This window comes from Hemiscyllium ocellatum, chromosome 36, assembly GCF_020745735.1.
Source record: "Hemiscyllium ocellatum isolate sHemOce1 chromosome 36, sHemOce1.pat.X.cur, whole genome shotgun sequence".
NCBI classification, from domain to species: domain Eukaryota; kingdom Metazoa; phylum Chordata; class Chondrichthyes; order Orectolobiformes; family Hemiscylliidae; genus Hemiscyllium; species Hemiscyllium ocellatum.
Genome location: NC_083436.1, coordinates 43,286,578 through 43,358,317, shown reverse-complemented (window position 1 = coordinate 43,358,317; position 71,740 = coordinate 43,286,578). Strand labels below are relative to the sequence as shown.

The 71,740-nt window shown below is 43.7% G+C and overlaps 3 protein-coding genes across 4 annotated transcripts in view; all 3 read left to right on the top strand.

The window, feature by feature from the left end:
* The window catches only part of abcg2a (ATP-binding cassette, sub-family G (WHITE), member 2a), a 76,900-nt gene extending 65,857 nt beyond the window's left edge, over window positions 1–11,043 (top strand). For both annotated transcript variants that reach the window (XM_060851306.1, XM_060851305.1), the window contains 2 exons: window positions 1,836–1,939; window positions 9,109–11,043. In XM_060851306.1, coding sequence (XP_060707289.1) covers window positions 1,836–1,939; window positions 9,109–9,256 — 252 coding nt within the window. In that variant the 3' untranslated portion in view covers window positions 9,257–11,043. The remainder of the gene's footprint in view (window positions 1–1,835; window positions 1,940–9,108) is intronic.
* A 7,537-nt stretch (window positions 11,044–18,580) lies between these two features.
* On the top strand, window positions 18,581–21,332 carry LOC132833215 (histone H2A.Z). The gene is made up of 5 exons (XM_060851295.1): window positions 18,581–18,683; window positions 18,848–18,925; window positions 19,212–19,325; window positions 19,967–20,096; window positions 20,838–21,332. Exons 1-5 carry the CDS (start codon window positions 18,681–18,683, stop codon window positions 20,897–20,899), a joined length of 387 nt encoding a protein of 128 aa, XP_060707278.1. The 5' UTR covers window positions 18,581–18,680; the 3' UTR covers window positions 20,900–21,332.
* An 8,310-nt stretch (window positions 21,333–29,642) lies between these two features.
* Window positions 29,643–70,753, top strand: dnajb14 (DnaJ heat shock protein family (Hsp40) member B14). Its single transcript, XM_060851347.1, has 8 exons — window positions 29,643–30,008; window positions 45,514–45,697; window positions 51,129–51,274; window positions 52,903–53,085; window positions 61,192–61,277; window positions 67,873–67,982; window positions 69,474–69,646; window positions 70,534–70,753. The coding sequence occupies exons 1-8, from the start codon at window positions 29,876–29,878 to the stop codon at window positions 70,656–70,658; spliced, it is 1,140 nt and encodes a 379-aa protein (XP_060707330.1). The 5' UTR covers window positions 29,643–29,875; the 3' UTR covers window positions 70,659–70,753.
* The last annotated feature ends 987 nt before the right edge of the window (window positions 70,754–71,740 follow it).

Here is a 71,740-nt window from a genome sequence, read left to right as displayed (position 1 = left end):
TACCACCCTCTGTGTGAAAATGTTGCCCCTTAGGTCTCTTTTATATCTTTCCCCTCTCACCCTAAATTAAGCCCTCTAGTTCTGGACTCCCCATAAGACCATAAGACATAGGAGTGGAAGTAAGGCCATTCGGCCCATCGAGTCCACTCCGCCATTCAATCATGGCTGATTGGCATTTCAACTCCACTTACCAGCATTCTGCCCGTAGCCCTTAATTCCTTGTAACGTCAAGAATCTATCAATCTCGGCCTTGAAGACATTTAGCGTCCCGGCCTCCACTGCACTCCGTGGCAATGAATTCCACAGGCCCACCACTCTCTGGCTGAAGAAATGTCTCCGCATTTCTGTTCTGAATTGACCCCCTCTAATTCTAAGGCTGTGTCCACGGGTCCTAGTCCCCTCACCTAACGGAAACAATTTCCTAGCGTCCACCTTTTCCCTGACCCCAGGGAAAAGACTTTGTCTATTTATCCTATCCATGCCCCTCATAATTTTGTAAACCTCTATAAGGTCACCCCTCAGCCCCCAACGCTCCAGGGAAAACAGCCCCGGCTTGTTCAGCCTCTCCCTGTAGCTCAGATCCTCCAACCCTGGCAACATCCTTGTAAATCTTTTCTGAACCCTTTCAATTCTTCCTTCTAAAACTAATTACTTTACACTTCTATTAATTACTTTGTACCTGCCATTTGTTTGCACATTTCACTAAGTCTGTCTCGTGTCTTCTTGAGCCTTTGCTTTGGGAAAAAAAAATCATTGGTTTAGCCTCAACAGGAGTGATGTGTCTCATGCTGGGAGCTGCACTTTGAGAGAAGTGAACACTTAGGATGTAGAAACGGTTAATGAAAATGGTTCCAGTGAAGAGAGATGTAACTTAAATCTCAAAATTCTTGATTTGTCCAATACCTCCATACAATACATTATAGAATAAGATTCTGTTACCTTTGATGCTCATTAAAGCTCTGATTAGGAACTGAACCAACTGGAAGTTTGAAAGTGATAGTTCCCATGCTGTGGCGCAGATTATTGGCTCATTGGCAATTGGCATATTCAAATTAGCCTAAAGTTTAAGAAGTCTTTAGAGTTTAATATAGAAGCTAAATATATAATTGTTGTTTTCCTGAGGGCAGAGAAAATGGAGAGTTGATGGATGCGTTCTGAGGCATGAACAGCTTTGCTTAATAGGAGAAACTGTTTCCTTATTCTAACCAGAGCCACTGACCTACAGTTATTCATAAAAGATGTAGAGGGGAAGGAAGAGATTTATTTTTAACACAATATTCTTGCTAGCAGGAATGCTGCAGCCAAAAGGGATATTTACAGAAGACAGTTGGATAAAGGAAAACATTTTTATAGCTGTAAGGAAGAGCAGAGAAGTGGAGCTAAATTGGGACAGCTCATTCATGGAGCTGGTACTGACACAGGGGCCAAGAACAATCCTGTGACCTCCAAGTGAACTTTGAAGAAGTGCTCTATATTATGAGTAGCCTAAATATACTCAGTGGAGAAAGTAAGGACTGCAGATGCTGGAGATCAGAGCTGAAAATCTGTTGCTGGAAAAGCGCAGCAGGTCAGGCATCATCAAAGGGACAGGAGAATCGATGTTTCGGGCATAAGCCCTTCTTCAGGAATCAGGATTCCTGAAGAAGGGCTCATGCCCGAAACGTCGATTCTCATGCTGCTTGACCTGCGCTTTTCCAGCAACACATTTTCAGCTCTAAATATACTCAGTACCTGGCTTGTGTGCTTTATTTTATCTCGAACTCTCAATTTTACTTGAGTTAAGAAAGTACGAAGAGTGATCACGTTACCCAATATACTGCTTTGATTTTACACAGGCTCTACAAGTGAATGAATTTGTTGGACTGAATTTTTGCAACAATTCTGAATCAGTGCTTGTTCCCAATGAAAACAACTGTAGCACAAACGCTGAAATGCTGATGTAAGTTGAAAAATAGCCTAAATGTTACAGAATAATTTCATTTTAATGTCTCAAAGATCTATTGCATGCCACTATGTACATATGCAAATCCAACCCTTATTCCTAGTTGAACCCTAAAATGAGTTAGGGATATTCTAGAAAAATGGGGAAGAGGAAAGGTAGAGGAGAGAGGAGGGGGTGAAGATATAAGTAACGTTGTTGGATAAGGGTAGCTTCTAGCATAGCTTGCAGAGTAATGGGACTGGCCTTGACTGGATATGTTTTGGCAGGATGTGATGTAATGTAGGTTGAGTGCCCAGCATGCCAACTTCACCCAGTGCTGAACTTGCTCCATCATACAAAGAATCCATGGTCAATCAAACTTATTAAAACTGGCCCTGATAATATGCTGCCCATGCCAAAATTCATTGTTGTGTAACGGATGAGTAGGAATGGGATTTTTTTTAAACAGGATTTTATGTTAAAAGATATTGTACATCCACTTCCTTCCCACTTCCCTGCTTTGTAAAACAAAATACACTCCCTACATTGTATTGGGCAGTACAATGGCTCAGCAGTTAGCACTGCTGCCTCACAGCACCAGGGTGGCAGGTTCAATTCCAGCCTCAGGCGACTGCCTTTGTGGAGTTTGCACATTCTCCCCGTGTCTGCGTGGGTTTCCTCTAGGTGCTCCAGTTTCCTCCCACAGACCAAAGATGTGCAGGTCAGGTGAATTAGCCATGCGTTAGCTGCATTAGTCAGAGGGAAATGGATCTGCTCTTCGGAGGGTCAGCGTGGACTGGTTGGGCCAAAGGGCCTGTTTCCACACTATAGGGAAACTAAACTAAACATCTGAGGCATGGTCATTGAATACTTGCAAGGTGCTGTTAGGCAAATTGTTAATCTGCAAGGGGGTGAAGGGCAAGGTCAAAAGGCCTTAAACATTGAACAGTGGTAAGCTTGATGGGCAAAATGGCCTATACTCCTGTTCCTAATTTTTACGGTAACAGTAAGAAAGTTTCATCAGTAATTTAAAACTCGTATTTTCATGTTGTTTTTCCCACTTCATAGAGTCATAGAGATGTACAGCATGGAAACAGACCCTTCGGTCACTTCACGTGACGAAGGAGCTGTACTCCGAAGACGTATGATTTCAGATGAACCCTGTGTACGATAACCTGGTGTCTGACTTTGTACCCCACCCCCACCCCACCCCCACCCCCCAGTCCAACACCAGCACCTCCATATCATAACTGTCATGCGGAAACACTAACTGGACTTTCTGGGAAACAGTCTTATTCCTGTTGTTCTGGTTGCCTGTTTCATATAAATAGCATCTAAGTACCAAATAAATAGCAAGTTATATTTAGCAGTTGTGGCATTCTAAATTGTAGCATAAAGGTGGTCATATATCTTTCAAACTTGGAATAGTATTTTCACAGCAGACATCTGAAGGTGGCTAAGAGGCTTAAAGGGAAATCAGAATCCCACACTGAGTCAGAAACGATCATTCTTCTATGATTCTCCATGAATTGACCAATCAGTAGTGTTGTAAATGCGGGTGTGTCATTGAACATGGAGGAATACTGATCTAAGGGAGGAGGGGGTCTCCACGTGATAACCAGCAGGTTTCCTTGTCCTTTTGTCCTGATGCCATGTGACTTCCAGAGGTCTGGAGGTAAAGAGCCACTCAACTGCATCCCATTGTCAACAACAATTGAACTTAACCTGTGGATTAGACAGGACATAAATGAAGGAGTCTGGAACTTGACTGAGTTACCCAAATTTGTCACAAGTTTCCAAGTGAGGAAGACATAGTTTAGTAGAATGGGCAGAGTGACCGTTTATTGTTTAAAGTGCCTGTAGGATGATGAAGATGTGCTTATCTGGTTTCATTCTCATTTAACTTTTCTGTACTGGTTTGGTTGTATTGAATGACTTGCTAAATCATTTCAGAAACAGATGAGGGTTAACTACGTTGCCATGGGGCTAGAATCACATGTAGGCCATCTGACCAGGACAGGATGTCAGATTTCCCTGAAGGGAATTACTGAATAAGATGTTTAGCTTCATGGCCACTATTATAATATTAGATGGCAGGATTTAAACTCATGTAACCAAAGTGTTAATTTGGGTCTTTGGATTACCAATCCAGTTATTGTACTACTAAATTCCTTAGTTCTAGTCTATAAGATTGACATACCTCTAACCTTCTACCTGTAAACTTGTCCTGTAGATTTGACAGAAATTGCTGGACATTTCTTTAAAATCTTACAATGGTGATGATTATACAGGACTGTGAAACACTGCCACCTGGTGGCAGAGTAACCAGGGTCCTCATCATTAATTACTTTGTGACTTCACAAAACTGTCCGAAGAAAATTCCACAGTTACAACATTTTTTGGCCAGAAGTGAGTGAGAATGTACAACTGTACTACAGGGAAAAGAACAGCATGTATATATTTAAGGAAAAATTAGACAAATGCATCAAAACATCTTTCCTATCTGCTATACACCCCTCCCTCCACTCTTTACTCTTTTGATGATCTGATGCAGTCTCACCCAGACTTGAACATATTCAATAACAAAGCCTCACTAAATAGTGAACTCCAGAGATTAGTGCCCTCTGGAAGAGATTACTCCTCATCTCCTTACAAAACAATATGAATAGGAGAGCCCTTATTTTTAAACTGTTTTCCCTCGTTCCAGATTCCCAGAGAAGTATCTTGCCAGCATCTACCTGCCACGCTTCCTCACATTCTTACATGCTTCAATAAGAATCTCTCATTCTTCTCAACTCTATTGAAATTAGTTAACTTGGCTAATCTTTCTTCAAAAGGTGACCCTCTCAATGTAGGAATCAACTGAGTGAATCTTCTCTGAATTGCTTCTACTACAAGTAAAGAGAGTAAAACTGTACACAGTAGACTCAATAATTCCTTGTACAGTTGCAGCAACACGTTTCCATTTTTATAATCCATTCCCACTGTACACATACCAAAATTACCCTACTTTTACACTCGAGTCATAGAGCTGTACAGCATGGAAACAGACCCTTTGGTCCAACTCGTCCGTGCTGACCGGATATCCTAAATTAATCTAGCCCATCTGCCTGCAATTGGCTCATGTCTCCCCAAGATCAACTTATTCATCTACCCATCCAGATGCCTTTTAAATGTTGTAATTGTACCAGCCTCCACCTCTTCCTCTGGCAGCTTATTCCACACATGCACCAACCTCTGTGAAAATATTGCCCCCTTGGACCCTTTTACATCTTTTCCCCCTCACCTGAAACCTATGCTCTCTAAATTTGGACTCTCCCACCCTCGGGTAAAGACTTTGGCTATTCACCTTATCCATGCCCCTCATGATTTTATAATCTCTATAAGGTCACCCTTCAGCCTCTGACATTCAAGGAAAAATAGCCCCAGCCCATTCAGCCTATCCCTATAGCTCAAACCCTGTAACATGCTTCTAAATCTTTCCTGCACCCTTTCAAGTTTCACAACATCTTTCCTCCAGCAGGGAGACCAGAATTGAACACTGTATTCCTGAAGTTGCCTAACCAATATCCCATACGGCTGCAACATAACATCCAAACTTCTGTAATCAATGCACTGATCAATAAAGGCAGGCATACCAAATGCCTTCGACAGTCCTATCTACCTAAGGCTCCACCTTCATGGAACTATGAACCTGCGCCCCAAGGTCCCTTTGTTCAGCAATACTCCCCAGAAATCTACCATTTAAGTGTATAAGTCCTGCCTTGATTGCCTTACCAAAATGCAACACCTCACATTTATCTGAATTAAACTTCATCTGCCACTCCTTGGCCCATTTGCCCATCTGATCAAGGTTCCATTGTACCCTGACATAACCATCTTCACTGTCCACTACACCACCAATTTTGGTGTCATCTGCAAACTTATTAAACATCCCTCCTATATTGACATCCGAATCATTTTTATACATGACGAAAAACAATGGAGACAGCATCAATCATTGTGGTATACTGCTGGTCACAGGCTCCCATTCTGAAAAACAACCCTCCACCACCAACCTTTGTCTTCTACTTTCAGGCCAATTTTATATCCAAATGGCTAGCTCTCCCTGGATTCTAATCTTGCTAACCAGTCTACCTTGCATACAGGCAACATCCTGTCCCTCAGAATCCCTCCAACAATTTAGCCACCACTGGTTCATCGATCTATAGTTCCCTGGCTTTTCCTTATCATTTTTATTAAATAATGGCAGTACATTTGCCACCCTCTAGTCTTCTGGTACCTCACCCATGGCTATCAATGATACAAATATCTCAGCAAGGGGCCAAGCAATCATTTTCCTAGCTTACCCTAATGTTCTGGGATACACCTGACCAGGTCTTGTGGATTTATCCACCTTTGTGCTTTTTAAGATGTCCAGCACCACTACCCTATCTAATATGGACACTTTTCAAGATATCACTGTTTATTTCTTGAAGTTTTCTAGCTTCTATAAACTTCTCCATTTGTAGATTCTTCTTGCACAATGGGTAGTCTGTAGCCCAGAAATTCTGGGTTTAAGACCAGGTTTTAATGAGCATAATGCAGGTAAAAACTGTAAATCGTTTAATGAGCCCGTGACTGATGGTAGGAAGTTTCCTGTCAGTGAGACCTGTGTGAAAACTGTAACACAACGGTTTCCCTATTTTTAAAAGGCCCATCTGCAGTTCCTTGCCAGTTGAAAACCTTCTGTCTGAGGCAAACTAGCCCTAAAACCCTTCAACCCCAGACTTCTGTGTCTTTTCTAACCTCGCTGGAAAGAAAAAGCCAAGGACAACATACCTTGTTAAAGAAACAGCATTGTCACACTCATTAGAGAGACAACAGGTGGTGGCTTAATCTGGAGGTCACCACAGCTCAGATGAGGACCTCAACAGTATGGGGATTGAACTTGTGCTGTATATATCAAATCAAAAACAGTCATCCAGCAAACTGTGCTAACAGACCACTACACAGCTGTATGCACACATTCCATCCAAGCTGCAGTGAAGAAAAATGGAATGTTGGCCTTCCTACTTGCTGTATCTGTGTGTCATCCTTGTGATCAAAGATCTCTCTGTAGTACAGCATTATATAATCTCTCTCCATGTTAATGGACTGGATGCACTGAACAGCATATTCCCAAGATCTAAATGCTGTAATAGTTGCTAACTGGTCTACTAATGCCAGAATTCTTTTACAAATCATCCTAAAGTTGAAATCCCTCCATGGCTTTGCTCTTCATTATCTCTATAAGTCCACCAGTGCGTTCTTCCAATTCTGCCATATTCCATCCTTAACTTACATCACTCTCTACCATTTGTGTTTATGTCTTTGGTTGCCTGGGCTCTAACCATTGGTTAAAGATAAAAAAAAATTGCAGCTGCTGGAATCCAAGATAGACTAGCAGGAGGCTGGAAGCACACAGCAAGTCAAGCAGCATCAAGAGGTGGAGAAATCAATGTTTCAGGTATAACCCTTCTTCAGGAATAGGGGTGGATATAAAGGGAGCTGCAGATAAAGGGCTGGGGTTGCTGGGTGGTGAGGGGTGGATAGGTGAAGACATGGTAGAGAGTATTACCTGGTTGGTTGTTCGGAGGAATGAATCCGGTTGGTAGCTAGAAGGAAGGGTCATTGAGAGGAATGGAAGGGAGGGCGAAGGGAAGGGAGGTTATTTGAAATTGGAGAACTCAATGTTGTGTCCTCCTGGCTGTAGGCTGCCCAGGCAGAAGATGAGGTGTTGTTCCTTCAATTTGGAGTTTGATTCATTGTACCAAAGGAGGAGGCTGAGGATGGTCATGTTGGAAAGGGGAATTAAAACGGGCAGTGCCTGAGAGGTCGGGTTGGCCCCTGTGGGCCCACCCATTTTAAGTCCCCTTCCCACTCCCTTTCCGACATGACCATCCTCGGCTTCTCCTTTTCCACAACAAATGAAACCACAAATTGGAAGAAAAACACCTCATCTTCCAGCTGGGCAGCCTTCAGCCTGGAATACTCAACACGGAGTTCTTCAATTTCAAATAACCTCCCTCCCCATTCCCCAACTCCCTTCCCAGCCCCTCCCCTTCTTTTCCATTCCTCACATCGACCCTTCCTTTTAGCTACCAACCGGATTAATTCCTCCCATCAATCAACCAGGTTGTACCTCCATCTGTATTCACCTATCCCCACCTCACCCCTTGATATGCAGCTCCCCTTGTACACACCCCCAGTCCTTAAGAAGGGTTACACCCAAAACGTTGACTTCCCCATCTCCTGATGCTGCCTGACTTGCTGTGTTCTTCCAGCCTCCTGCTTGTCTACCTCAGCTGTAATCTTTGGAATTCCCTTCCTAGCCCTCTACACGTCTCTCTCCTCCCTCAGACACTTAGGGGAGGCAGTGGTAATATCACTTACTAATTTCCTAGAGGATAGGTGTTCAAGTCTAACCATGGCAGATAGTGAAATTTGAATTCAGTAGAAATCTGGAATTTTAAAAAAAGCAAATTTAATGAGGACCATGTGACCTTTATCAATTGTCTTAAAAAACGGAAATGTAATCACTCCTATTATTAATGAAAGAAATCTGCCATCCTTACCTGATTTGGCCTACATGTGACTCTAGCAATGTGGTTGACTCTCAACTGCCCATTAGGCAATTAGGGGTGGGCAGTAAATGCTGGCTGAACCACTGATGGTCACATCCCACGAATGAATGAATAGGTCAATGGACTAGTAATCCAAAACCCCAGAATATTGGTCTGAGCATGTGGATTGATGGAATCCGTTAACTTCATTGGATCTGGCCTACATGTGACTTCAGACCCACAGCAATATAGTTGATGTACAACTGCCTTCTGGAATGGTGATGGTAAGCCGCTCAGATCAACGTAATTAGGGATGGACAATAAATGCTAGCTCGTCAGCCAAGTCCATATCCCGTTAATGAATTAAAAAAACTTTTCAAAGCAGTCTCTTTGACCAAGCTATTGTCTCCTTATGTGATTCAGTAAATTACTTTTCTTAATAGTCCTAAGGAATTCCTTGTAACAATATTTTTGTGTTAAAGGTGATACATAAATGAATGTCATTTTTGTTCAATGGTAATGACTACATGTTAAAATATCAATCACCAGAGGCCTTAACTTGCAGATTCAATGAATAAATTTGTGATGTTTTGTGTGTTGTAGATGCACTGGAGAAGAATACCTTACCAGACAAGGAATTGAAGCAACTGAATGGGCCTTGTGGCAGAATCATATAGCGTTGGTTTGCATAATGATTATTTGTTTCACCATTTCCTACTTGAAACTCCGATTCATGAAGAAAATGTCATAATTTATATAACTAGACACGGACTCCAATCTCCTCTGTTTGACATCCTAGGTTTTTTTGGAAGGGATCCCCTGCTCACTATGCCACTGGCATATTATTTGTTTCAAAGTTAGTTAATGATTCACACAGCTCAACTATGTGTCCTTATGGAAGTGTACATCCACATGATTGGTTGTGAATTTATTTTTGTTTGTTGTGCTATTCTGTGACTGTCTGTCAGTGGAATCTTCTGTCTTGTGATGAGCATGCAACGAGGTGAATTGGTGGCATACTTGAATCTCTGTCCAGGATTAAGTTCCTGGTGGCAAAGCCCGTAGTTGGCCTCCCTGCCTCATCTCTTTGAGCCCTTAAGTAGCTAGTTAATGACTACTTGAAGTCCTCACCTTTTGCCATTGGGATTACCCAAGTGCAGCCAGGCCTGTTGCCAAACAGCGTGGACAGCAACTAAAATAGTGTAGCTGTTGGTGGTTGTGTACGTGTGTGTTGGGGGTTGGGGGCAGTATTACCTTTGACTGACAAAGGGACTGGATATTGATAGGAGGGCCCAATGGGAGCTAAGTTTCTGCCCTTGGTGAGTAGCCTGCATTCTTCTCTGTGATTACCACCCTACAAGATCATAACTTCATTTTTTTTTGCACGTGTCTGAGTAGCTCAGCGATCCTCTGACAGCAGCCACCATCTTCCTTGTCATTGACCTGCAGCTCTCATTAGGTCTTGGTTCCAGAGGACACATGATTGTAGTGTGGTTTGGTGGGCCTTCTCTTACCACCTGGCAGGGAGGCCCACCCTCAACACCATTCTGTCCAGTTTGTCTATCTACATTACCGACTGTCTTCAACATCTTGACTAGGATAGGCTTTACATTATCCCTAAATTGCGTGGTCTTACAAAAGCTGCCTCTTTTGTGTTTGAGGTTGCATTGATATTAAGGTTGTCAACTTTACTTGGACATAATCCTTAAATTTGCCTTATCCAATCTTCCACTTCACCATTGGTTGTCTGACACATTCATTCTTGCAATGCCTGTACCAGCAGGAAACAAACAGACTCTTCATTACCCAGTTGGAAACTTCCTGACTGACTCAATCATCTTCTTTCTCTTCATGTCCAATCTTTTTATAGCTAGCGAACAAAGATTCAAACACTTTAAATGCACATTGCTGTGTCCGGGAAGTTAATCTTTAATTCCTGGAGACTCTGGGATAATCCTTGAGGTTTGGCAGCCATTGATTAAGAGTTTATAAATGATCAATTGCACTGCTGCCCATCTTGAGAAATCTTCAGATGTGTTTTGAGTTTTGATGCCATTTTGGAGGTCTATGCTGTGCTGCAGTATATGAAAGCGGACATGCTATTGTTCTCCTTTGTACTGTTAAAATGTAAAAAATTAGAACTGTAAATTGAAAATGCTGAAAAGGATAAAGGTTGTTTAATTTTGTAATGTTAATTATATATATTTTTGGGAAATATATTTTGCAAATTATTTTGATACGTTTAATTTGAAAGAAATCACTATTGGATCATTACTTGTGGAAGTAAAGTTCAACATTTTCATGACTTTGGCTGATGACATAATGAATATATGCACCCAGAGTGTACTATAAAGTTCAAAGTTTGTGTACGATAAAGTGGCTGCAATTTTCACGGGTCTGAAATTGTGTATCTGTATAGCATGTGCCTGTCTGTTTAAACACCCCAAGCTCTACACAAGCAAACAGTTCCCATCTACCCCCAAAAGCCTTTAACCACTTGCTTACCCAGAATCTATATATCTTTGCCTTAATAATTAACAATGGTGGTGGTGGTGGTGGTGGGAGGAGAGGTGGTGAACGCTGGTTGTGAGTGGGACACCGTGCTGCGATGGAAACCAGGGGAGGTGACTTTAGGCCTGGACTTGGCTACCTGATTTCAGCCTTGGCCTTTGTCAGGTCCCCTCAGGAGGATCTCCTGTTTCAAATCAAGACACTTTATTTTTCTAAATTACAGCAGATATAATCCCAGTCTGTCCAATCTTTCGACATAAAACAACCCAACCTTCCAACTTTGTCTAATAAACCTTCTTTGGGCTGTGTCCAATGCACTGACGTCCTTCCTTAAATGAGATAAAAATTGTATACAGTTGGTCACATCGGTGTCCTGTATAACTGAAGCATGACCTCCCTACTTTTGCATTTAAATCTCCTTGTAATTAACAATTATAGTGTACTAACGTTCTTAACTACATGATGTACTGATGTTTAAACCTTTGTGTTTCATGCATTAAGACACCCAGTTACCTCTACGTCTTGCAGCAATCTCTCACTATCTAGATAATATGCATTTTTTAATTCTTTCTGCCAAAATAAAAAATCTATTGGAATGCTGCCTTATCAAAATTCTTCTGGAAATATAAGTTCAGTACATGTATCAACACCTCTTTAGTCACAGAACTTCATTTGATCAAAGAATTCCAATAAATTGGACAGTCTTTCTGAGATCACTGCATTCTTCCAATTCTAGTTTCTGGACCATCCCTGAATTTTTAAAAAATTACTCCACTATTGGTGCCTCTACCATTACCTGCTTAGGCCTCAACTCGGGAATTCCTTCCCTCCCTGAACATCTCAACTTCTCTTTCCATCTTTTAAACAGTTATTTTTAAAAAATGGATCAAAAGGAAATGTTTTGTTGTTAGCCCTAATTTCTCCTTGTGTGCCTTGGAGTCAAAAGAAATACCCTTGTGAGGTGCCATGGAATGTTTTATTATGTTCAAGACACTAAATACATACCCATTGTGGTGACCTGTTCATTACGGTCTGTCACCCTCTCTGACACTGAAGTGTAATTAATTAAGTTTGAAGTCATATCACTTAAGATTGTCTTTTTTCCCTCTCTCCTAATCCAATCTGCCTTTGTTCCTTTTTGTATCTGTATTCAGGTTCAACACATCATTTGTTGAGATGCATACAGCACATCCCTAAATACTCTCCATTCCTCTTTTCTGCATCTGATTCAACATTGCCTTCACCCACTGTAATGATTTTTGTGGGAGGTGTTAAGATGCATTGGGTTGAATCCATGCCTCTGAATAAGTCCCAAGGATCTGATGACCAAAAAAAGTATATTAATGCAGCCAGAGTATCGTCTTGTAAATCCTTCCAATATGTTAATGACAGGCAGTAAAGACAGCAGGAGAGTTGCCTGGTACAGATACAGATCAATGCCCTTCAAGCCATTGCCTCTGGCTTCAAACTTGCAACTTGTTCATGGGGGAAACTAACTAACTGTGGAAATAGGTTTAATCACATGCTTTGTCTGTCTCATGTGCAAAGAAGATAAAAATTATAAACTGTTTCCTACAGATACTGCCAGGCCAGCTGAAAATTTCCAATATTTTCTGTTTTTAAAATACTTAACTGCCCAAAGTTTGTGAGAAGATTTGTAGCTCGGGTGCTCATTGTTGTGGTTCTGTTCGCCAAGCTGGGAATTTGTGTTGCAGACTTTTGTCCCCTGTCTAGGTGACATCCTCAGTGCTTGGGAGCCTCCTGTGAAGCGCTTCTGTGAGGTTTCCTCCAGCATTTATAGTGGTTTGTACCTGCTGCTTCCGGTTGTCAGTTCCAACTGTCCGCTGCAGTGGCCGGTATATTGGGTCCAGGTCGATGTGTTTATTGATTGAATCTGTGGATGAGTGCCATGCCTCTAGGAATTCCCTGGCTGTTCTCTGTTTGGCTTGTCCTATAATAGTAGTGTTGTCCCAGTCGAACTCATGTTGCTTGTCATCTGCATGTGTGGCTACTAAGGGTAGCTGGTCATGTCGTTTCGTGGCTAGTTGGTGTTCATGGATACGGACCGTTAGCTGCCTTCCTGTTTGTCCTATGTAGTGTTTTGTGCAGTCCTTGCATGGGATTTTGTACACTACGTTGGTTTTGCTCATGCTGGGTATCGGGTCCTTTGTTCTGGTGAGTTTGTTTCCAGAACTCACCAGGTCGAAGGACCCGATACCCAGCATGAGCAAAACCAACGTAGTGTACAAAATCCCATGCAAGGACTGCACAAAACACTACATAGGACAAACAGGAAGGCAGCTAACGGTCCGTATCCATGAACACCAACTAGCCACGAAACGACACGACCAGCTATCCATAGTAGCCACACACGCAGATGACAAGCAACATGAATTCGACTGGGACAACACTATTAATATAGGACAAGCCAAACAGAGAACAGCCAGGGAATTCCTAGAGGCATGGCACTCATCCACAGATTCAATCAATAAGCACATTGACCTGGACCCAATATACCGACCACTGCAGCGGACATCTGGAACTGACAACCGGAAGCAGCAGGTACAAACCACTATAAATGCCGGAGGAAAGATCACAGAAGCGCTTTACAGGAGGCTTCCAAGCACTGAGGATGTCACCTAGACAGGGGACAAAAGTCTGCAACACAAATTCCCAGCTTGGCAAACAGAACTACAACAACTTAACTGCCATGTTCCCAAAGTGGTTCAGTTTTCTACTGTTCATTTTGTTGTGAATTTAGGGGATAGTTGCAGATGTACAAACAGGCCATCATCACGTTTATTTGTTAGCTGTGGCTTCGTGAGTAGTACAGTAGCGCCTCGACATATGAATGACCCCGTTCATGAACAAATCGGTTTACGGACAGGATTGTACGTAAAATTTTGCTTCAACATATGTACAAAATTCAAGGTACAAACGCAAAAGGCCCGTGTGCGATCACGTGGTTTCATTATTCTGCTTTGCTACGTGCTTGTTGAACGCAAAAGCTCTCTGGCCCCGCGTGATCACATTCAGTTCATCTTTGGCGCATGCGCTGTGAACAGCCATCCAAGCATTCTTAAGCTATCCGAACAATGGGAAAAATTGATTCGGTTCGCGAACTGGGTCCTGGAAGGAATTAAGTTCGTAAGTCGAGGCACTACTGTATTCTCATTTTCAGGGTTTCAAGGTTGTGGGTTTAAGACCCACATAGGTGACTTGAACACAAAACTCCATGTTGACACTTCAGTGCAGTACTGTGGTAATGCAGCATTGTCAGAGTCATTACTGAGGTGATGTGCTACATTGTTAGAGATGCTATCTTTCACATGAAGCGTTAAACTGAGGCCTGCTCTTGCCTCTCAGATTGACATACAACTTCAATAGTAATCCCTCGAAAGCAAACATTATCTAGTTGCTACCTCATTTACTGAATCTGGGATCTTTGTGCATAAAATGGCTGGCACATTTGCTGTATTCCAAAGATGACTACACTTGGAAAAGTATTTCACAGCTGTAAGGCATTCTGAATTTCTGAAAGATACAATGAAATTGCGAGTCTTTCTTTCCAGTTTGAGACTAGTTAAAAATGCAGACGTCTGTCAAAAAAGTGATTTTGTCAATCCGTTTAATTGCATTAACCATTATTTTCAAGTTCTAATAATTGACTTCTTGATTCTCAATTTCTCACATTGGCCAGTCTCTTGGTCATTCTCTTAACATGCTAATGAAATATTTTGTAAAAATTCATTAAAGTTTTCTGTTGTGTTGCTATTAACTTTTTTTATTTCCAATGTTCATTTATCACCTCAATTGTAACCAATTTTTCCATTTCTACAATTATTTATGCTTATGCTCTGCCAAATTGATTTTCCACCATGTAGAATATTTAAATCATTTGAAGGTATTGTCCATAAGTTATCAAAGCTCAACTAATCCCAGGAGCAAATAAAATGCAAACCAAAATCTCTGCAAATGATAAAAATGTGTAAAATAAACAGAAAACTCTAGGTGGACGGGCTAATAAATCTCTGTGGAGAGAAAACAGTTAATGTATTAAGAAGGGGCCTGTCCAATAACCGTGACGTTAATTCTACCAAAACTTGATAGTCCACCTAACTTAATCTTAATGAGCCAGTGAATTTTGTATGGCGCGTAGAATTCACTCTATACTGGAATTTATTGATGATTGGTACTCTTACTTTTGTTTGTCATTTATATAACTGATTTAGAAAGAATATAGAAGGCATGGTTAGTAAGTTTGCAGATGACAACAAGATTATTGGTATAGTGGTCAGTAAAGAAGGTTATCTAAGATTATAAGGAGGTCTTGATCAACTGGATTCATGGCTGAAGAGTGGTAGATGGAATTTAATTTGAATAAATGTGAGCTATTCCATTTTGGTAATATAAACAAGGGCAGGACTTATTCAATTAATAGTAGGGCCCTCAGAAGTGTTATAGAAGAGAGAAACCCACGGGTTTAGGTACGTAATTCTTTGAAATTTGTGTCATATGTAGATTATAGTAAATAATACAGTGAAAAGTTTCAATAGTTGCTACAAACTGACACCATTATGAATACTTTAAAACTAAAAAGGATGGAAGATAAGCAAAAGAGAGTCCTGAGCTGCCACCCTTCCTCCACTGTTTTGCCACCGTATGTGCCGAATCCACCATTATTTTAGTTATCATCTCTTCACTGCTGGGCCAACCTTGTCAAGGCCAGGTCCCATGCTGAACCCACACTCACCCTGCAACAGGAGTACCTGGCCTTGCTGCTGCCTCAGTGGCACCAAACGTCCCAGCTCCAGGTGAACCACACGGCTGCAGCAAGGCCAGGTACTCCTGTTGCAATGCCAGGAGTCCTCACCTTGGCCCTACTGCAACCAGGAGTCCGTGGCTCTGTTGTCAGACCAGGCCACAGCCGCCATCTTGCCAAGAGTTCCACTCCGGCAGACTGCCTCCGAAATATCACTTTGCTGGTACAACCGTCTTCAAGTCTGCTGTTGCCTCCATTCACTGGAGGAGCATTGCCACAGCTGCCACCACCACCATCCCCGAATATGGGAGGATGTCCCTGTTGCTGCTACCGCCGCTGTCTCCAGCCAATGGGAGAAGCTGCCAATCCATGCAAGGTCCACTCTCGTTACCATACCGATTTCACTGATAAACCCACTCCAAAGCAAAGAAAATAAAAAATTAAAGAGAAAAAGAAGTTTTAAAAAAAAAGGAAAAAAAGCTTGGGAACGAATGAGGCCCAGGCAAAAGCCCACACGGAGCCCTGCTACTTTGCTGCCATCTTCAATCAATTGGGATGTCGTGATGAGGTTGTTTAGGATGTTGGTGAGCACTGTTCTGGACGTTTTGTGCAGTTCTGGCCACCCTGCTATAGGAAGGACCTTTTTAAGCTGGAGATGGTTCAGCAAAGATTTATTGGGATGTTCCTGGGAATGGAGGGTTTTAGTTATAAGGAGAGGCTAGATTGACTGGGACAATTTTCGCTGGTGCTTAGTATTTTGGGGGATGATTTTCTAGAGGGAAATTATGAGGGATTATAGATAAGATTAATGGCAAGTATCTTTTCACTAGAGCAGAAGATTTCAAGAGTGGGGGCATATTTTTAAGGTGAGAGGAGAAAGATTGAAAGATTTTTTTTCACAAAATGGTTTGTGTGTGAAATGAACTTAAGTAGGAAGTGTTGGACGCAGGTACAGCTGCAATGTTTAAAAGACGTTTGGATAAGTCTATGAATAAGAAATGTTTGGAGTCATATGGGTCAAGCGCAGGTGGTGGGATGAGTTAGGGATTATGGTCAGCATGGACTGGTTGAACCGAAGGGTCAGCTCCATGTTGAATGACTCTCTGACCCTATTATTGAATGTTTGGATCACACATTGCTGAGCACAACCTGAATTATGGAAAGAACATGAAGTTCAAGCTGGAGCAAGGTATTGATCTTCTAGATGGATGTAAAAGATCCCATGGCACTATTTTGAAGAGGAGCAGGGAATTATTCTCAATGTCTTGGGTCCAACATTTATCCCTTAACTCACATCATGAAAGCACTGTCTGCACCATTTATTGTACTATGGGACCTTTGCACTATACAGGTTATTTATCATTTCTGTACTCCCAACTGCATAAGCATTTCCAAAATACTTGTTTGGCTCTTTAGTGCTTTGGAGCTCTCTCAGGTTGCAAAGGCTGCTGTAAGAATCCAAGTCATTTCATATATAATGTTAGTGCAAATCTTTCTTTGTGCATGGACTCTTGCTGTGTGCCAACATTGAAGTTATAGCCTTTTCTCAAGGGTATGGTCTTCCCAATATTGACATGACTCCTTTTTTTGTCTTTATGATAGAATATTGTTGCAAGCACTTTTTCAAAAATCTATGCTATAAGTAAAAAAAATCACACAACACCAGGTTATAGTCCAACAGGTTTAATTGGAAGCAAACTAGCTTTCAGAGCGACGCTCCTTCATCAGCTCCTTCATCAGGTGATTGTCACAATCACCTGATGAAGGAGGGTCACTCCGAAAGCTAGTGTGCTTCCAATTAAACCTGTTGGACTATAACCTGGTGTTGTGTGATTTTTAACTTTGTACACTCCAGTCCAACACCAGCATCTCCAAATCATGCTATAAGTAGAAACAATGCTGGAGAAACTCAGCACTGAGCCAGTTAGGGTTTTTCTTCATTTCATTGAAGAATCATATCAGACCTGAAACTACTGTATTTTTTGCTCCTGATGCTGCCAGACCTGCTGAGTTTCTCCTCTGAGTGTTCTGAGATTGGAATAAGGGTAGCATTTTTAGTCTGATATGATTCTTCTTCAAAGGTGAGTCAATATCAGACACAAAACGTTAACTCTTTCTCTCTCCACAAAAGGCTGCCAAAATTGCAACACTTTGTTATTCATTTGCCGTACTTTACTTTTAAATATTTTCTAATCGACCTGTTCAGAGATGTTATGATGTTCCTCTGGGACAGGTGGTAAATCGAACCCAGGGCTTTTGCCCGAAACGTTGATTTCGTTGGATGCTGCCTGAACTGCTGTGCTCTTCCAGCACCACTGATCCAGACCCAGGATGCCTGGTCTAGAGGTAGGGACATTACCACTTAACCAGATCCCTCCCCATCAGCCTTGCATGTTATAGCATTTCAAGTGCTCATGGAAAAAAAACTTATTGAATGGCTTCAATGAGTTTCCTCCCCTGCCAGCTTTTTCTTTAGGCAGTTTATCAGGGAAAGAGGTGTATTTTCTTCTGAAGAAGGGTGTCAAGGACTGGAAATGCTAACTTTCCACACATTTTGGAGTTTCCCCAGCACTTGTGACTGTGTTTTTTGCAACATGCGCTGCCCTGGGAGAAGCTCATTGTCTGCAATGCCATGCAACTTGGGACAAAAGTCCCTGGCGCTTTTGCACAGGGCTCGCAGGCACCACGTGCACCGGGGAAGGGAGGCGGGAACGAGCGCGGCGCGTGCGCACGCGCGCAACCGCGACCCTCACTGGCGGCGCGCGCGCCCACCTCCCGCCAACGCTTCTATTGGCCGCCTGAGGCCCGGATGTAGGCAGGGGCCGGGCTATAAATAGGAGCGGCGCCGGGGCGGGAGCGCAGAGCGGTTTGAAAATCGGGGCCTGGAGGACACGAGGCGGCGATGGTGAGGGAGCGGAATTTTTTAAAAAAAATTTAAAACGAAAGTGCATACATAATAAATCCGCAAGTTCGAGAGAGGAAATGAAAGCAATAATTTCGACGATTTTTTTTTCCTAATCTCATCGTATTTTTTTTAAAACCTCAGCTGTTGTTGTTATTCTCTGACAGGCTGGCGGTAAAGCGGGTAAAGACTCCGGCAAGGCGAAGACCAAAGCGGTTTCCCGCTCGCAGCGAGCAGGCCTCCAGGTCAGTGCGCTCTCCTCCGCTTCCTTCCCGCTGACTGACTGCGGGAGCGGGCGGCTGCACCAGGGGCCAGTCCCGCGCGACACCAGTGAATGCGGGCGGGCGCCGCTCACAATATTTCTTAACACGCCCCTCCCCCCTCCCCCGGGAACTGGCTGCGGCCGGAAATGTCTCTCTTCACGCCCCCCTCCTCCCCCGACACATAAATGTAGTGTTTCACGTCGCGGGTTTTCGGTCGTTTTCCTCACCGCCGTCTTGGTTTTTTTTTTAAAAAAAATTATTTCCGCAGTTCCCGGTCGGTCGCATCCACAGGCACCTGAAGTCCAGGACTACCAGCCACGGGCGGGTGGGCGCCACGGCGGCGGTTTACAGCGCGGCCATCCTGGAGTATCTGACGGCTGAGGTGAGTGTGGGGGTTGGGGAGCGCTCCAGGCCGCGGCTCCATGGACGCGAGGTCCGTCACCGGAAAGGTTCCGGGCTGCTGACGCCTGGTGTGGGTCGAGGACAGCGTTCCGGCTTGGGTGGCGTTGCCGAATGGAAGGTTCCGGTAGTCATCACTTTGTCCCTTGTTGAGGTTTAAGGATTAAATCAGACGTATCTACTTAACTGCGGAAGGACCATGCCTTAGCTGCTTTAGGATTCTTGTTTACTTTGATTCGGGCTTGCTTTTCATGCCCTTTTTGGGAGTGATATTTTATTTATAGTAGCTGGTAGTCTGCTGCATTTCAAACTTTTGGATTTTTGCTTTACTTAAAATCCCCACCATTGGTTGACTCTTCTGAAGTTCTGTCATCTTTGGTCCCTACCCCCCTCTACAACTAATCTCAGTTTTGAGTTTTCACTGACTCCTTCTGTGAAAAATGCATTCAGGGTTCCACATTAATTTCTCTCACTCCAGATGTTGCCTGCTGAGTTTCTCTGGCAAATGTTTTTTATCACCTTTTTTTATATTTGATTTCAGTGTTATGACTTATTATGCCCTTCACTTGATTTGTATTCAATTAGATCAGTTCTTAGCCATGAGTTGGTTTGCCTTTCTGCCAGGTACTCGAGCTTGCAGGAAATGCATCCAAAGACTTGAAGGTAAAGCGCATTACTCCTCGTCACTTGCAACTTGCCATTCGTGGTGATGAAGAGTTGGATTCCTTAATCAAGGCTACAATTGCTGGTGGTGGTGAGTTAATGTTTTTAAGTCATAGCTCCCTGAAAGTGAATTTAGTGAGCGATAGGAGTGAAGAAGACCATTTGGCTTGCTTTCCTTTAGTTGGTCAGCATCGAGTATAGAGGTTGGGAGGTCATGTTGTGACTGTACAGGACGCCTTTACAATACTGTGCAGTTCTGCTCTCCCTCTATCAGAAAGATGCTGTGAAACTTGAAAAGTAAGTAGAAACTATTTATAAAGATTTTGTTTAGTTGGAGGTTTTGAGTTGTAAGGAGAGGCTGAATAAGCTGAGGCCAACTTCTATGCAGTGTTAGAAGCTGAGGGATGACCTTGTAGTGGTTCATATCCATAACTGTTATGGATAGGGTAAATAGACAGGTCTTTTCCTTTGTGTCGGGAAGTCCAAAATAAGAGGGCCTAGGTTTAAGGAGAGAGGATACCTAAGGGGCACTTTCAAGCAGAATGGTGCATGTATGGAATGAGAGAAAATGGTTGATGCTGGTACAGTTACAACACTTGAAAGATGTCTGGATGTGTACATAGGATGGGTTTAACAGTGATATGGGACTAGATTGATTTAATGGTATTTGGTTAGCATGGACTTGTTGGATGCAAGGGTCAGTTTCTGTACTGTACACCTGTCTCTGTTCACTTAAGGTGTTTGAATGTTTTTGTTCCTCTTTCCCCTTCCCTGCAAAACCTTATGCTTCCAGACTGTGGTGTCCTCACTGCTCACTTATCTTGTATTCCAGGAGTCATTCCTCACATTCACAAATCCCTGATTGGCAAAAAAGGACAACAGAAGACTGTTTGATAATGGAAACTTCCTTTTTGGCTCGTTATACTCAGGACTCCATCTCCAAATAATCAGATGTAGAAAGTTGGAGGAATCTGACTGGAAAGACACTGGACTTCTAAAATGTGATTGCATAGACATTTTTATCTCAATAGTATTCGGGGAGGGGTCTTTTTAAAAGTAAAGCTCAATCAAACTTCCGTGTGCACTAGTCTGGGAAAGCCAAATCTGGGACCATATCCTCCAAGGTGGGACTGTATCTAGGTGATCTGGATTTGTTTCCTGGTTACTGCCTTTTCATAGCATCCCTGTTGCAGTGTTTTAAATGCAGGAAGAGCTCACTGCTTGTATGACTTTTATTTTTGAAGTAGATTTAAATCCAGATGGTTTGTTCTGACTGTTTGTTCTGTCTATTGGTGTATGAAGTTTTCAATAAAATGTATTAAATGGCCATCTAGTGTTTTGTTTTTTTTTTTGAGAATACAAGAGTTCTGTGGTTAACCACAGAAATGGAGTTTACCCAGCAATAAAGTGTCATCTTGTCTGTTTTTAAAATGGTGTGGCAGCTGCTGGTTGGAGAGAAAAGAGCTGATGTTCTTGAGTCTACCTGACCCTTTGTCAAAGCTTTGACAAAGGGTCATTTGGACTCTAAAAGTCAGCTTTTTTTATCTCGTTACAGATGATGCCAGACCTGCTGAGATTTTCCAGCATTTTCTCTTTTGGTTTCAGAATCCAGCATTTGCAGTGATTTGCTTTTATCCAGCTATTGCATGGTATTGCTTTTAATATTCCACTGTTACTTCAACTTCCCTGGGTGTGGAACCTGACTTGCCCTGTGTGTGATAGTGTTGCATTGACAATTCACCCTTTTTGGTCCTTCATAATTTGCCATGTTCTGCCTGTTAATTACTTAACTAACATGCAAAGAATGTTTCCTCAATTTGCCCCATAGATGCTTTGACCAGTTTCTTTGTCTTTGTCCTGAAACTATCACACTTCCATATGGTCCTTCCACGTGGTCCCCATCAAACAGGCTCTTATTTTTTTTTACTACAAACCAATCCTGGTCAAAGACCTCATCGTATTTGTTTTTTCAAGGCTGTAACAAGACAGTTTGGTTTCTTCAGAGGTTGATGATGAACTCAGTTACTACACTGGTGAAATTCAAGTGTGGGTGTATGTAATCATGGGAATAACTTCAATACACTGAAATGTAGCTGGATTAAGATGTCAAAGTTTGAGATCAAGTTTGTACTCAACAGTGGACAGTTGAACGCAAGTATGAATACCAGGATTGAAAATAATGAAATCAGTGAAACTTTGTTCTCTTTCTGCTTGATTCTATCTGGGCTTTGCACTGAGTTTGAACCTTTATTATGAAATTACTTTTTACCTTTTCCTCTACTTGAATTCATCATTTTGATCCCTCCACATGCACTTTTTAACAACTCTGCTTGTTTATCTTGCATCAGAACATTAATTTATTCTAGTTTTCATTTGTATGAAAGGCTGCTGTTCAAAGTGTCTGTGTAACTGTTGATTGACTTAACCCTGGGAGGCTTGTTAAGGTGGACAACTTCATTTCTTTTGATCATCTCCGGGATTGGGGGAGTCCAGAACCGGAGGGCAAAATTTTATGGTGAAAGTAGAAAGATATAAATGGGACCTGAGGGATGATATTTCCATGTAGTTCATCTGTGGAATGAAGTGGTAGATCTAGATATGCATCTAGACATATCCATCTCAATCCTTAACAGTATATATGGGCCAAATGCAGACAGGTGGGGCTAGTTTGGGAAATATCAGCATAGATGAGTTGGACTGAAGGGTATGTTCCCATGCTGTGTCTCTATACTTAGATGACTATTTAATGTCCTCACAACAGGTAATAGACCAAATGCTGGAAAATGGGGCTAGTTCGATTTAGTTTATTTGTGCAGACTTTGGGTTGTGGGGCCTCTTCTGAACTGAGATTCTAATTTTGAAATAAAAGCTGCCTGAGTGATTTAAGGTCAGTGACCTCAGAAGTGCATCTTACGAAATAGTTTGTAAAAGGGAATTCTCATTCTTCCTAAATTCCTTTCTTGTGTGGTGCCTACGTTTGTTGAGGCAAAAGTGAGGACTGCAGATGCTGGTGAGTCGGTTGAAAACAATGGTGTTTGAAAAGATACAGCAGGTCAGGCAGCACCCAAGGAGCAGGAGTGTTGACCTTTCAGGCATATGCAGGACTTCCTTTTATTTGCACCCATTAGATAACCTAAAACTCAAAATCTGAACGCTCAAGATGAATGTTTTATGTCAGTTGGTGTAAGATTTGTAGGAATCATAGGTCACCTTTTCAGAGATGTTTTAATCTTTACACTTTATAAAACATTGTTTGTTTCCTATACAATATCTCCTTTGGCAAATAGTCTGACCCTTAATTTTGTAATAGTGCCTTTTCAGTATTGCACTCAGGAGAAGATTTGCAATTTCCGTGTCCACTTTGTCTAAACCATATCGGATCTTTTGTCAATAAAGTCACTTGTTCATCTTAATTTCAGTGGAAACAAGCCCTAGCTGTCCACACGGCTCATTCATTATATCTCTACAGGGGATAGCCTTAGCAAGTTTCAAACCCATGATTGCTAGCACCTAGAATGGAAAGGGCAGTAAAAAGGTGGGAACATCACCTGCAAATCTCCCTGAATGCACCATTGTGGCACAGAGATATGTTGTCACTTTTTGCCCTGACTGTCCTAATTGTGGAACTCCCCTCCTAACAGTACTGGCTGTGTAAATCCCAAACATGGCTACAAGAATGGAGTCCACTTACTTTTCCAAGACATTTAAAGAGGGGCAATAAATGCTGATTGGCATCTTTATTCCATGAATGAATTTTAAAAAACTTTTACCTGTGACATCTATGCACTATTACTGTACCATTAGGAGGCAGAAGGTATAAATTGGGATTGTTCATAGCATTTGGGATTGTTCATAGCATTTATCAAACCTTTGCTGGGATCAGTTCATTGTTTCTAGTCCTTTTAAAATAATTCCACATTTTGAGAAATTTCATCTGCTAAGCACACTCTCAAAACCCATATGCATGTAAATTTAGTTTCCTATAGAAACTTACATCAGGTCATTTGGCCTTGTGTTTGAGAGAGCTCCCTGGAAGAGCTATTCTAAGCCCCCCAGGCTTTTATCCCGTATCACTATGAAATTAGTCCCCTCCATGTCCAATTGCCTTTGGAAGTTTTCATGTGGAAGCTTGACTTTTAACACCCTTTCAGGTTGTGAATTACCAAATGTAAAAACCCTTTGACTGGAAAAGAGCATTTTCTTCAGTTTTATTTCTATTTTAGATCTGTACCCCCTGGTAACTAACTGACAGTTTAGATTAGATTAGATTACTTACAGTGTGGAAACAGGCCCTTCGGCCCAACAAGTCCACACCGACCCACTGAAGCGACAACCCACCCATACCCCTACATATACCCCTTACCTAACACTACAGGCAATTTAGCATGGCCAATTCGCCTGACCCGCACATCTTTGGACTGTGGGAGGAAACCCACGCAAACACGGGGAGAATGTGCAAACTCCACACAGTCAGTCGCCTGAGGCGGGATTTGAACCCAGGTCCCTGGCGCTGTGAGGCAGCAGTGCTAGCCACCGTGTCAAGTTTCTTGACACTTGGTCTGGCTAAAAGTAACTTTAATTACTTTTTTTGCAGAACTTTGTTCTTACATTTCTTTCCTCCTGTGGTTCTTTCTTTTCACCACCACCCCTCCCCCAATTGTGTACCACTTGCTGCATCAAAGCATTTTGAAATTTCATGCAAGTTATTTTATAAAAGATTATTGACATTTATTTCAGATCTATGGCCTCTTGTTTTTTTTTCAAGTCTCACAGCCCCAGCTGGACAGCAGCTGACAAGAGGAGCAATCTCTGGTTATTAAGCCCCAAACTCTGATTTTTCAAAAAGAAATTCAGAAAAACAACTGCACAGCTGCATATTGTGATGCCTGAGATGATGACTTTATTGACAAAAAATTGTCTCAAGCAGATCCTGTAAGCATTAGAAACAACTTTGGTAGGTAAAGGAATATTCACCACTTCCAAAGTGGAAGACAAAGTTAAAAATCACACACGACCAGGTTATAGTCCAACAGGTTTAATTGGAAGCGCTAGCTTTCGGAGCGCTGCTCCTTCATCGTGTGGTTGTGGAGGACGCAATTTTAAGACACAATTTAAAGCAAATGTTCACAGTGCAATGTAACTGAAATTATACATTGAAAAATAACTTGATTGTTAAGTCTCATCTGTTAGAATGACCATGTTAGTTTCACTTTTTTCATATGTAAATCACAAAACCTTTTTTGAAAGTTAAATTCTCAGGTTAACTTCAATAATTGGTGTTACCCCACTATGTGCTGTTGTCTGTGCCATAATGTTTAGACTGATACTAATCTTAAAAAGTGAGTTAACAGAGTCTTACATGGATTTATGCAGTTTTTGAGCAAAGTACAATGTAACCCTGCAAGTACAAATTCACCGCAAAAACGTGTATCTGTCTGGGTGGGGGGGTTGTGAGTGTCTGTGTGTGAGAGAGAGCGTATCTCTGTGTATGTGAGTGTAAAGGTGTCTAAGTGTGTGTGTGTGTGTATAGTGCAATGGTGGTCACCTGTAGTGTGACATGAACCCAAGATCCCAGTTGAGACCCTCTCTATGGGTACCGAACTTAGCTATCAGCCTCTGCTCGGCCACTTTTTGTTGCTGCCTGTCCCGAAGTCCGCCTTGGAGGATGGTCACCCGAAGGTCTGAGGTCAAATGTCCTGGACCATTGAAATGTTCCCCAACTGGGAGGGAACACTCCTATCTGTTGATTGTTGTGCGGTGCCCATTCATCCACTGCCTCTGCTCGGTTTCACCTATTTTCACCAATGTACTATGCCAAACAGACAAGTGGGTATGAGGATGCATCAAGACTGAACTTATATTAGAAAGTCATTCTGCAAGTTTCTGATGTACAGTTACCTAGTGGTTATTCAGTGGTCTAAAAGCAATTTAGGGATTTGAACTAATGATTTGGAGTTATGAGATTAATCACACCACAACACTTAGGGATTAAATAGGGCAAAAAGCTAGTATTAGTAATGGAGACATTGAAACCCATGTGGTTCACTAATGTACTTTTGGGAAGGAAATCTGCCATCCTTACACGGTCTTGTATATGACTCCATACTCACAGCAATATTATTCAAAACAGTATTCACTACTCCCAGTAGTGTTGCCATCACGTCTCTTGACCTTCCCACTTCTAAACTGTCAAACTGCGTGTCCAACATCCAATACTGAAGGGCAAGAAATTTCTTTCACCTGAGGAACAGGAATAGATCATTCAGCCCCTAAAGTTTGTTCAATTGCTGAATGAAATCATGGCTGATTTGTGACCTAACTTCATCTATCTGCCTTTTGCCAATATCTCTTAATTCCTTCGCTTAACAAAAAATTATGTCAAATTTAAAATGCGTCATATAAAACAAAAATTGGTGGCTAAACCCAGCAGGTCAAGCACAATCCATGGAGAGGGTAAAAGGGTTAATGTATAGATTGAGGTGATCTGTAAACTGACTGCACTGTTGGTGTCCTGTTTGTCCTGAGATGAATTTGTGCCAACACTAAAAAGTACAGCAGAAGAAATGATCCTGGATCGGGGAATGTGTAGAATCCGTACAGGTGGAGGCAAGAAATAAGGAGATGAAATCACTGGAAATCACTTATAGTCCACCTAACAGTCGCAGTTTTGTAAGTCAGATAATAAACCAGGAGACTTCTGAGCTTTTCAAAAAAGGTAGTACATTAACATGAGTGACTTTAATCTTCATGCAGGTTTGGAAAATCAAATTGGCAGAGGTAACCATGAGGATTAACTCACAGTGTTTTTGGAACTGTTTCCCAGATCAATATGTTGCAGATCCAAATCAGGGATCAAACTATTTGGATCTGGTGACATGTAATATTGCAGATTTAATAAATGATCTATAAGTAAAAGAAATCATTGGATACAGTTACCATAACATGGTAGAATTTAGGATTCAGTTTGAGTGTGAGAAAATTGGGTCAGAATCAACTGGTATGCTTAGATAAGGGTAATTATAAGGGAATGAGAACAGAGTTTGGGATGACCTCAAGCTTACAGAGGATACAAAGTTTGAGAAAAGCCTGAGATGTATTGGAAGGAGCACTGCATCTTCATCAGGTTTCACCACGAAGGCTTGTGATTTCGAATAAACCTGTTGGACTATATCCTGGTGTCATGTAGCTTCTGACTTTGTTCACCCCAGTCCACCACTGGCACCTCCACATCCTCACCCAAACAGGATTTGAGCCACATCAGGAGGATATTGCATTAAGTCGAGGGGTAACAAAGACAGAAAGTTTCTGTAGCATATAGATGCAGACTTGGGTTACGTCAAGGAGGTGATAATAGACAGTCCACAAGCAGATGTCAGCCATTTGGTCCATTGTATCTGCTCTGACATTCAATTAGATCATGGCTAATCTGACAATCTTCAACTCCACTTTCTTGCCTTTTCCCCATAACCTTGATTCCCCTACTGATTAAAAATCTGCCTATTTCAGTCTTAAATATACTTAATAACCCAGCCTTGACAGTCCTCTGTAGTAAAAAATTTCACAGATTCACTACCTCCTGAAAGAAGGAGTTCCTCCTCGTCTCTGCTTTAAATGGGTGACCCCTTATTCTGAGATTATGATTTTGGTTGTCTTTTGTTGGTTGTTAAAACTTCCACTGATTGTTGCTATATTGCATTTTTCTTTCAATTTGTCACTATCCTTTACTTCCTTGGTTAACTATGGTTGGCGTATCCCCTTCCTAAAATCTTTCTTCCTCATTGGGATATATCATTTTCTTAAACACCTGCCATTGTTCATCAATTATCTTCTCGAATAAACTCCTTTCCCAGTCCACTCCAGCAAACTCTGTCCTCATGTCTTTGTAATTACCCTTATCTAAGCAGCTGTTTCTAACCCAATTTTCTCACGCTCAAACTGAATCCTAAATTCTACCATGTTATGGTAACTGTATCCAATGGTTTCTTTTACTCCTAGATCATCTATTAAATCTGCAATATTACATGTCACCGGATCCAAATAGCTTTGTCCCTGATTGGGATCTGCAACATATTGATCTGGGAAACAGTTCCAAAAACACTATGAGTTAATCCTCATGGTTACCTCTGCCAATTTGACTTTCCAAACCTGCATGAAGATTAAAGTCACTCATGTTAATGTACTACCTTTTTTGAAAAGCTCAGAAGTCTCCTGGTTTATTATCTGTCTTACAAAACTGCAACTGTTAGGTGGACTATAAGTGATTTCCAGTGATTTCATCTCGTTATTTCTTGCCTCCACCTGTATGGATTCTACACAATCCCTGATCCAGGATCATTTCTTCTGCAGTACTTTTCAGGTTTTAGTGCTGGCACAAATTTGAGGTGAAAACTCATCTCAGGACAAACAGGACACCAACAGTGCAGTCAGTCTACAGATCATCTCAATCTATAACATTAACCCTTTTACCCTCTCCATGTATTGTGCTTGACCTGCTGGGTTTTATCACCAATTTTTGTTTTATATAACAGATTTTAAATCTAACACAATTTTTTGCTAAGCAAAGGAATTAAGGGATATTGGCAAAAGGCAGATAGGTGAAGTTAGGTCACAGGTCAGCCATGATTTCATTCAATGATGGAACAGGGTTTCGGGGCTGAATGATCTATTCCTGTTCCTATGAATGAAGTTCCTCAGGGGAAAGAAATTTCTTGACCCTCAGTACTGATGCTGGACACACAGTTTGACAGTGTAGAAGTGGGAAGGTCAAGAGACGTAGCAACACAGAGTGGATGTTGAGAACATTAATGGGAAAAGTGATACTATGTTTTTGAATAATATTGCTGTAAATATTATGGCTTCTGAGGAAGGGTCACTGGACCCAAAGCCTTTAACTTTGATTTCTCTTCACAGATATTGCCAGACCTGCTGAGCTTTTCCAGCAACTTTTGTTTTTGTTCCTGACTACAGCATCTGCAGTTCTTTAATTTGTTACAGGCCAACAGGTTTATTTGAAACTTTTCAGAGTACTGCTCCTTCATCAGGTTTCACCACTAAGGCTTGTGATTTCGAATAAACCTGTTGGACTATATCCTGGTGTCATGTAGCTTCTGACTTTATTCACTCCAGTCCAACACCGACACCTCCACATCTTCACTCAAACAGGGTTTGAGCCACATCAGGAGGATATTACATTGTGTAATAATTTGGAGGTGCCGGTGTTGTACTGAGGTGGACAAAATTAAAAAATCACACAATACCAGGTTATAGTCCAACAAGTTTAATTGGAAACAATAGCTTTCGGAGGGCTGCTCCATCATCAGATGGTTGATAAAGGTGCAGCGCTGCAAAAGCTAGTGCTTCCAAATAAACCTGTTGGACTATAAGTTGGTGCTGTGTGATTTTAATTTTTAACTTTGCATTATGTAAAGGAACATGAGATCTTAAGGAGATATGAGGACACTTGGTGTCGTGTGGCTTCTGACTTTGTTTTAGTAAATACTGCTATGAAATGCTTTGGGATCTTTAAGATAAACTAAATAAGTTAAAGGCGCTCTCCAAATGCAGCTTATTGTTGGCTTCAAGGCGGGTCCGACAGATAAACCAGGGCTGTCATTGGTTCAAAGAGACTGGGCGAGGAGCTGACGATTCCTAAACTTACATTTCGCCACCAAGTGGTTTTTTTTATTTTAAGAAATGATTTTTCCATTAAAGCCGAGCAGCATCGGGGTGTGAGGTGCAGGAGGGCGACTGCCCGGGGTTGGTATTGAGTGGGCTGGAGGTTGCAGGTTGATGGTCTGGGTGTGCAACCTGTTTATTTCCTGGTTAAAGACTCCGGCTAAAGGAAGAGGAGGAGGAGGAGGAAGTTAAACCATGGAAGGGAACAAGGACGAGGCGGAGAAGTGTTTGCAGATTGCCAGGAAAGCTTTCCGGGAAGGAGAGCCGGAGAAAGCGCTCAAATTCCTCAACAAGGCGGAGAAGCTGTATCCCTCTGCCGAGGCGAAAGGTGAGGCTGCAAGTAGGGAAATGGAGGAGGGGGAGAGGGATCGCTTCAGAAAATATAAACTGCGAGAGGGCCCAGGGTTCGAGGGGGAAGGATTTCCCACGGTCAGGGATGGCAGCTTGGTTTGCAATGTGGCTCTGATGTTGCAACAAGCGCTGATTGCACCAGATCCCCCAGCTGTCCATCAATCACAGATTCCCAGGGACCCCAGCTGTCCTTCAATCCCAGATTCCCAGGGCCCCCAGCTGTCAATCAATCCCAGATTCCCAGGGCCCAGCTGTCCATCAATCACAGATTCCCAGGGCCCCCAGCTGTCAATCAATCCCAGATTCCCAGGGCCCAGCTGTCCATCAATCACAGATTCCCAGGGCCCCCAGCTGTCAATCAATCCCAGATTCCCAGGGCCCAGCTGTCCATCAATCACAGATTCCCAGGGACCCCAGCTGTCCATCAATCCCAAATGCCCAGGGCCTAGCTGTCCATCAATCCCAGATTCCCAGGGTCCCCAGCTGTCAATCAATCCCAGATTCCCAGGGCCTCCAGCTGTCCATCAATCCCAGATTCCAGGGCCCAGCTGTCAATCAATCCCAGATTCCCAGGGCCCCCAGCTGTCAATCAATCCAAGATTCCCACCAATCCTAGATTCCCAAAGCCTCCAGCTGTCAATCAATCTGGAGTGCCATAAGGATCGGTACTGGTCCTCTACTTTTTGTTATTTACATAAATGATTTGGATGCGAGCATAAGTTAGTAAGTTTGCAGATGACACCAAAATTGGAGGTGTCGTGGACAGCAAAGAGGGTTACCTCAAATTACAACAGGATCTGGACCAGATGGGCCAATGGGCTGAGAAGTGGCAGATGGAGTTTAATTCAGATAAAAGCGAGGTGCTGCATTTTGGGAAAGCAAATCTTAGCAGGACTTACACACTTAATGGTAAGGTCCTAGGGAGTGTTGCTGAACAAAGAGACCTTGGAGTGCAGGTTCATAGCTCCTTGAAAGTGGAGTCACAGATAGATAGGATAGTGAAGGCGGCGTTTGGTATGCTTTCCTTTATTGGTCAGAGTATTGAGTACAGGAGTTGGGAGGTCATGTTGCGGCTGTACAGGACATTAGTTAGGCCACTGTTGGAATATTGCGTGCAATGCTGGTCTCTTTCTTATCAGAAAGATGTTGTGAAATTTGAAAGGGTTCAGAAAAGATTTATAAGGATGTTGCCAGGGTTGGAGGATCTGAGCTACAGGGAGAGGCTGAACAGGCTGGGGCTGTTTTCCCTGGAGCGTTGGAGGCTGAGTGGTGACCTTATAGAGGTTTACAAAATTATGAGGCGCATGGACAGGATAAATAGACAAAGTCTTTTCCCTGGGTTCGGGGAGTCCAGAACTAGAGGTCATAGGTTTAGGGTGAGAGGGGAAAGATATAAAAGAGACCTAAGGGGCAACTTTTTCACACAGAGCGTGGTACGTGTATGGAATGAGCTGCCAGAGGATGTGCTAGAGGCTGGTACAATTGCAACATTTAAGAGGCTTTTGGATGGGTATAAGAATAGGAAGGGTTTGGAGGGATATGAGCCGGGTGCTGGCAGATGGGACTAGATTGGGTTGGGATATCTGGTCGGCATGGATGGGTTGGACCGAAGGGTCTGTTTCCATGCTGTACATCTCTATGACTCTAATCCCAGATTCCCAGGGGCCCCAGCTGTCTGTCAATCCCAGATTCCTGGGATGGAGCAGTCAATCCCAGCTTCACGGGCCCAGTGGGTGATTAATCCTGGAATCCCAGCTGTTGATCAGTCCCAGATTTCTAGGACCCAGTTCGTGATCAGTCCCAGATTTCCAGGACCCAGCTAGTGATCAATCCAACTATCTGTGGGGACCTAGTTGTAAATCAGTTCCAGATTCCCAAGCCTGCAGTTACTTGATCAATCAATTACTGACCAAGTGCTTTTTTTCCTGGCTAATAGTTATGTGTATTCTTGTTTCTTGTAGCCCTACAGCCTCTCCCCATCCCCAAGGAGTTTACAATAACCTCAGCTCTGCTTATTATGCCAAATGAAAATTGTAACTTTGACTGTCTAGTGGGAGCTTTGCAAGTCAGGTGATAACATAGAAATTGGGAGTAGGTGTTGCAACCCTAATGGCCTATGAGAAGGTGAGGGGTCAGCCTTCAGTAACTATGTAGGCCATATGGATTACAGACTCTTGTTGCTATTCTGATTCAACTGAATACCCAAACAAGGAGCAGGCTGTGGCTATCCGTCCCCTCAATACTACTTCGCAATTCAATAAGATTGCAGCTGATCTGATTATTCTGCAATCTCCAATAATCTTTCAGCTCTATCAGTATTCTACCTACCCCTGCCTTTTGAGGAAGACAGTCCCAAAGACCCATATCCCTCACTCACCTCATCTCTGTTTTAAATGGGTAACCCCTTATTTTGAAACGGTGACCCTCAGTTCTAAACAAAAGTAGATATTGCTGGAAAAACTCAGCAGGTTTGGCAGTATCTGTGGAGAGAAAGCAGGGTTAACACTTCAGGTCCTAGTATTCTCCCACAAGAGGAATACTGTGTCCATAACCACGCTGTCAAAACCCTGCAGGATCTTCAAATACTGTCTGCGGTTTCAAAATAAAAGTGCATGTGATTGCTACAATCAGTATGGATGCAATTTTTAAAAAAATTATTTGTATTTATATATTTATTTTTAAATTATACTGTTTTTCTCCTAGCAGATGAGGTGTCTTTGTGCATCTCTGAGGATGCCACTTCTAGAATTTATGGTTCTTGGAATAGCCAATGAGTACTTGGGTAGGACAAGGTGTTTTGAGCTGAAGTTTCCAGCTCCCTCTTTGAAAGTAATGTTGCCTGATTGTGATGAGAGGGGGGGGAGGGAAAGTGTTTAACTTGAAGGTGACCTTCTGAGAGTCAACGTGCATTGGCAAATATGAAACCAAAACGTGTTTTGATTGGCAGGTCTATCATGCATTTAAGATGCTATGTGCTCAATGTATGGTTACTGGCATTGAGGTAATTTTATTTAATTTGAGACTACCAGTACATTTGAATTCGCTTGTGACAGAATGACAATGTCATTTTTGAACCATTTAGGTGCCTCCGCAGCTAGAATGCATAGTCTATTTATACTTTTGTAAGCCTCCAGAGTACTTGAAAGTCTTGTTTGTTTATGCTTCATCTCTAACAATCTTTCTCCCTCGCGCACTTTCTCCCCTTTGCTGGCTGTGCAGCCAGCTGCTAAGGGGTTGAGCTCTGGAATTCTCTCTCTGCTCCTCTCTCCTTTTGAAGACATTGCTTGAACCTGGCCCCCCTCACTCGGTAGATGCGACTTGTCCCGATGTTGTCTTGTGTGGCTCAACATCCGATTTTGTGCCTTCATGATCCTGTGAAGCAGCTTGGGATGCCTTCATGATCCTGTGAGCAGTGTAGCAGAGAAATCCAGAAATATGAAAGTTATCCAGCTTTATAAGCAATCACACAATTTGTGATATTACACAAACCTACTCTCTGTGATTATGGGTGGTTTCAGATCAAAGTAATTTCTTAAGGGCAAGCTAAATGCATGAAGGAGAGAGAAATGAAAGCATGAGTTGATTGTGGAGGGGTGGAATAGTCTGTTTCTGTACTACACATTCAGTCTTACCGTTGATGTTTTGCATTTAGTAGAATTTTGTTTAACTATAAAATGGGCCACTGTAAAATGATCCACACCCAGTGAAAATACTTAATAAAGGATTGATCCCACTCAGAGGGATAGAGTTTCCAAACTTTTCTGAACCATTGTTTCAAAGACAGTGAAAGAATATGACTGTATTAACCTGGGACCCTGCAGGAGTCATTTTTAAAGATCTTCTCATTATGCAGAAAGCAATTCTTGTTAAAGTCTGTAACAAATACAGAAATTGCTGGAAAAGCTCAATATTTGGAATATTGCATGCGCATCTGGTCTCCTTCCTATTGGAAGGATGTTGTGAAAGATTTCAGAAAAGATTTATAAGGAAGTTGCCAGGGTTGGAGGACATGAGCTAAAGTGAGAGGCTGAACAGGCTGGGGCTGTTTTCCCTGGAGTGTCGGAGGCTGAGGGATGACCTTATAGAGGTTTATACAATTATGAGATTCACGGATAGGATAAATAGACATAGTCTCTTCCCTGGGATGGGGGAGAGCAGAACTAATGGGCATAGGTTTAGGGTGAGAGGGGAAAGATATAAAAGAGACCTGAGGGGCAAACCATGCAGAGGGTGGTACGTGTATGGAATGAGTTGCCAGAGGATGTGGTGGAGGTTGGTACAATTGCAACATTTAAGAGGCATCTGGATGGGTATATGAATAGGAAGGGTTTGGAGGGATATGGGCCAGGTGCTGGCAGGTGGGACTAGATTGGGTTGGGATATCTGGTTGCATGGACGAGTTGGACCGAAGGGTCTGTTTCCGTGCTGTACATCTCTGTGACTCTATGACTTTATGTCTGGCAGCATCTGTGGAGAGAAATCAAAGTTAATGTTTTGGGTCCAGTGACCCTTCCTCAGAACAGCAACTTCTGGTTTTGTTTCTGATTTACAGCAGCTGCAGTTCTTTTGGTTTGTTTATTGGTAAACTCTAATTTGTGAGGCTGATTTCTCCAGCGCAGAGTCCTGAGGGGGGTGAATGACTGATCGTACTGTCCTCCAATCACAGCTTTTAAAGCAAGTGACTAATATCAAATTCCCCTTTAGGCCAATTACTGTTGCAGTTGGAACTTTCAAGAATATTTACTTTGGTGCCACAAATGCAATAGAATCACTGTTTTCAAATAAAGTAACTCTTTCATTTTCCCATACTAAATCTTTCCATCTTCACTGATACATATTGTGACCGCCATTGTTGTAGATTTAAATTTTTTACCTTTACCATTAAATTGACGCATAATCTCATCCTTCCGCCATCTGTACTTCACAACTCACACCCTCGAATTCACTGACTCACTGGCCTTTCTTGTGTCCTCCACTGCAATGTTGGCTTGAGTTCAGTGGCAGGGTCCTAGCCTCTGTTTCAGGAGGCTATGGGGAGAGAGACTTGAGCACTTTGACCATGTGCAGTGCTGAGGGAGTCAGAGGGGCTGTCTTTAAATGAAACATTACATCAAGGTACACATGGTCCTGAAGCAGGGTCACTGGGTCAGAAATGTTGAGTCTCTCTACAGATGCTGCCAGACCTGCTGAGTTTTTCCAGCATTTTCTGTTCTTAATTAGTTGAGGTTGTCTGCCCCTTCAAGTGGATGCAAAAGATCCCTTGGCCTCTATTGCAACTACAGTCTCCCTGGACTCATGAGCAAATATTTATTCCTAAACCAACATCACTCAAGAAACATGGTCCATGGTCATTATCATAATACATCATTCCAGGGGCTTTCTGTGTGAAAACTGATAGCTGCTGTTCTTCCATCACAATGGTGACTGCCTCGTTGGCTCTAAATGCTTCCTGAAAGTGTGAACGGTGCTATAGAAATGTAAATCCTTCCTTTTTTGTACTTTCAGATGCTTAATACCCACAGTTTGGAATTTTCTCCTGAGGAAACCACCTCCAGCCTGGGAGAAATCTACCTTTTTTTTAACTCATTTGTGAGATTTGGGCATCGCTAGCTGGGCCAGCATGGATAGCCCATCCTTACTTGCCCTTGAGAAAGGGTGGTGAGCTGCCTCCTTGGACCGCTGCAGTCCACTTGTTGTGGGTTGACCCACAATGCCGGTAGGGAGGGAATTCCAGGATTTTGACCCAATAACTGTGCAGGAACGGCGATATATTTCCAAGTCAGGGTGGTGAGTGGGTTGGAGGGGAACTTGCAGGGGGTGGTGTCCCTGCTACCCTTGTCCTTCTAGATGGAAGTGGTCATTGGTTTGGAAGATGCTGTGTAAGGATCTTTGGTGAGTTTCTGCAGTGTTTCGTGTAGATAGTAGCAGCAGTGTGTACTGAGGGCCGGTGGTGGAGGGAATGAATGTTTGTGGATGTGGTGTCAATCAAGCAAGTTGCTTTGTCCTGGATGGTGTCAGGCTTCTTGAGTGTTGTTGGAGCTGTCCCCATCCAGGCAAGTGGGGAATATTCCATCACATTCCTGACTTGTGCTTTGTAGATGGTGGATAGACTTAGGGGTGTCAGGAGGTGAGTTACTTGCCACAGTACCCCATGTCTCTGACATGCTTTTGTAAACACTGTGTTTATGTGGTGAGTCCAGTTGAGTTTCTGGTCAATGGTAACCCCAAGAATGACAGTGGGGGATTCAATGATGGTAATACCATTGAATGTCAAGGGGTGGTCATTAGAGTGTCTCTTATTGGTGATAGTCATTGTCTGGCATCTGTGTGGTGTGAATGTTACTTGCCAGCCCAAACCTGGATATTGTCCAGATCTTGTTGCATTTGAACACAGACTGCTTCAGTATCTGAGGAGCTGTGAATGGTGCTGAACGTTGTGCAATCATTGGCGAACATCCCCACCTCTGACCTTATGACAGAGGGTAGGTCATTAATGAAGCAGCTGAAGGTAGTTGAGCCGAGGACACTATCCTGAGGCACTCCTGCAGAGATGTCCTGGAGCTGAGATGACTGACTGTCCACAACCACAACCATCTTCCTTTGTGCCAGGTATGACTCTAACCAGTTTTGCCAGGACTCCTTGATGCCATACTCGGTCAAATGCGGCCTTGATGTCAAGGGTGTCCCTCTCCCCTCCCCTCCGGAATCCATTTCTTTTGTCCATGTTTGAACCAAGGCTGGAATGAGGTCAGGAACTGAGTGACCCTGGGGGAACCCAAACTGGGCGTCGCTGAGCAGGTGCTGCTTGATAGCACTGTTGGTGACATCTTCTATCGCTACACTGAAGATCGAGACTAGACTGATGGGGCAGTAATTGTGCCCAATTTTATGTATTTCAATGACACGGTCCCTCATTCTTTAAGACCACGTATCTTTTCTGATTATGCCCCAGTGAAGCAATTCAAGGGTTAGTATAAATTGCAAGTCAGCTGGTTAGTTAAACATATCTCAGCATCTAGAATTTGCATAGTTTGAGTCTTCACTTCCTAAAACGAATTGTTCTGGGCTGCAACTGGCAATGCTGTTTTTAAGCAGTGTCTTATACCAATGGATTGTGAATGTTTTCTTGTGCCTTTTGAGTAGAATATTGTAAAGGATGTTGTGTCCACAACTGAGTGAGTTTAGCATTTATTCATCCTGTTTATTTGCAAATTGGAACCAGAGAATTAAGAGATTTTAAACGTGAATGGGCTTTTGTTTTCCTTTCTGTAGGAAAGGGGAGACTGAGTGGTAACTAGAGAGAGGGTTTGACAGGGCAGAAAGAGAGAAAATGTTTACACTTGTTGAGGAGTCTGAGACTAGGAGCTGTCAATACAGACACAAATAAATCAAATAGGGATTCATGAAAAACAAGTGAGAGGGATAGAAGGAGATACTGACAGGGTGGGGAGGAGGCTTATATGGAGAGTAAATGCTAAGTGGGCTCATTGGGTGAATGGCCTGTTACTGTGGTTGGAAATGCTCTAACTCGAGTACATCGGATGGATCAGTTTTTGTCCAATGTGTACAGGAGAGTTTCCTGACACAGTATGTCGAAGGGCCGACAAATGGGGGAGGCCACACTGGGTCTGGTGCTTGGTAATGAACCAGGCCAGCTGTTTGATTTAGTAATAGGTGAGCACTTTGGAGAGAGTGATCATAATTCAGTTATGTTTAGTTTAGCAATGGAAAGGGATAGGTACATGCCATAGGGCAAGAGCTAGAGATGGGGGGGGGAAGGGCAATATAATGCGATTAGGAAAGACTTAGGATGCATAGAATGAGGTAGCAACATTCTGGGGATGGGGACAATCAAAATGTGGAGCTAGTTTAAGGAACAGACATTGCACGTCCTTGATAGGTGTGTCCCTGTCAGGCAGGGAGGTAGTGATAAGGTAGGGGAACCGTGGTTTACAACAGAAATTGTATCTCTTGTTAAGAAGAAGGAGGCTTATGTGATGATGAGACAAGATGGTTCAGATGAGGCGATGGAGAGTTACAGATCAGCGAGGAAGGATTTAAAGAGAGAGTTAAGAAGAGCAAAGAGAGGACACGAGCAGTCTTTAGCAAATAGAATAGAGGAGAACCCTAAAGCTTTCTACAGGAATGTGAGGAATAAAAGGATAATTAGGGTAGGAATAGGGCCAGTCACAGATAGAAGTGGGAAGTTGTGTGTGGACCCTATGGAGATCCGAGAGGTGCTAAACAAACATTTCTCATCAGTTTTCACTCAGGAAAAGGAGAATATTGTAGAGGAAAAGAATGAGATACGAGATATTAGATTAGAAAGGATTGAGGTTAATAAGGAAGAGGTGTTATCAATTCTAGAAGGAGTGAAAGTAGACAATCTCATGGGCCAGATGGGATTTATCCAAGGATTCTCCGGGAAGCAGAGGTGTTGGAGCCTTTGGCTTTGATCTTTGAGTCGTCATTATCTATAGGTTTAGTAACACAGGACTGGAGATTTGCAAATGTTGTGCCCTTGTTCAAGAAGGGCAGTAGAGATGACCCAGGTAATTATAGACCAGTGAGCCTTATGTCTGTTGTAGAAAAAGTTTTGGAAGAGATTTTAAGAGATAGGATTTATAATCAACGAGCAAGCACAGTTTGGTTGCAGATAGTCAACAGAGTTTCGTCAAGGGCAGGTCATGTCTCACAAACCTCATTGAGTTTTTTGAGAAGGTGACCAAGCATGTAGATGAGGGTAGGGCAGTTGGCATGGTGTACATGGACTTCAGGAAAGCCTTTGATAAGATTCCACGTGGTAGGCTTTTGGAGAAAATGCATAGGCATGGGATTGAGGGTGATTTAGCAGTTTGGATTAGAAACTGGCTTTCTGTAGGAAGGCGGCGAGCAGTGGTTGATGGAATAAATTCAGCCTGGAGTCCGATTGTTAGTGGTGTGTCACCAGGATCTGTTTTGGGACGACTGTTTGTCATTTTTATAAACGACTTGAACGCAGGCCAGGGTGGATGGGCTAGTAAGTTTGCAGATGACACGAAAGTCGGTGGAGTAGTGGACAGTGTGGAAGAATGTTCCAGGTTGCAGGGGGACTTGGATAAACTGCAGAATTGGGCTGAGAGGTGGCAAATGGAATTCAATGCAACTAAATGTGAGATGATTCACTTTGGGAAAAATAACAGGAAGACAGAGTACTGGGTCAATGGAAAGATTCTTAGTAGTGTGGATGTGCAGAGGCATCTTGGAGTTCATGTACATAGATCCCTGAAAGTTGCCACCCAGGTGGATAGCGCTGTTAAGAAGGCATACAGTGTGTTAGGTTTTATTGGTTGAGGGCTTGAGTTCTGGAGCTGCAATATCATGCTGCAACTATACAAAATGCTAGTGTGGCCACATTTGGAATATTGTGTACAGTTCTGGTCGCCCCATATTTCGGGAAGGATGTGGAAGCATTGGAAAAGTTGCAGAAGAGATTTACCAGGATGTTGCCTGGTTGGAGGGAAGGTTTTATGAGGAAAGGCTGAGAGACTTGGGTCTGTTCTCATTGGAAAGAAGAAGGCTAAGAGGGGATTTGATAGAGACATACAAGACGATCAGAGGATTAGATAGGGTAGACAGTAAGAGTCTTTTTCCTAGGATGATGACGTCAGCCTGTACGAGGGGGCATAACTACAAATTGAGGGGTGATAGATTTAAGACAGAGTCAGAGGCAGGTTCTTTACGCAGAGAGTGGTAAGGGCGTGGAATGCCCGGCCCGCCAATGTAGTCAACTCAGCCACATTAGGGAGATTTAAACAATCCTTAGATAAGCACATGGATGATTTTGGGATAGTGTAGGGGGGTGGGCATAGATTAGTTCACAGGTCGGTGCAACATTGAGGGCCGAAAAGCCTGTTCTGTGCTGTATTGTTCTATGTTCCAATTCAACATAGAGTGATTCACTTAAAAAGCTCTAGTCCAGTAACCGAGGCACATGTAACATGTCCTTTTCAGTACATCTGTTCAATTTATTCAGTGGACATGTTGCAAATCATGACCAGCTTCCTTGCTGAGAGTGGACAGGTGGACAAGAGTGACAAGAACTGAGACAACATCCAAGAGTGACAAGAACTGAAAGAAGATGAGAATTCTTTTAACAAAGGAAGCTGTTATGATCAGGAGCAGGGCGCGTGAGAATGCAGTGGTGGCAGACTCAAAAGGAAATTAGATAATACTGCAAAAGGAGACATTTGTTAGGCTGTGAAGAATATGGGGGGGAAAGAACAAGAAATGAGATCATTGGATAGTTCTCAGACCTAGCACAGGGTTCACGATGGGCTGAATGGCCTCTTTCTGTGCTGCACACTTGGATACATTTAATAGGAACAGAAGAGAGATCATTTTGATCAGTACTATGTGAGAGATATTTACCTTCTGTTGAGCAATAGGAATATTCAATCTCTCCTCAATCCTGGATGTATTCCTGACAATTCTGACCTGTTATCCTGGATTTGATAAATAGATTTGGGAAGGAGGTTTGTATGGAGCAAAAACACTAGTTTGGATCATAGAATCATCGTCATAGAGATGTACAGCATGGAAACAGACACTTCGGTCTAACCCATCTCTTGTAAATCTTTTCTGAACCCTTTCAAGTTTCACAACATCTTTCCACTAGGAAGGAGACCAGAATTGCACGCAATATTCCAACAGTGGCCTAACCAATGTCCTGTACAGCTGCAACATGACCTCCCAACTCCTGTACTCAATATTCTGACCAATAAAGGAAAGCATACCAAACGCCTTCATCACTATCCTATCTACATGCAACTCCACTTTCAAGGAGCTATGAACCTGCACTCCAAGGTCTCTTTGTTCAGCAACACTCCCTAGGACCTTACCATTAAGTGTATAAATCCTGCGAAGATTTGCTTTCCCAAAATGCAGCACCTTGCATTTATCTGAATTAAAGTCCATCTGCCACTTCTCAGCCCATTGGCCCATCTGATCAAGATCCTTTTGTAATCTGAAGTAACCTTGTTCACTGTCCACTACACCTCCAATATTGGTGTCATCTGCAAACTTATTAACTGTTCCTGCTATGTTCACATCCAAATCGTTTATATAAATGACAAAAAGTAGTGGACCCAGCACCAATCCTTGTGGCACTCCACTGGTCACAGGCCTCCAGTCTGAAAAACTACCCTCCACCACCACCCTCTGTCTTCTACCTTTGAGCCAGTTCTGTGTCCAAGTGGCTAGTTCTCCCTGTATTCCGTGAGATCTAACCTTGCTAATTGAGCTATATGGCCTGCTCAGCATGGTAAACCCTTCTACTTTTAAAAACAAATCACTAATAGGAGTGGGTGTCACTGGCTGGGCCCAATATTTATTGCCCCGTACCTAGTTGTCCCTTGAGAAGTTGGGGGTGAGCTGCCTTCTTGAATCACTGCAGTCCATGTGCTGTAGGTAGACCCACAATGCCCTTAGGGTGGCATTCCAGGATTCTGACCTAGTGACAGTGAAGGAACAGTGATATATTTCCATGTCAGATGGTGAGTGTCTCGGAGAGGAACTTGCAGCAGGTGGTTTTCTCATGTATTTGCTGCCTTGTCCTTTTAGGTGGAAGTGATCATGGGTATGGAAGGTACTGACTAAGGATTTTTGGTGAATTTCTGCCGGGCATCTTGTAGAGGGTACACACTGCTGCTACTGAGCATCGGTGGCGGAGGGAGGGGAGGTTTGTGGATGTGGTGCCAGTCAAATGGGACTGCTTTGTCCTGGACGGTGTCAAGCTTCTTGAGTGTTGTTGGAGCTGCACTTGTTCAGGGGTTGTGTTTTACATTCGCTGCTAGTTTCCGGTGGAATTCTGCGGGCTGTGAAGTTTTCTTTGTGTTTTTGTTATGTACTCAGCTGTTTTGCTCAGCACTTGAGTTGCTGCTCCCGAATAGGGCAGCATTATTCAGAACATCATGTGCAATCCCCAGAGCTTGGCAAATGCTGCTCCTGTGACCTCCAGAGACTCTTGCTTACAACTGATTCAGCACCCTTTGCTCATATTTTCCCTGGTCTGACTTTGAGCTCTTGCTCAAGTTGTTACAGCATGATTTCAGCTTTTATTGGTCAGTTTCTGCAACTGTGCACATATTTTTTTCTCTTTCACTTACCCGAAGTTTCTTGAAGTAGCTCATTCATTATTGATCCTTTCCCCATCTTTATTTTCCCTCATTACTCTGTCACTGCCAACCATCCAGAAATTGTACTTTGGGACACATGCAAACAAGTAGAAACGTCAAGATTTTAAAAATTCACTCATGGGGTGAGGGTGTCACTGGCCAGACCCAGCATTAATTGTCCAAATCCCCAGTTGCCCCTTGAGAAGGTGGGAGTGAGCTGCCTTCTTGAACCGCTGCAGTCCATGTGCTGTAGGTTGACCCACAATGCTCTTTGGGAGGGAATTCCAGTATTTTGACCCAGTGACAGAGAAGGAATGGAGATATGTTTCCAAGTCAGGATGGTGAGTGGCTTGGATGGAGCCTTGCAGGGGGTGGTGTTCCCATGTATCTGCTGGCCTAGTCCTTCTGAATGGAAGTGGTTGTGGGTTTGGAAGATGATGCCTGAGAACCTTTGGTGAATTTCTGCTTAGCATCTTGTAGATGGCACACACTGCTGCTACTGAGTATTGGTGGTGGAGGGAGTGGATGTTTGTGGTTGTGGTGCCAATCAAGCAGTGGCTGCTTTGTCCTGGATGGTGTTGAGCTTCTTGAGTGTTGTTGGGCCTATACCCACCCAGGGAAGTGGAGAACCATACAGTCATAGAGACTTAAAGCACAGGAAAAACCTTTTGACCCATCATGTCTGTGCCTGTCAAAAACAACCATCTAACTATTCCAATCCCATTTTCCTATACTTGGCCCATAGTCTTGCCATCACACTCCTGACTTGTGCATTGGACAGGCTTTGGGGAATCAGAAGGTGAGTTATTTGTTGCTAGATACTTAGCCTCTGACCTGCTGCTGTAGCCATAATATTTACGTGACTTACTCAGTTTCCGGTCAATGGTAACCCCAAGGATGCAACAGAAAAGGTGTTAGTACATCTCCTGTGGTTAAAGCTGGGAGCAGGAGTAGTCTCTAGCATTCAGAGTGGATGGTCCTTTCACCTCTCTCAGAAGGACAGATGCAGAAAAGATGTTCCCCAGTGCTACAGAAGGCAAGAACTAGGGATCATCAAAATTCGTCACACAATGAAATTCAATCAGAAATTCTGGAAAGTACTCTGTTCTCACGGAGAGGGGAGACCATAGACCTTCGTTCCTTAGGAAAGGTGGAAAAAAATTGTGTTGATATATTCAAGGGGAGACTTGATAAACACATGAGGGAGAAAGGAGTAGGAAGAATGGGCGGAGGCTTGTCTGCCGTGTAGATACTGGATGGGCCTATTAGGCTGAATTGCCTGTTCCTGTGTGATAACTTTGATGTAAGTCATCACATCTGTGGTCCCATAACAGAGGTATTTATCAAGCCGTGGTGAGGGGAATGGGCATTCAAACTAACAGATGTTTATTCACCCAAGGAAGAAAGTTATAATTGAAACCTCCATGTAAGGAAAAGATATGCCCTTAAAGTGTTCACCCCAGGCCTCTCAGGTGGATATAAAAAATTCCATGGAAAATATTTGGACAAAGATCAGGTGAGTTCTAATATTCCTCCCGGGCTGATATTTCTCACTCTGCCAGCGTTGCTAAAAAAAATCAAATTATTTAGCCACGATCACAGTTTATTGGAGCTTCCTATGCACAGATTATGAGATGCTCTGAGGTTATGACGGTCTCTGTATGAATGCAACACACCTTATCCCAGATCCAACTTCCCAACTTGGCACCACCCTCTTGAACAGTCCTATCTGTCCATCTTCCTTCCCACCTATCTGCTCCACCCTCCTCTCTGACCTATCACCTTCAGCCCCACCTCCATCTACCTATCACCTTCCCAGCTACCCACCCCCCTCCTATTTATCTCCTAGCCCCCTTGGGCCACCCCCTCATTCCTGATGAAGAGTTTCTGCTTGAAATATTGACTTGCCTGCTCCTCGGATGCTGCGTGACTGGCTGTGCTTTTCCAGCACCACATTCTTTGACTTTGTATCTGTGCATGTGTTCTGAGTGTATATGAGAGTAAGTAGAATCTTGTGAGATTTTTATTTATTCTTCCGTAGGATGTGGCATCAATGGTAAGGCCAGCATTTGTTGCCTGTCTCGAATTCACCTTGAGAGTAATCATGAGTCAACTTTGGGTCTGGAGTCACATAAGAAAAGAGTGGCAGATTTCCTTCCCTAAAGGGCATCAGTGACCCAATTGATGGTCAACTGTGTTTATTGTTAACACAGTAACCAACTGTCAGTGTTGAAGCGAAGGTTAACGACCAGCGTGAGGGGAATTGTGGGATAAAGGCCAATGGGAGGGAAATTGTGGGATTATAGGCAGTTGGAGCGTGGGTGCTGGGAAACAACCAGCAGGAGAGAGGGAAGGAGGGCAGGGGGTAGGTACACAATGTCCTCGCCGCAAACTGTGCAGGTGGCCATCTTGCCTATAAAATGTAGGAGCAAAAGTAGGCCATTCAGCTCATTGAATCTGCTCCGCCATTCAATGAGATTAGATTAGATTCCCTACAGTGTGGAAGCAGGCCCTTCAGTCCAACTGGTCCACACTAACCCTCCGAAGAGTAACCCATCCAGACCCATTTCCCTCTGACTATGGGCAATTTAACATGGCTAATCCACCCTAACCTGCACATCTTTGGACTGTGGGAGGAAACCTCCCACGCAGACACAGGGAGAATGTGCAAATTCCACACAGACAGTCGCCCAAGGGTGGAATCGAACCTGTGAGGCAACAGTGCTAACCACTGAGCCAATGTGCCGCCGTGGGAGACTATAGTTGATCTGATCATCCTCAACTCCACTTTCCTACTATTTCCCTTGATTCTCTTACTGGTTAAAAATCTCTCTGTTTGAACATAGTTAATGACCCAGCCTCGACAGCTCTCTGCAGTAAAGAGATCCACAGTGGCATTGGCAATTGTTCCATTTAATGATCACTGTCAGCGTTGTAGAGGCTATTCCATTTCATTGAATTTTTAAAAAGTTCACCAGCTGCCATGGTTGGGATTTGAACCCATGCCTATCATGTTTGAACCCGAGTTTCTATCATAGACGATTAGCATCAGGGCCTCTGAATTATAGTCGAGTGCGGGGTGTGTGTGTGTGTGTGTGTGTGAGAGATTCAGCAGGAAAGTGGGAGTGTTGTAAATTAGATGGTTTTTGGCAGTTGTGTACGTGCTGATTGGAATGCTGTGCCCCTCGGACTGTCATGTTCTAATGGAAGCTGTTCAATATCTGGGAGAAGGCTGCAGCTTGCTGGTGGAGTTGGAGTGCTCTCACCCCCTCTGTCAATACCTATCAATCTTTAATCTCCCTTTGTTTGTCTTTTCCTTTCTTTTAGCATTAATAGACGCAATCACCAGAAATGGGAGTGCAGCTGGTGGCGGGAATCGATCCGAGTCGGGTAAACCGTACCAGCGGAAATCTGCAGACACCAAGGTCGAAAATGGGCCCACGTTGGAGAAGGCGAACAAAGCTGACTCAGCCAAGGTCTACACAAAAGAGCAGCTGGAAGGAGTCCAAAGGTATAGACTATGGCCACACTGTGAGAGACAATGCAACTGTGCCGTGATGCTTTTTCCTTATTTGTTACATTGGCACCAAAGCTTAGAAGCCAACCATTCTGCCCAACAGGTCCATACTAGTGTTACTGCACCACACAGGCCTCCTTCATCTTTCCCGATCATGATAACCTTCTTACCCTTTCTCCAGCTTACCTTCAACTGTACCTACATTATTCACGTCACTAGTCCCAGTGGGAGTGTATTCATATTCTCATTGTTCTCTGGGTAATACGATGCCATCTGCACCATGAAATGACTCACGTTCAATTAGTGGATGCAACAAGCACAGAGTTCTTTAAAAATTGTGAAGGGCTGTTGCTTCAGATTGCCTTAAATCTATTCATTGAGCACAGAGGAGGCCATTCAGCCCCTTTTCCTGTACTTGGCACTTCTATTTCAACTGTCCAGTTTAGATTAGATCAGATTCCCCACAGTGTGGAAACAGGCCATTCGGCCCAACGAGTCCACACCAACCCTCCAAAGAGTAACCCACCCTAACCTATATTTACCCTGATTAATGCACCTAACAGTATGGGCAATTTAGCATGATTAGTTCACCTAACCTGAACATCTTTGGATTGTGGGAGGAAACCGGAGCACCCGGAGGAAACCCACGCAGACACAGGGAGAATGTGCAAACTCCACACAGACAGTCGCCCAAGGCAGGAGTTGAACCTGGGTTCCTGCTGCTGTGAGGCAGCAGTGCTAACCACTGAGCCACCATGCCACCCTTAGCTCCCTTTAAATCTTCTTCCACTCACCTGAAACCTGTGCCCTCTAGTTTTGGACTCCACTACCATGAGAAAGAGACCTTGGCTATTTACCCTATCCATGCCCCTCATGATTTTATAAACTCCTGTAAGGGCACCCGTCAGCCTCCGATGCTCCAGAGAAAACAGCCCTCGTCTATTCAGCCTCTCCCTTTAGGGTTTGAGCTGTAAGGACAGGCTGATTAGGCTGGTTAATACCACCCCGACCTGATTTTTTTTTGCTAAAAATTCGTACCCCAAAAGTAAATAAAGGATCAAAGATTTAAAATTTTTCAGCGAATTAAAGATGTAAGAAAATCTTATTTGACTTTAAAGAAAGAACCAGCCCCCTCATTTCTAAAGCATTTGCTTCCACGTTATGTCAGATAAATTCTCAGCATTTGAAATCAGATTTAGGTGTGCAGCTGTATATTTCAGCATTTTTCAGGAGAGCTGGATTCAGTGGGTTAACTTGTAGCAGTCTAAATATAATGAGTCCAGTGTCTGTATTTGCTCAAGATATCTAGTGTGCTTCAATGAAGTCATTTCAAATATATTATTCAGCCTCATTAATCACTGAATGAATATTTATTTTGTGCGGGCACCTATCTCTCCAACCTACTTTGACAATCCTCTGAGATCTCTCCAGTGCTCTGATTCCAGTCTCCCATACATAGAGTCATAGAATCCCTATAGTGTGGAAACAGGCCATTCAGCCCAACAAGTCGACATCAACCCTTCAACGAGTAACCCACCCACACCCATTTCCCCCTACCCTATTATCCTACATTTACCCTCGATCAATGCACCTAACCTACATATCTCCTGAATACTATGGGCAATTTAGCACGGCCAATTCACCTCACCCGCACATCTTTGGATTGTGGGCGGAAACCGGAACATCCGAGAGGAAACCAACGCAGACACGGGGAGATCGTGCAAACTCCACATAGTCGCTCGAGGCTGGAATCGAACCCGGGTCCCTGGCGCTGTGAAGCAGCAGTGCTAACCACTGAGCCACTGTGCTGCCCCATCTTGACTTCCATCGCTCCTCCATTAACAGTTGTGCCTTTATTTTTAGCTGCCTGGGCTCTAAGCTTGGGAATTCTCTCCCAAAAACTGACTGCCGCTCTCTGAGAAGCCGACCCAGAGAATGGGAAGGCCAAAGTAAAATGCACCTTCCAGGCCCACTGTCTTCCTCTGCAATTGAGGCCCAGCTGGAGTGGGAACGCTGAAACACTCCCGAATGGTGTTTAACGCCACAGTACATACCGTTCTGTTCCCAGATAAAAGGACCCCACGGATACCTGGGCTTTTGGTTGCCAGTCCTGACACTGAGGCTCAGTATCAAATATTTTGTTTGTGAATTGCTCCTGTGAAGTGTTTAGGGATGTTTTTAATATGTTACTGAAACATGGGAACTGTTGTTCTGTAGGAGATGCGTTGATCAATCCCAAAGGACTTTGAGGTGAAAACTCTGCAGTGTTTACTGAGTTCTGAAGAGGAGTTAAACATTGACAGTGTTTCTGGCTCCACGAATGCTCTCAGACCTAGAGAATTTCTCCAGCATTCTTTGTGTTTGTCTCAGACTTCCAGCATCCACGGTAGCTTGCTTTTGTTCTTTTCACTTGTGTGACATGGATGTTGCTGGCTGACCAGTATTTATTGCCTCGTCCCTAGTTGCCTCTTGAGAAGGTGGGGGGGTGAGCTGCCTTCTTGAACCGCTGCAGTCCATGTGCTTAGGGAGGTTCCAGGATTTGACCCAATGACCCTGAAGGAACAATGATATATTTCCAAGTCAGGATGGCGTAAGGCTTGGAGGAGAACTTGCAGGGGATGGTGTTCCCATTGTTTACCATTGAGTGGTTCCTGCCTTGATGAATCGTGCTTTTTGAGGTTTGTTGTTTGCAGGATACCTACTCCAGTGATGATGGAAGTCAATAGTGTAACCACTGCACAGTGTTAGTATGGTTCCTTTAACCATGCATAAAATTGCTTTTCAGGCAGCATCCGAGGAGCAGGAAAATCAACGTTTTGGGCAAAAGGTCTTCATCAGGAATAGAGCTGATGAAGGACTTTTGCCCGAAACATCGATTTTCCTGCTCCTCGGATGCTCCCTGACTTTTCTAGCACCACTCTAATCTAGAATCTGGTTTCCAGCATCTGCAGTCCTTGTTTTTACCTATAACATTGCTTTTGTTCTTAATAATAAAGCTAGGTTTCAGCTTTAGAAATAAACACAAAATATGCTGGAATATCCAGAAGGTCTGGGCAGCATCTGGGCAGAGGGAAACAGGTGCATTGGTGTGTCACTGGGATAGCAATCCGGAACCTAGATTAATCCTCTCGAGACATGGGTTTGAATCCTGCCATAGCACATGTTGGAATTTGGATTCGGTAAAAATCTGGAATTAAAACTGTCGATTGTTGTAAAAACCCATCTGGTTCCCTAATGTTCTTTAGCGAAGGAAATCTGCTGTCCTTACCTGGTCTGGCCTACATGTAGTTCCTATGTGTGAATGCTGGTCTAGCCAGCAACACCAACACTCCATGAATAAATAGAAACAACACTTAATGTTTTAGTTTGATCACCGTTCAACAGGGTTGGAGTACATTTCGAGATGCAAATGGTTTTAATCAAATGGAGAGAGAGGAAAAGGAGGTAGTAATTAAAAAAAAGTGAGGTCCTGCCTGTAAGGGTGGAATACAGGAGTGATTAAATGACCAAAGGGTTTATGACAAAAGATAATGGGTCATGTGAGGAAACATTGGATGGATAAGGTGTATCAATGGGAACAACAGATTCATTCCTCAAACTGCTGTCTGAAAAAAAAGATTGGTACCACCGCTCCCATCATGGGAGAATGCTCCTTCTGGGACTTTTTCCAGCTTGTGCTGATCCTTGCTGGAATGCTGCAGCAAGCCCGAGACAAGAGATGTTGGCCAGGGAACGCGGAGGGTGCATTGAAGTGGCATTTTTATGGACAGGACGTAGGTGTTCCATATAGCAGGCAGCCGGACTGTGTTTTGTCTCCTTAGTGTAGATGAAACCACATTGTAAGCAGCAGTTTCTTGACGGGGATTTTTTTGTGAAGCTAGATCATGCCAAATCCATGTTCTCATTGTGATTGTTGGTTTAATATTCAAAGTGTCACTCTTGTAGAAGAATGAGTATGAATTCTGTGTTTGTTGATTGAACACCAGCTATGCCTGCCTCTTCGTAGGATATGTGGAACAGTCCATCTTCCACAGTTACACTGGCACCACCCCCCACCTTTTCCTCCAGTACATCGATGACTGTATCGGCGTTGCCTCGTGCTCCCACGAGGAGGTTGAACAGTTCATCCACTTTACCAACACCTTCCATCCCGACCTCAAATTTACCTGGACTGTCTCAGACTCCTCCCTCCCCTTCCTAGACCTTTCCATTTCGATCTCGGGCGACCAAATCAACACAGACATTTACTATAAACCGACCAACTCCCACAGCTACCTAGACTACACCTCCTCCCACCCTGCCCCCTGTAAAAACACCATCCCATATTCCTAATTCCTTCGTCTTTGCCGCATCTGCTCCCAGAAGGACCAGTTCCAATCCACCTCCAAATGGACCACACCACCAAGGATATATTTTCCTCCCCATCCCTATCAGCGTTCCGAAAAGACCACTCCCTCCGTGACTCCCTTGTCAGGTTCACTCCCCCACCAACCCAACCTCCACTCCCGGCACCTTCTCCTGCAACCGCAAGAAATGCAAAACTTGCGCCCACACCTCCTCCCTCACTTCCCTCCAAGGCCCCAAGGGATCCTTACATATCCGCCACAAATTCACCTGCACCTCCACACACATCATTTACTGCATCCGCTGCACCCGATGTGGCCTCCTCTATATTGGGGAGACGGGCCGCCTACTTGAGAAACGTTTCAGAGAACACCTCTGGGACACCCGGACCAACCAACCCAACCGCCCCGTGGCTCAACACTTCAACTCCCCCTCCCACTCCACCAAGGACATGCAGGTCCTTGGACTCCTCCATCGCCAGACCATAGCAACACGACGGCTGGAGGAAGAGCGCCTCATCTTCTGCCTAGGAACCCTCCAACCACAAGGGATGAACTCAGATTTCTCCAGTTTTAACTCAGCTCCACCTTCCTAACCTGTAATCTTCTTCCTGACCTCTCCGCCCCCACCCCACTCCGGCCTATCACCCTCACCTTAACCTCCTTCCACCTATTGCATTCCCAATGCCCCTCCCCCAAGTCCCTCCTCCCTACCTTTTATCTTAGCCTGCTTGGCACACTTTCCTCATTCCTGAAGAAGGGCTCATGCCTGAAACGTCAATTCTCCTGCTCCTTGGATGCTGCCTGGTCTGCTGTGCTTTTTCAGCAACACATTTTCAGCTCTGATCTCCAGCATCTGCAGTCCTCACTTTCTCCTAGAAGATTGAACACCATCCCCAAGATTCACAATATGGGCTAATTGCACATAGACTGATGTACCTTTCACCATCAGCTCTGAGGAAGGATCTCTGGACAGATGCTGCCAGACCTGCTGAGCTTTTCCAGCAATTTCTGTTTTAATACCTTTATTTTCTAATTGATTAGACGTGGTTTGCATATTCCATGTTTCAATCTCTCTGTAGGATAAAGCGATGTAAAAATTACTATGAGATTCTGGGGGTCAGTAAAGATGCATCTGATGAGGATATGAAGAAAGCTTACAGAAAATTGGCATTGAAGTTCCATCCAGATAAAAACCACGCTCCTGGAGCAACGGAGGCATTTAAAGGTGAGTTTAGAGTTTCTGTTTGGTAAATTTCCTGGTAAAGTAACTCTGACCTGTCTCTTTTAACATAACAGCATAAGATGTTGCAATGGGTCACTCAACCTGCCACATACCTGCCCCACCAATCAAAAAGATCATCCAGCTCTGATTGTTTCTTCACTTTCCTGTCCCCCATAACCTGAGAGTCCTTTGTCAGACATAAATCTGTCTAACTCAGCCTTGAATATAATTAATGACGTCCGCTGCTGTCTAGGGGAGAGAATTCCAAATGCTAACAACCCTGCAGGAGAAGTAAATCCTACTCATCTCAGGCTTAAATGGGGTGTCAGGTGACCTGAAGGATACACATGTAGGTGCTGATGGTTTTGGAATCCATTGGTCAGTTTTATTCCTTTTGTCTCTGTGTCTGTTTAAGTTTTACTTTGCTCAGGACCTCAGCTACTCCTAGGGGTACAGTGTTATCCCCTCTGTTGTTTAACACACTCTAATATTAAAGTGGACACACAGACCAGGTTCTGCTTTGTTGCCAACAATGTTCACTTCTCTAATCACCTGCTTACTCTCTGTCAACATAGGAACGGGAGAAGGCCATTCAGCCCCTCGGAATTGTTCTGCCGATTAATTAGATCTGTATCTGCAGTGGGGAAGTAGAGTTTTGTTAGGCCGGCTTACAGAACTGTCAGTGCAATTGACCTCTAGCTTCAGCAACCTCTTTTTTAATGGGGTAAGACTAATCCAGATTTCCTGTCTCCCTCTTGTGAGGAAATGTGTCCTGGCATCACCCTCTTGAAAACCCAGGCTTGGATATTAAGGTTCTGCTCCCTTGCTCTGGACTGTAGAGGAAGTGCAGGAGAGTGAAAAGCCAGCACAGACATGATTGGCTGAACGACCTCTCGATGCTGTACATGGCAGCAGACTCAATGTTCTTTGCTTTGATTCCATGTATTGCTGTTGTGCATCCCCAAATCCCACTTCCATCCAGATCTCTGCAACTCTGCTGCAACCAAACCCTCCTTTCCCAAATCTGATTCTTTCCCAAGATTCCATGATGCAGGACCTCTCGCTGCAACTACATTAATGCCAGCTTCGGTGTAAGCACACCTTGCCAAAGCACTCTCTCTGCCCTTTCCTCCTCCAAGATGTTGTTGAGGGGTTTTGAGCATTCCTTGTGCTGTGTATAATGTCACAATATACAAGACTGATTGACAGGAATGGTCTTCAGCTCTGAGCCAGCATGAGAAATGACTAGAGTGAAGTTTAATAAACTAATATCGCTTTTATTTTACAAACATATTCAGGAAGGAACTTGCATTTTAATAGCACCTTTCACACTGCAGTTAGATCCCGCACTGCCATTGAAATGCTTTCAAGTGTAGTCAGGGCTGCTGTGTCTCCCAGATAACAACAATTTGTACACAGCAAGACTTCGTGAGCTACATAGGGAAAATAATGACCGAGGTGACCTTTCTGAATACCTGTTGATCTGGACTTTTTAAAATGGCAGCCAAAACATTGGCTCAGTTCCTCTGCTCTTTGAGACCGTGATGTGCGGGTTGTGGTGCCCACTTGAGAGAACGGATATGTTCTCATTCTCTGTTACTCATGTTTTTTCCTTCTTTTCTAATCTCTAGCAATCGGAAATGCCTATGCTGTACTCAGTAACCCAGCGAAACAAAGGGAATATGATCAATATGGTGATGGCCAATCCCCTGGTAACTATCAACACGGAGGCTTCGAATTTCACCGGAATTATGAATCGGATATCACTCCTGAGGATCTGTTTAATATGTTCTTTGGAGGAGGATTCCCTGCAGGTAACTCAAAATGACCTTCCGAAAAACAAACAGATGATGTGAATTCTGTTTTCCTTTTGTTCATAAGCTAAACGAGGGAGTGTTAACACTCGTTGTTATAACTAGCCTCAAACCACTGATCGAAACAGAAAATGTAAGTGGTTTGCTTAGTAACCAATATGGCTAATTGCGTACTTTATCTATATTTAGGTTTAGAATATATATAAAAAAAAGTTTCTTTAATAAACAACGGAATTATTGGGTTATGATAAAACAAGACCTATTCAACAAAGATACACCCAGTTTGAAGTCTAAAAGTATAATTATTTACCCTTCTAAATAATCCAACACACAGCTTTTAAAAAAAATCGAGAAATCTCTCTGCAGAGATTAATTTTGAAGGGAAAAGCACTTTGACCAATAATTGTTTATGTGGAAAGGAAAAGGAAGTATGAAATGTTCAGGAAGGCTATCAGTCACCTTCTTCACTATCCCGATGAAGGGCTTTTGCCTGAAACGTCGATTCTGCTGCTCCTCGGATGCTGCCTGATCTGCTGTGCTTTTCCAGCACCACACTCTCAACTCTAAACTCCAGCATCTGCAGTCCTCACTTTCACCTTCTGCACTATCTTGTCTACCTCCACTTTCAAAAGACTATGAACTTGCACTCCAAGGTCTCTTTGTTCAGCTACAGCCCCCAGGACCTTACCATTAAGTGTATAAGTCCTACCCTGATTTGCCTTTACAAAATGCAGCACCTCGCATTTATCTAAATTAAACTCCATCTGCCACTCCTCGGCCCATTGGTGCATCTGATCAAGGTCCCGTTGTTGGGGACATCATGTTGAGGTTATTCAGGACATTGGTAAGGCCTTTTCTGGAATATTAGGTCCAGTTTTGGTTGCCCACTTATAGGAAGAATATTATTAAGCTGGAGAGGGTTCAGTAAAGATATATCAAGATGTTGCCCGGATTGGAGGGTTTGAGATATAAGGAAGCTGAATAGACTCAGATTATTTTCATTGGAGCATAGGAGGATGAGAGGTGACCTTATTGAGGTTGAGAAAGAGTTGAGGTGTACAGATAAGGTGAATGACAGGTGTCTTTTCTCTGGGGTGGGGGATTTCAAGACACATTTTTAAGGTGAGAGGAGAAAGATTTATAAGACATGAAGAACAACTTGTTTACACTGAGAGTGGTTCGTGTGTGGAATGAACTTCCAGAGGAAGTGGTGGATGTGGAGACAGTTACAACATTTAAAAGACATTTGGATAAATACATGAATAAGAAAGGTTTGGAGGGAAATGAGCCAAGCTAAAGCAGGTGAGACTAGTTTATGGTTGGCATGAACTGGTTGGTCAACCCAGGTTCAATTCCAGCCTTGGGCGACTGTCTGTGTGGAGTTTGCACATTCTCCCCGTGTCTGCGTGGGTTTCCTCCGGGTGCTCCGGTTTCCTCCCACAGTCCAAAGATGTGCAGGTCAGGGTGAATTGGCCATGCTAAATTGCCTGTAGTGTTAGGTGCATTAGTCAGAGGGAAATGGGTCTGGGTGGGTTACTCTTTGGAGGATCGGTGTGGACTTGTTGGGCCGAAGGGCCTGGTTCTCTAATCAAATCTAAAAGAGTCTGTTTCCATGTTGTATGACTTCATAATTTTCTCAGAAAGGCAGGGGATGAGCTGAGTAGCTTCTCGCTCTCTCTCTCTCTCTCTCGCTCTCTCTCTCTGTCTCCCTCTCTTTGTCTCTGTCTGTCTCTCTCTGTCTGTGTGTGTGTCTCTCTCTCTCTCTCTCTGTGTCTGTCTGTCTGTCTCTCTCTCTCAGAAAGCAGTACCCCAACTGAATTAGCATCAATATCAAAATTGGCATAGCTCTTGACATCAATAAATTCAGTCGTCAAGCCACTTCATAAATCCAGCAGTTCATGAAGACATGTGACTTTCAACAAAGTTAGCCAGCATCATCCTTGCCTGTTTACTTTGCTTAAACCATATGATTTACAGTAAGCTGTTTTAGGGGGAAAAAAGTGCCCTGTTGTGCTTAAAGTGTCTTCTCAGCAATGTGGAGGGCTGCTGGGTAGTGGTAATGCCACTGAGCTGCTAATCGACAGTCCCAGGCTCTTGTTGTGAGGATGAAGGATCAAATCCCATCATGGCAGATGGTGGAATCTGAATTTAATAACAAAAAGAATGGAATTAGAAGCTAACGTAATGGTGACAAAGCAACCAGTGTCACCTGTTGTAAAAGCTCAACTGGTTCACTCCCTGACCTGGTCTGGCCCATACGTGACTCCAGTCCCACAGCAATGTGGTTGGTTCTTAACAGCCTTCTGAAATGGGCTAGAGAGGCAATGAATTCATGGGAAATTAGGAATGGGCATAAATTTTGGCTTTGCCATTGATGACCCTTTCCAAAAAAAAAGGAACAATCATTTAAACATCACCCTTCAAAAAATTTGATGAGGCAGTGCCACCAATTGTGGTAGACAAGGCCAGAAGTCACACAACATCAGGTTATAGTCAAACAGGTTCATTTGAAATCACAAGCTTTCGGAGTGGTGCTCCTTATTCAGGTTTCACCATGAAAGCTTATGACTGTGCGTGGGAATCACATCTCATGAACTTAATTGAGTTTTTTGAAGAACTAACAAAGAGGATTGATGAGGGCAGAGCAGTGGATGTGAATAATATGGACGTCAGGAAGGCGTTCTACAAGGTTCCCCATGGGAGACTGATTAGCAAAGTTAGATCTCTTGGAATACAGGGAGAACTAGCCATTTGGATACAGAACTGGCTCAAAGGTAGAAGACAGAGAGTGGTGGTGGAGGGTTACCTTTCAGATGGGAGGCCTGTGACCAGTGGAGTGCCACAAGGATCGGTGCTGGGTCCACTACTTTTCGTCACTTATATAAACGATTCGGATGAGAACATAGGAGGCATAGTTAGTAAGTTTGTAGATATCACCAAAATTGGAGGTATAGTGGACAGCGAGGAAGGTTACCTCAGAGTACTACAGGATCTTGATCAGATGGGTCAATGGACTGAGGAGTGGCAGATGGAGTTTAATTTAGATAAATGCGAGGTGCTGCATTTTGAAAAGGCAAATCAGAGCAGGACCTATACACTTATGGTAATGTCCTGGGGAGTGTTGCTGAACAAAGAGACCGTGGAGTGAGGGTTTATAGTTTCGTGAAAGTGGAGTCACAAGTAGATATGATGGTGAAGAAGGCATTTGGTATGCTTTCCGTTATTGGTTAGAATATTGAGTATAGAAGTTGGGAGATCATGTGGCTGTACAGGACACTGGTTAGGCCAGTTTTGGAATATTGTGTGCAGTTCTGGTCTCCCTCCTATTGGAAGGATGCTGTGAAACTTGAAAGGGTTCAGAAAAGGTTGACCAGGATGTTGCCAGGGTTGGAGGATTTGAGCTACAGGGAGAGACTGAACAGGCTGGGGCTGTTTTCCCTGGAGCGTCGGAGGCTGAGGGGTGACCTTTATAGAGGTTTATAAAATCATGAGGGGCATGGATAGGGTAAATAAATATGGCCTTTTCCCTGGGGATGGGGAGTTCAGAACTAGAGGGCATAGGTTTAGGGTGAGAGGGGAAAAATGTAAAAGGGATGTAAGGGGCAACTTTTTCATGCAGAGGGTGGTATGTGTATGGAATGAGCTGCCAGAGGAAGTGGTGGAGGTTGGTACAATTACAACATTTAAAAGACATCTGGATGGGTATATGAATAGGAAGGGTTTAGAGGGATATGGGCCAATTGGGGGCAAACAGGATTAGATTAGGTTAGAATATCTCGCTGGCATGGACGAGCTGAAGTGAAGGGTCCACTCCGTGCTGTACATCTGTGACGCTATGATTCTATAAATAAACCTGTTGGATACCTGTTGGTATTGTGTGACTTCAAACCTTGTTCAAAAAAATTAACAATGAAATATGTTCATGGTATTGTGAAAACAAATTTCTGACACTGCTAATTGTCCAAATAATAGTAACAGGAATTCAAATGTTTGTTAAATGGATGAAGAATTTGGTGCCTAAGTAGTGAAGTGTAAACTGAAGTCATTTCTGAGTGTTGCGGCCTAATTTGAAACTCTGGTTAAAATGCTGAAATGATGTTCCTCCTGAGATTGGCTGATTGTCAGCAAGACTTGAAGCAGTTCCCCTTTGGTTTGTTAGGTGGATAACAGCAGCGGTTGCAAATTAATCAAAATGGCAGTAGCATTGACTCACTGAATGTGTTGACTCCATTGTTTTCAGTTAGAGTCTTGTTGGGAGGTTGATTCTGTTGTCCTTTAAGCGCCTGGTCAGCGGCAGAAGGCCTATGTGGAGCAGAAAGCATGGAACAGTTGGGTTAAATGGCCTGTTTTGTTTCCATGTGGGCAGTGATTGAATTTTCCGAGGTTAAATAGAGATAAACCATTTTTGCTGGGTGGGGTTTATGACCTAAAGACTGTAACCTTAAAAAAACGTCCAGCCAGACCCTTCAGGAGTGAAGTCGAGAAGCATTTCAACACCCAAAAGATGATAGATGTTCAGGAGCACTCTTTCACAAGTGCCATCAGGTCTGAGGTTAATAAATTGTTGTCTGCCAAAGGTATCAAGATATCTGGGGTAAATACTGTTCTGTGGTGTTTGGTGGGAGAACAAGCACGATCTCATTGAATGAAGGAACAGGCTCGAAGGGCTGAATGGCTACTTCCTATTCCTAAGACAACAAAGGCAAATGAGCCAAGGTTCTCCTCTCAATAATTGGAGGTTGGTTCATCACATGTCTCCTGCCTCTCAGCTGCCCACACACATCTATCATTCACATCCCACCTCACCACCCAATCAGGACACGGGTAGGGCACATCACTATCCAACTGAATGATTGTCCATTTTTATAAACAAATAAGATACAAAATTATTCCATAAATGGAGGAGAGCATTTTTTTAAATACTCCTGTGATTATCTTGCTCTCTAGTTTTTCCCTGTAGCTGTTCCCAGATCCTTAAGTCCTAGAGATTCCAGATTCTGCAGGTTGTTTGACTGTCAAAAGTCTACTGACGCTTGAGGTCAAGGTTCACAGGTGAAGGAAGGGTTGAGTCAGATTCCAGAAGAGTCCTTGTGGGAAGGAGAGGAGGTGGATAATGTCCCTGTTCACTCTGAGAGAATGTGGGTATAGACCAGGAAGAAAGAGAGGCAATGGAGAAGATTCAACAACAGAAAGGAGGCCAGAAGTGAGTGATTATCATTCTCAGAAAGGATGAACAGGCTGTACCATCTACCTCTGGTAAAGAAGGTTCGATAAGAGGTGACCTGATGGATATCATTAAAGTTATGAAAGGGTTTCATGGGTTTGAAATGAAGATAGTGATTCCCCATGTGGGAGACTTTAGGATATGGAGCTTTCAATACAAGATCATCTGTAATAAATATATCCAGGGATTCAGGTGAAACATCTTTATCCTGAGGATGGTGTGGTTCACTAATGTCCTTTAGGGAACGAAACGGCCAACCTTACCTGCCCTGGCCTACCTGTGACTCCAGACCCAGAACAATAGGGTGGACTTACAACTGTCCTCTGGGCAATGAATGCTGGCCTGACCAGTGATAGCCGTATCCTCTAAATGAATTTTTAACAAATGTGAAACCCACTCCTGCAAGGAATGTTTGAGGCAGCTATTATCAAGACACTTAAGGGGAGGCTGGAAACATGAGGGAGAAAAGAACAGAAGACGATGATAGGGTGAGACGAGGAGGGGGTTGATATGTGAGGTGAGATTTTTTTGAGCGGAAGGCCTGTTTCTGGGCTGTCGAGACTTTGCAGTAAAAGAGAGGCTCAGTCCAAGCTGCCTTTTCTTGTTGTCATTACAAATGTGGGCCCATGGGACTCTGGTACTGACTCATCAAGATGATAAACTCTGATATAAATACTGAAGCAGGAGTTTCCATGTTGTAACTCCTCTGTAAACACTCCACTGTCCAACATTCTACTGGGAAGGTAAACAATCTCACCTTTTGTTTAAATGGACACTTGGACCAAGAGTTTTCACTGGGAGTGAATGAGGGTGGATAGTACGTAATCAGAGATCATAACTATTAGACATCTGAAGGCAACACTTAACTTGCTGCACTAACAAGATTAACATAAGGGTTAAAACTGAAACAATATCAATGGCTCATGACTGGAACAGAGTTGGAATGGACTCCAGCAGCTGGGTTTATATCTAATTTGAAAAAACCCTTTCCATCTCTGGCTGAAATGATTTTTGAGGGAGAAAATGAGGACTGCAGATGCTGGAGATCAGAGCTGAAAAATGTGTTGCTGGAAAAGCACAGCAGGTCAGGCAGCATCCGAGGAGCAGGAGAATCGATGTTTTGTGTATAAGAAGGGCTTATGCCCGAAATGTTGATTCTCCTGCTCCTCTGATGCTGCCTGACCTGCTGCACTTTTCCCGCAACACATTTTTCAGCTCTGAATTGATTTTTGAGCCAATGTAAAACACCAAGCCATGTAACATGCACTAAACAACCCCACCGCCCTGTGGCTGAACACTTTAACTCCCCCTCCCACTCCGCCAAGGACATGCAAGTTCTGGGCCTCCTCCACCGCCAAACTCTAGCCACCTGACGCCTGGGGGAAAAATGCCTCATCTTCCACCTCGTGACCCTCCAACGACACGGGCTCAATGTTGATTTCACCAGTTTTCCCATTTCCCCTCCCCCATTTTATCCCAGATCCAACTTGGCACTGCCCTCTTGACCTGTCCTACCTGTACATCTTCTTTGCCATCTATCCACTCCACCCTCCTCTCCAACCTATCACCTTCACCCCCCCACCTTCATCTACTAACCGCATTCCCAGCTACCTTCCACCCAGCCCCAACCCCGCCCCCTCCCATTTATCTCTCAGGCCCCTTGGGCCACCCCCCCTCCCCCTCCCATTCCTGATGAAGGGCTTACGCTCAAAATATCAATTCCCTTGCTTCTCGGATGCTGCCTGACCTGCTGTGCTTTTTCAGCACCACTCTTTTTGACTCTGATCTCCAGCATCTGCGGTCCTCACTTTCTACAAGTAACTACAGACAGGTTTGAAATCTTGTAATCCTTTTCACTATTCCAGTCAATTCCACATAAACATCAGCAGAAACCAAACAGAAGTAACATTCCAGAGGTTTGATGTTGAGGTAAATCTTAAAGTGTAAGTAAAACCAGGAAGTCAGGCAAAATCCGTGGAGATTCATACGAAGCTCATTGACCTCTCACTAGAACTGGAGTATGTTGGAGAAGGACCTGGTTTTGAGCAGGTACAGAGACAGGGAGAGTGGGTAGGAGAGGGAAGAACAGAAGGGAGGATTTGTGATAGGGTGGAAGACAGGGGAGATTAAATGACCAACGGGTGATGGTGAAAGGAGAGAGAAACTGGATAAGCAGAGAAATACAGGACAGCCCTGGAAGATGTATAAATAGGATTAGCAGCAAACAATTGGGAAGTTGGGCAAAGACTAGGACCTGGGACAATTGAACCCACTGAGTTCAGAATCATAGAATCCCTGCAGGGCAGAAAAAGGCCATTCAGCCCATCCAGTCCACACCAACCCTTCAAAGAGCATCCCACTCAGACCCAACTCCTCATGCTATTCCCGTAACCTCACATTTACTGTGGCTAACACACCGAGCCTGGATACTACAAACAATTTAGCACGGCCAATCCACCTAACCTGTTGGACTGTGGGAGAAAACCAGAGGAAACCCACCTAGACACGTGGAGAATGTGCAAACTCCACACAGACAGTCACCCGAGGGTGGAATCAAACCTGGTGCTATGAGGCAGCATTGCTAACCACTGAACCACTGTGCAGCTCCTGAACAGAAGGACATTTAAATGCAGAATGTAATTCTTACTACTTTATGAAAATATATTGAGCCTTTCTTTTGCTTTGCTGTGTGAATAATTCATAAAATTGATTATTTTTACAATATAGATTTGCATTTTTTCAGTGCTCTGTTGGGATTATTTCTGATGCAATTTTGTTTTTTGCTGAATTAGCAAGAAAATATATCTCAATCTCCATGCCAGACAGTCTGATGTTTTCAGTATTGATAGGATTTCTCATTCTTCCATTATTCATTCTTTTAGGACACACACAGCCATACAATAATGGAAGAGCTCGAGGATCTCATCAATCCTACCACAGAGCAGACAGAGAGGACGAGAGAGCTGATGTATGTATTCACATTTGTGGGGGAGATCGGTTAGCTCAGTTGGCTGGTTGGCTGGTTTGGATGCAGCATGATGCCAACAGTGTGGATTCAATTGGGTCCCACCTTCTCAACCTCACCAAACTACCGTTCTCTCTCTTTCTCTCTCTCTCTCTCTCTTTCTTTCTTTCTTTCTTTCTTTCTTTTTTCTCTCTCTCTTTCTTTCTTTCTTTTTCTCTCTCTCTCTCTCTCTCTCCCTCTCTCTCCCCCCACCACTCTCTGTCTCTCTCTCTCTCTCTCCCCACCACTCTCTGTCTGTCTACCATGCTCTCTCTCTCTCTCTCCCCACCACACTCTCTATCTCTACCTCTCTCTCTACCACTCTCTCTCTCTCTCTCCCCACCACACACACACTCTGTCTCTCTACCACTCTCTTGCTCTCTCTCTCTCCAGCACACTCTTTCTCTCTCTCTCTCTCCCTCTCTCGCCACCACTCTCTCTCTCTCTCTCTCTCGCTCTCTCTCCCCCCCACCACTCTCTGTCCCTCTCTCTCTCCCCACCACTCTCTGTCTCTCTACCACACTCTCTGTCTCTCTATCATGCGCTCTCTCTCTCTCTCCCCCCCCACCACACTCTCTATCTCTACCTCTCTCTACCACTCTCTCTCTCTCCACAACACTCTCTCTCTCTCCACCACTCTCTCTCTCTTCCCCCACCACATACACACTCTCTCTCTCCACCACACTCTCTCTCCACCACTCACTCTCTCTCTCTCCACCACTCTCTCTCTCTCTCTCTCTCTCTCTCTCTCCACTACTCTCTCTCTCCACTACTCTCTCCACTACACTCTCTCACTCTCTCTATCTCTCTCTCTCTCCACCACTCTCTCTCTCCACCACTCTCTCTCTCTCTCTCCACCACTCTCTCTCTCTCCACCACTCAGTCTCTCTCTCTCCACCATTCTCTCTCTCTCCACCTCTCTCTCTCTCTCTCCACCACTCTCTCCACCACACTCTCTCACTCTCTCTATCTCTCTCTCTCTTCACCACTCTCTCTCTCTCCACCACACTCTCTCACTCTCTCTATCTCTCTCTCTCTTCACCACTCTCTCTCTCTCCACCACTCTCTCTCTCTCTCTCTCTCTCTTCCACCACTCTCTCTCTCCACCACTCTCTCTCTCTCCACCACTCTCTCTCTCTCTCCACCACTCTCTCTCTCTCCACCACTCTCTCTCTCCACCACTCTCTCTCTCCACCACTCTCTCTCTCCACCACTCTCTCTGTCTCTCTCCACCACTCTCTCTCTCTCTCCACCACTCTCTCTCTCTCCACCACTCTCTCTCTCTCCACCACTCTCTCTCTCCACCACTCTCTCTGTCTCTCTCCACCACTCTCTCTCTCTCTCCACCACTCTCTCTCTCTCCACCACTCTCTCTCTCCACCACTCTCTCTGTCTCTCTCCACCACTCTCTCTCTCTCTCCACCACTCTCTCTCTCTCCCCACCACACTCTCTCTCTCTACCTCTCTCTCTACCACTCTCTCTCCCCACCACTCTCTCTCTCTCTCTCTCTCTCCCCACCACACACACACTCTCTCTACCACTCTCTCCACTGCTCTCTCTCTCCACCACTCTCTCTTGCTCTCTCTCCACCACACTCTCTCTCCCTCTCCCCCACTCTCACACACTCTCTCTCTCTCCACCACACTCTCTCTCCCTCTCCCCCACTCTCACACACTCTCTCTCTCCACCACTCTCTCTCTCTGTCTCTCTCCCACTCTCTCTCTCTCTGCCGCGCTCTCTCCACCACCCTCTCTCCACCACTCTCTCTGTTTGTCTGTCTCTCTCTCTCTCTCCCCCCCCACCACACCTCTCTCTCTCTCCCCACCACACTCTCTCTCTCTACCTCTCTCTCTACCACTCTCTCTCTCTCCACCACTCTCTCTCTCTCTCTCTCTCTCTCCACCACTCTCTCTCTCTCCACCACTCAGTCTCTCTCTCTCCACCATTCTCTCTCTCTCCACTCTCTCTCTCTCTCTCCACCACTCTCTCCACCACACTCTCTCACTCTCTCTATCTCTCTCTCTCTTCACCACTCTCTCTCTCTCCACCACTCTCTCTCTCTCTCTCTCTCTCTCTCTTCCACCACTCTCTCTCTCCACCACTCTCTCTCTCTCCACCACTCTCTCTCTCTCCCCACCACACTCTCTCTCTCTACCTCTCTCTCTACCACTCTCTCTCCCCACCACTCTCTCTCTCTCTCTCTCTCTCCCCACCACACACACACTCTCTCTACCACTCTCTCCACTGCTCTCTCTCTCCACCACTCTCTCTTGCTCTCTCTCCACCACACTCTCTCTCCCTCTCCCCCACTCTCACACACTCTCTCTCTCTCCACCACACTCTCTCTCCCTCTCCCCCACTCTCACACACTCTCTCTCTCCACCACTCTCTCTCTCTGTCTCTCTCCCACTCTCTCTCTCTCTGCCGCGCTCTCTCCACCACCCTCTCTCCACCACTCTCTCTGTTTGTCTGTCTCTCTCTCTCTCTCCCCCCCACCACACCTCTCTCTCTCCCCCACCACTCTCTCTCTCTCTCTCTCTCTCTACCACTCTCTCTCTACCTCTCTCTCTCCCCACCACTCTCTCTCTGTCTCTCTCCCACTCTCTCTCTCTCCACCGTGCTCTCTTCACCACTCTCTCTCCACCACTGTCTCTGTCTCTGTCTCTGTCTCTCTCTCTCTCTCTCTCTTCCCCCCCCACCACACCTCTCTCTCTCCCCCCACCACTCTCTCTCCCTCTCTCTCTCCCCACCACTCACTCTCTCTCTCCCCACCTCTCTCTCTCTCTCTCTCTCTCTCTCTACCACTCTCTCTCTACCTCTCTCTCTCCCCACCACTCTCTCTCTCTCTCGTTCTCGCTCCCTCCCCACCACACACACACTCTCTCTCTACCACTCTCTCCACCGCTCTGTCTGTCCACCACTTTCTCTTGCTCTCTCTCCACCACACTCTCTCTCCCACTCTCTCTCTCTCCCCCACTCTCACTCTCTCTCTCTCTCCACCTCTCTCTCTCTCTCTCTCTCTCTCTCTATTGAGAGAGCAGCCATACGGTCTGGTGAGACTATGATGACCTTATTAACATTTGGTTAGCTTCCCCACAGAACAGAATTAATATTTGCAGTTGTATAGAACATCTGTACAATTCCAAACATGTTCCATTAAAAACATATAAGTTAGGGTTCGGTTTAGGCTTCTCTGAGCCTGTTGTGCCAATCGATAAGATCTAATGACCCAAGCCTACCCGCCCGATAACCTTTCACTCTCGTGCTTATCATGAATCTAACCACCTCCACCTCAAAACTATTCAGTTCCATGTGTGGAATTATCTTCTATACAGCTACTTGATCAAACAGCTTTCCATCATTTTAGAAATCTCTATTAAGTAACCCCTTTGTGGAACAAAGAATTCCAGTCAGTTTGGTGCTCTGCCGACTTGGGGATGGAGTTTGTGTTTACTTGGGAAGGTATTTGAGTTTCTCATACAGGTGTTAGGGTGGGTGGAGTGGGTGCATTATGTGGAATTGTGCCAGTACCTGAATAGAGAGTTTTTTTAAAATGGGGTGGAGATTGAACCTGTGCTGCCCAAGTATTTCAACTTCACATGACAGAACAGACACAGAATGCCATATTTCAATGGGAGCAACGGTTTGTACAATATCTGTAAAAGGGTACTGATTGGTTGGCAATCAGATCCAGTTGAAACATTGCCATGGAGAAGGCGCCAGGGAACCATTGTCCCCCTCACTTTGTTTAATTCGGAAAAAAATACCCAATACCTAGACAGAGTCATAGAGATGCACAGCACAGAAACAGACCCTTCGGTCCAACTCATTGATTAATCTCGTCCCATTTGCCAGCATTTGGCCCAAATCCCTTTAAATATTTCCTATTTATGTACCCATCCAGTTGCTTTTGAAAAAATGTTGTAATTGTATCAGTCTCTCCACCACTTCCTCTGGCAGCTCACTCTATAATGCACACCAACTTCTGCATGAAAAAGTTACCCCGTAGGTCCCTTTTAAATCTTTCCCCTCCTACCTTAAACCTATGCTCTCTAGTTTTGGACTCCCCCAGCTGGGGAAAAGCCTTTGGCTCTCACCCTATCCCTGCCCCTTATGGTTTCATAATTTCTTTAACCTGCGGAGAACACGGCCCTGTTGAAATGTTACTTGTAGCGAGCAGCAGCTCCCACATTGTAAGCCCACCTGCAAAATAGGATAATTGTTTAGTGTCTGATCAAACTTTGAACGTTCAAAGTTTGAAGGATGCTATTGAACCTTGGCAACAGAGAAATTAACTACATAGGGTCATAGAGTCACAGAGATGTACAGCACGGAAACAGACCCTTCGGTCCAACCCGTCCATGCCGACCAGATATCCCAACCCAATCTTGTCCCACCTGCCAGCACCCGGCCCATGTCCCTCCAAACACTTCCTATTCATATATCCATACAAACGCCTTTTAAATGTTGTAATTGTACCAATCTCCACCACTTCCTCTGGCAACTCATTCCACCCATACACCACACTCTGCGTGAAAAAGTTGCCCCTTAGGTTTTTTTTATATCTTTTCCCTGTCACCCTAAACCTATACCCTCTAGTTCTGGACTCCCCACCCCTGGGAAGAGATCCATGTCCCTCATGATTTTATAAACCTCTATAAGGTCTCCCCTCAGTCTCTGATGTCCAGGGAAAACAGCCCCAGCCTGTTCAGCCTCTCCCTGTAGCTCAAATCCTCCAACCCTGGCAACATTCTTGTAAATCTTTTCTGAACCCTTTCAGGTTTCACAACATCTTTCCGATAAGAAGGAGACCAGAATTGCACAGTGTGTTTCAACAGTGGCCTAACCAATGTCCTGTACAGCTGCAAAATGACCTCCCAACTCCTGTACTCAATACTCTGACCAATAAAGGAAAGCATACCAAATGCCTTCTTCACTATCCTATCTCCCTGTGACTCTACTTTCAAGGAGCTGTGAACCTGCACTCCAAGGTTTCTTTGTTCAGCAACACTCCTTTGGACCTTACCATTAAGTGTATAAGTCCTGCTAAGATTCGCTTTCCCAAAATGCAGCACCTTGCATTTATCTAAATTAAACTCCATCTGCCACTCCTCAGCCCATTGGCCGATCTGATCAAGATCCTGTTGTAATCCGAGATAACCTTCTTTGCTGTCTACTATACCTCCAATTTTGGTGTCATGTGCAAACTTACTAACTACACCTTTTAAGCTCACATACAAATCATTTATATAAATGATGAAAAGTAGTGGACCCAGTACTGATCCTTGTGGCACTCCACTGGTCACAGGCCTCCAGTCTGAAAAACAACACTCCACCACCACCCTCTGTCTTCTACCTTTGAGCCAGTTCTGTATCCAAATGGCTAGTTCTCCCTGTATTCCGTGAGATCTAACCTTGCTAACCAGCCTCCCATGGGAACCTTGTTGAACGCCTAACTGAAATCCATATAGATCATGTGTAACGCTCTGCCCTCATCAATCCTCTTTGTTACTTCCTCAAAAAACTCAGTCAAGTTTGTGAGACATGATTTCCCACGCACAAAGCCATGTTGAATATCCCTGATCAGTCCTTGCCTTTCCAAATACATGTAGATCCTGTCCCTCAGGATTCCCTCCAACAACTTGCCCACCACCGACGTCAGGCTCTCTGGTCTGTAGTTCCCTGGCTTGTCCTTACCGCCCTTCTTACTACAGTGGCACCACGTTCACCAACCTCCAGTTTTTCGGCACCTCACCTGTGACTATCGATGATACAAATATTTCAGTAAGAGGCCCAGCAATCACTTCCCTATTTCCCACAGAGTTCTAGTGTACACCTGATCAGGTCCTGGGGATTTATCTGCTTTTATGCATTTCAAGACATCCAGCACTTCCTCTTCTGTAATCTGGACATTTTGCAAGATGTCACCATCTATTTCCCTACAGTCTATATCTTCCATGTCCTTTTCCACAGTAAATACTGATGCAAAATACTCGTTTAGTATCTCCCCCATTTCCTGCAGCTCCACACAAAGGCTGCATTGCTGATCGTTGAGGGGCCCTATTCTCTTCCTAGTTACCCTTTTGTCCTTAATGTATTTGTAAAAACCCTTTGGATTCTCCTTAACCCTATTTGCCAAAGCTATCTCATGTCCCCTTTTGCCCTCTTGATTTCCCTCTTAAGTATACTTCCACTGCTTTTATACTCTTCTAAGGATTCACTCGATCTATCCTGTCTATACCTGACATAGGTAAAAGCAATGATTGCAGATGCTGGAAACCAGATTCTGGATTAGTGGTGCTGGAAAAGCACAGCAGTTCAGGCAGCATCCAAAGTGCAGCGAAATCGATGTTTCGGGCAAAAGCCCTTCATCAGGAATAAAGCTATACCTATACCTGACATATGCTTCCTTCTTTTTCTTAACCAAACCCTCAATTTGTCATCCAGCATTCTCTACACCTACCAGCCTTTCCTATCACCTTAACAGGAATATACTGTCTCTGGATTCTCATTATCTCATTAAATTACACCTTGACTTTCCTCTCCTATATCTTACAGGGAGGATTTTCCATGTTTTTACAGCTATTACCCATTATTGTCTTGATCCTGGTGTCAGTTTTGAGCCAGTTGATGGTATCTACTCCACCATACAGCCTCTACTACAGAGCGTAAGTACTGCTGACTGTAACCAATAGTTTCCTGAATTTCTTTGTCTTAGAGGATTGTTGAAGTCAGCTTCCTGCCCCAAATCTAACTCGGAATGAGTGTGTGGTTTTGCTTCTTGTTAGCTGAAAGTTGAACAGCAACATAATTGAGTAAAGTCATTGTAGCAAATACCCTCCAGTGTCTTCTCTATACCATCCTTGACAAAATGTTCTAGACAGTCTAGCTATAAAAGAAGCTAGTTATTGCTACGTTAATTTGAGCTTTTATTCAGCCATGACAAAATGTTGCCAGTATCTTTGGCTGCTTGTAAAGCTTGAGGGTTCATCAGAGGTAGTTTCACACTGTGAGGTTTAATCCAGTGTTTGATACCCAGTTAAATCTTTGAGGAAGAAACTACTCAAAATGGTAATGAGCCTTAATACTTAGTTACACATAGTTGAAACAAAGTGGATGCTTATATGTGGTGTTTCTTTTGTAAAATAAAAACTCCTGCATTGAGATAGCACCTTGTATAACTTGAGGTTATCCCAAACCACTTTACATTGATGAATTACTTTTGAAGTATAGCCATTGTTATCATGAAGGAGACCCAGCAAGTCCACAAGCAGCAAAGTTATGATGATGATCAAGTTTATTGCTGTTTGTTAAGGGATAAATATTGATGAGAATAATTTTTGGATCCATCTGAGTGGCCGAGAGAAGGCTTCAGTTGAATATCTCCTCTGAGTGATGGTAGCTTTAGTCGTGGAGCAGGATGCTGGTACCTCTCTGGGAATGTCAATCTGGATTGTGTGTGCACTGAGAGCAACGAACTGAGACTTGAGTCCACTTCTCAAGTCAACTTCTGACTTGATTATAAATACTACCTAGTGAGCTACCTGACACGGGTCTTGTGAGGAGCTCAGGACACTAAGTGAATCATTCCTACTTTTAGCTTTCCTCTTACAGGAGCTATTTTTCTGTCCTATGTTTTCTTGAAAGGAAAATGTTTTTCTTCCTGACATCTGAGAGCCTATTTCAAAGTTCTTTATTTTGAAATATTTGTTTTTTTGAAAAATGCTTTAAATTTCAAAGAACTGAGTTTTTCTCATGTATTCCTAGTCAATATTTATCCCTCAACTAAACTCACTTTCTAAAATCAAAAACATTACCTAGTCATAACCTTATTGTTGTATTTCGCTGCTGCATTTTGTACATTTCATTGGATCTTCTAGCATGATGTCCTTTGGATAGCCAGGGGTAATGAATGGCACTATATAAATGCAATTGTAGAGTCAGAAACCATCCCTTTGCTCTAACTTGTTCGTGCTGACTAAAATCAAGTCTTCCTTTTACAAATGGACATTGAATACAGAGGCAGGAGAAATGTTGTGTCACTCAAGTGTGCTTAACAGAAATTGCTGAAGAAACTCAGCAGGGCAGGCAGCAGCTATGGAGAGAAAGCAGAATTAATTATGTTTAAGTTGACCAATGGGTATTTCTGTGTTTTACAGTGCCCTGGAACACACTGTTAGGAAGCAAACCAGTAATTTGAAAGTAGTTTACTATGTCAACAAAGACTTTGACAAAGAATACACAGGTGTGGCGTTACAAAAGGTAGAAAAGAACGTTGAAGAAGATTATATTAACAACCTTCGAAATAACTGCTGGAAGGAAAGACAAGAGAGTGAGTTGTTTAAATTTATACTTGTGATTTTCACTCTATTTAAGTGATTCTTCGCTTCTTTTCGAAACCATGTTGTACAGTTTTTTTTGTTGTGAGATCTCTTCAGTTAAGCAACCTTAATAGATATTGTTTTTACACTGTTTGGAAATTTTTTATTTCAATCGTTGAGTTTTTTTTAGTTCTTCCATTAGATGTGGTTGTTACAGGCAAGGAACAGGGTTGAAAAGTGTGGTGCTGGAAAAGCGCAGCATCCAAAGCTGCCTGGCCTGCTTAGTTTTTCCAGCACCACTTTTCAACTCTGGTCTCCAGCATCTGCAGTCCTCACTTTTTCCACAGGCAAGGGACAGCAGTTTTTGCCGATTGCTAATTGCACCGAGGGTGGTCAGAGCCTATCCCATTGTAGGGACAGAGTTCCTTCCCGAAATGACATTCGTGAATTAGTTGGGTTTTTTTAATGAGAATTAACAATGGTTTTGGGGGTCACCATCACTGACACTCATTCCAGATTTATTAATTGAATTTAAATTTCAGTACCGGCTGTGATGGGATCTGACCCCATTATCCCCAAATTATTAACCTCTGGATTACTAATCCAGTGATAGTATTGCAATGCCATTGGCTTCTCTCTGTTGTTGATGAGATGAAATGGAAATGGTCAGGAGCAGAAAATTACAGCTGGTTGAGAATTCTGCCTTGGTGCTGCACAGTCTGTGCTCGGCGCTTTGCGGCCTGTGCTCTGTGCTGCCTGTGCCCAGTGCTGCACAATGTGATGCTAGCTCATTGTACTGGGCTGCCCTATACCCCTGTCACTTGTAAAGTAATTTCCTCAATGTCCATTGTTCCCAGAAACTATACATTAATTACACTATTTTCTCTATCCTTGGAAGAAAATGACTACCTTTACGCATCCAAGGTATATCGAGATGACCGACTACGGAAAAAAGCAGAACTCATGCGGATGGAAAGCTGTGAAAAATTGGCAAGACTTAATGATCTGTATCGAGGAGGCTGAGGCAGGCAGCCAGGCTTTTTCATTTAATTTAAATGTTTTATTGTACAGGGAGACATTTTGATCTATTGACATTTTGAAATAAATTATAAATCTCAGTCTTGTAACCGAGTCTTACCTTGAGAATCTTCAGCTGCTACCCAGTTGAACACAGCACAGACTTCTGATTGATTTGTTGAAGACAACATTCTCTACAGTGACTGGTGTGTGTGTGTGTTTCACATCCCCTTCACTTTATTCTATACAATACAGTGTATTCTAGATTAGCTTTTTAAAAAAGCACACGATCTAACCTAATACAATTAATGTCATTTGTATCCAGGTTTAATAACTAAACGCTCGAGTTCTAGCTTCAGAGCAGTCTTGTCTGTGTTGATGTTCACTGAGGTTTAAATGACACAGGTTGGGACACTGCACACGGGGACTGAGCCCATAACCCCTGTCCTTGAGATGCTTGTGCGTAGTTGAAGAGACTTCCCTGCTAGTGTCTCTCATTGAAAATTTTATACTTTAAGATAAATAGCTCTTTCAGAATGATTCCATAGTTGGTTAACAGTGAGTTGGACTTTCATACATTCCTTGAACACGAAGTCTTGAAATTCTGGAAACATTCCCCATTATTTTGCTCTAACACATTGGTTTGGAAAGGTGCGTTCATCGACATTTTTGTCAGTTCCTGTTAACTGAATAAGGTAAACAGTAGTGATAGATTGACATACTCCTTATATTAAGGATTATGTGAAAAGCTTTTGGGATGAATGTCTACTGTTGCATGTGTGGCAGTACATAAACTAGACTTTTGTGAATATTGTATAGTTGTGCTGAATTTCTTCAGCATTTAATTGTGCTGCTTAAAAGTAAAATGACAATGTACATACAGATTCAAAGAAATCTCATTGTGAAGACTGAATGCTATGACGACTGCAATGGGAGACTGGCAAAGATGTGGATAGAACAGAAAAACTCACCTAGAGAATTCCACTGAGGTGAAGAAACATGAAGCAGACTCTTGTGGTGTTAAATAATAACCAGTTTATTTCTAGTTGGACTCTGTTCAACATTTCTTCCCACACTTGATATCAAAT

What these genes read in the sequence shown, in the direction of transcription:
- dnajb14 (XM_060851347.1), top strand. Translation starts at nt 29,876, where the DNA reads ATGGAAGGGAACAAGGACGAGGCGGAGAAGTGTTTGCAGATTGCCAGG. An exon ending in TCCCTCTGCCGAGGCGAAAG is followed by an intron (nt 30,009 to 45,513) that starts GTGAGGCTGCAA and finishes CCTTTCTTTTAG; the next exon opens with CATTAATAGACGCAATCACC. An exon ending in TGGAGGAGGATTCCCTGCAG is followed by an intron (nt 53,086 to 61,191) that starts GTAACTCAAAAT and finishes TCATTCTTTTAG; the next exon opens with GACACACACAGCCATACAAT.
- LOC132833215 (XM_060851295.1), top strand. An exon ending in CGCAGCGAGCAGGCCTCCAG is followed by an intron (nt 18,926 to 19,211) that starts GTCAGTGCGCTC and finishes TTATTTCCGCAG; the next exon opens with TTCCCGGTCGGTCGCATCCA. An exon ending in GGCTACAATTGCTGGTGGTG is followed by an intron (nt 20,097 to 20,837) that starts GTGAGTTAATGT and finishes CTTGTATTCCAG; the next exon opens with GAGTCATTCCTCACATTCAC.